At 48.9% G+C, this 70,876-nt stretch overlaps 1 protein-coding gene across 2 annotated transcripts; it reads left to right on the top strand.

Annotated features, from left to right (window-relative positions):
- Positions 1-25,402: 25,402 nt before the first annotated feature.
- On the top strand, positions 25,403-49,093 carry LHX2 (LIM homeobox 2). Of its 2 annotated transcripts, XM_049895847.1 has the most exons (6): positions 25,616-25,648; positions 26,311-26,458; positions 27,163-27,365; positions 28,264-28,667; positions 34,683-34,888; positions 48,446-49,093. In XM_049895847.1, exons 3-6 carry the CDS (start codon positions 27,166-27,168, stop codon positions 48,731-48,733), a joined length of 1,098 nt encoding a protein of 365 aa, XP_049751804.1. In that variant the 5' UTR covers positions 25,616-25,648; positions 26,311-26,458; positions 27,163-27,165; the 3' UTR covers positions 48,734-49,093. The 2 variants fall into 2 exon arrangements, with proteins under 2 accessions (XP_049751803.1, XP_049751804.1); XM_049895846.1 differs by lacking the exon at positions 26,311-26,458 and having other exon boundaries at positions 25,403-25,648.
- The last annotated feature ends 21,783 nt before the right edge of the window (positions 49,094-70,876 follow it).

Raw genomic sequence — 70,876 nt, forward strand, 5'->3', positions numbered from 1 at the left:
GCTGAGGGGGTATGCTCTGAATGCCTACTAAGGAGTCTCTTTTTTGCCAGTCTAAGCCTTGTTCATACTCTCTTTCTGGAGAGTAAATCTGATGATGTCACCCTCCAATCCTCACCTTCAATTTGTCTGAAGCCTTGCCATGGCTCCCTTTGGCCTATAGGACAAAACTTCCTTGGGATGACAGCTTCCTGTGCTCTTTACTGGTATCTCTACCCTCTCCAGCTCTCTCCAGCTTTCTCTAGCCCCTACCAGGCACCTGGGCTTTGGTCCTTCTGATCCAGTCACTGCTCTCCAGGCTTTGCCCATGCAGTCTTCTCTCCCTACAGGACTCTCCGCTTCTTAATTCTTAGCCTGGGAAGCTCCTGCCTTTCCCTCCTGGCCTAGTTCAAGCATCCCCTCCGCTGGGATGCCATCCATGGGGCTTCACCCAGAACTCCTTCTGCCACAGCAGCCTCAGCCACCTCTGTCACTGCCTATTTGGGGCTTACTCCGCCATTGGACTATAAAGTCCTCAGCGGCCAGGGTACTTGTATGTCTCAAACTTGTAGTTCAGGAGACTCAGATTTCTTAAGCAGATACTAACTTCTGCACTTATTGCCATTCTCCTCAATGTGGGAAACCTGGGGGGCACGGTGAAGGCACGGTCTTCCAGGAGTTAGTTTCTTTTTAACATTACTAATTCCCTGCCACGGTCCAGGTGCTGTGCATGGAATCCCTCACTGACTCCTCATACCTTGTGCAGAAGGTTCTGTCATCAGACTTATTTTACCCATGAGGAAACTAAGTCCCGGAGAGATTAAGTATCTTGCCTAAGGTCCTCCCAGCTGCTTAATGGTAAGTCCCAGACGATTAACTGAACCGAAATCTATTCCTTTCATGTGTTCATGCAATCAACTCAAATTCACAGAGAGTTTGCTCTGTGCCAGGAGCTGTTTTAGGTACTGGGGACACAACCATGAACACTAGATAATGTCTGTGTGAGCACATGTGTATAAGTGTGTATGTACGAATGTGTTTATGAGTGTGTATGTGCATGTGCGTGTGACTGAGGAATGAGTGTGTATGACTGTGTGTGAGTGTGTGGTATAGGTGGTAAGCCAGGTAAGAATCAAGACAGCTTCCCAGAAGAAGTGACATTTAAGCTGGGACCTGAGGGATGAGTAGTGGAGAGGTTAATGAAGCGGGGGGCAGTGTGAGCCTCAGGAAGGGGAGCAGCAGAGGCAGAAGCCTGGAGTAAAAAGGGCAAAGTGTTGGGGTACTGGAGGGCAGAGGATGCTGAGAGATGAAGCTGCAGAAGGAGGCAGGATCAGATGACGGAGAGCCTTCCCAAGAAGTCACCTGAAGAGATTTTTAATGACTCAGTGATTCAGTGCCCTTTGAGGTGGGGAAGAGAACTTCTGCTGACTCAGAGCCTCAGAGATGTCATGGACCCACAGCCCTCCTAGGTGTTCCTCTGTTAGAAGACCTGAGAACGGGGACCCAGAGGCTGGGAGGGAGTCAGCACCAGCTCTTGGAAAGCTCCAGAATGGAGAGTAGTATCTCCTGGGTCCTGGGCCCAAAGCTGGGCACTCTGAGTTTAGACAATGGGGGCTGATTTGCTGTGCGCCCCTGGGCAAGTCAGTTTGCGTCTCTGAGCTGGAGCTTCTGTGTGAAATGAAGAAACAAATCTCTCTGGCCTGGCATATAGTAAATGCCCTAGAAATGCTTGCCTCCTTATTTTTCTCCTGGAGAAAGAAGTTTACTTTGCCCAAGTGGGCCAGCTCAGGGTAGAATAAAACATCTGTTGGGCATGCTTGGATTCTTTGCAATTCCCAGCAGGCAGTAAAAAGCAGGGAGGAGAAGCTGTCCCAGGGGCTTTCAAAGATGAAACAGTGCCTTCCATAAGAACTGATTCCCCACTGGTCTCTTACAGACCCTCTCTGCCAGCCTCCAGGCTGCCACTCCCTTCTGCCCGTCTCACTTCCAGGGGTCAAATACACCAAGGGCTCCAGGTTTCCCCCACTATTTCACTCTGCCTCCACACCAGAAACAGTCAAAATGGTGCTGCCACTTTCCGCCTGTGGCCCTGGGCAAGTTGCTTATGCTGTCTGAGCACAGAGGTTAAGGCCACGGGTTCATGTCCTAACTCTGCCACTTCCCAGGCTTTAACCTCTGTGGGTTTTCCATCTGGATAACAGGGAAATAATTATCACTGTGGTTCTTGCAAAGGACTAGTAGATGAGCACGCGATACAGTGCGTTTTAAAGCCTCTACTTCTTCAGCTTAAAAGGGAGCACCGTGGGCAAATATGAGCTTCTCCTCCACACCTCCTCCCTTGCCCAGCACAATCTCTGGGCTACTCTGGCCTCCCCTGTGAAGGACACAATTGGTGTGTTCCTGGCCTTCCACTGAGACACAGCATTCGGCCATGCCTGGTGCGGTGGTTCCCGACTCTGGCTCCTACTTCAAAGAGGAATTGTGGGGTCACCTCCTGTTTCATGGACTCCAGATGAAGCTGAAGCACTGTCTTCTGGGAGCACTGCCACTTACAGCATCACCATCTAGGAGGGCCGCCTCTGCCTGCTGCTAGTCCAGGGGCCCCAGTCCCAGGGCGCCATTTTCTTCCCAGACCATTCATCCACCAGAGTCTACATCAGACAGGTTGGGGTCATCGTTACAAGCTCAACCTTTGGAATCATACAGATCCAGCCCTGAGTCCTGGCTGTGGCAATTGCTGGCTGTGTGACTTTAGGAAACTCACATTTCTCTTCTGAGCCTCAGTTTCCTCATATGTAAAAGGATAGTTGATAATAATAGACTCTACTAACAGGGAAACTGAGCTAATGCATGGTAAGCCCTGAGCCCTCTGCCTGGCACTGAGTAAGTGATCAGTAAACAGAGCTGTCACGACCTTGGTCATCACCCGGTCAGGCAAGGGAGTGCAGGAGGCAGAGTTCCCAGAGCTGAGGGTAGAGGGGAGTCAGGGTGATAAAGCAATTCCCAGCAGGGTCCTCAGGGTCGCAGCTAAGGACAATTGGGAGGGGATTCCAGGTTGGCCAAGGCAAACTCCTCGCTTTCCTATGGCCTATCTTTATATAAATTCCCTTTCTTTGCTATGAGCCGAAGGTGGGGAAGGGAGCAGGCATTTATGGAATACCATTAGTGTGTCTTATTATGTCTCATGAGAAGTGTTGATCCTTAAAATTTAGTTTATCCTTCTTTAATGTTCATGAGAAAATTGGTCCTGTTTTTCATGACCAAAATGTTACTAAAGGGGCACGCTTAGGAAGCAGCAATATGGAGGTTGCTTCCTCATCTCTCATTAAGTCCCTGTATTTGAACAGGGCTTTAGGGTTCACACAATTCTTTCACATGGTGTGTTGATCATCCTGACCCACTTTACAGATAGAGAAGCTGAGGCTCTGAGAAGTGAAAAGGGTGTCAGAGAGAAGTGGAAATGGAAATAGCCTTCTGTTTTAGGTAGTCCTCACCCAGTACCCATTGTGTGCCAGGCACTGAGCCAGGCACCGAGTCTGGGAGATGGTGATGATGTAGGTACCACCCTCCTCTTGCCTCCCATGTTAGCAGGATTTCTCCTTCCCTTGGTCTGGGACTAGCCAAATTAGACAAAGAGCATCTTAGTCTCTCTGACCCTTCTTGACCCCACCATACTGCTCTGGAGTGGCTCCTGGCCTGGGGCTCCGAAGTCAGTCAGCTGCATCCTGGCCTGGGGTAGGTTGAGGGGCTACTATACTGCCTCACTCAAAGTCATCCTTACTCCAGTCCTCAAGGGGCTTTTCAGTTCCTGCCATGATAAATGAATAAGATGATTTCAAAACTATTTCTACTCTTGCCCCAATTTTGCCTAGAGCCTTCACCCCCCACCCCCACACAACTCCAAACCCTCTCCTTTGCTAAGCTTATGTAAGCTAAAAGGCTACATGTCAGGTCTCCAATCATGGCAGGGCCATATGCCCCCCTCCCACACCACTGCCCTCTCCACTTCACTCCAACTGCTGCTGATCCAGCTCTCCCTTCTCCTGAGCTGCTACTACTGATTTTTTTGGACCAGGACAGGAGCTTATCATTTTCCCTGCCTCCTCCCATTTTATAAACCTCATCTTGTTGATATCATTTGGAGTACTTATCGCACTGAATTGTAAGTGCTTGCTTGATTCCCACACAGAACAGCACGCTCTGTGAGGGCAGATACCCCGTCTATCTCTCTGTCTTATTCTCCATTGTTCTGCCAGAGCGTAGCTAACACCAAAACACACACATGAAAGAGTTCTATTATCCAATAGAGTCTCTGATTCTTTCACTCTCAAACCATCTTCCAATTGGACAAGTGGGCTTTCCCAATGTTTAGCATCATCACATGTAACTTGAGCAGCAAGATGGGATCTAGGTTACTCCTAAATAGGTAAAGAGAATCTAGGGTGCCCCACTAGAGGACTTTTTCCAGGGAACAGGGATCAGTCAATACCTTTTCATTATGGGTAGTCAACTCCCTACTCAGTTTTGAATCCATCCTACATTTTTCTCTGTCCTATTTACAAGAAAACCACAAGGCATCTTTTAAAAGGCCCACACGAAAGTTTGGGCTCACTCTATCCATTATGCCTTCCCTGACCTACTCATCTGGTAACCCTGGAAAAGAAAGAGCTGAGGCTGATCTGGCATGACTTGTCCTTAGGGAATCAGTGTGGGCCCTGGAAATCACTGCTTTCCCTCCTAGGTACTCTCACAAGCCCCGAGGTATCTGGAATCTTCCTCAGATGGGCACTGAGCTCCCTATTCCATGCATTTGCAGAATCTCTCACCTTCCAGGTTTTGAAAATGCAAAGTACTGTTTTCCTTCCATTCCTTAGGCTCCTGGCTCTTCTCTGGGTCTCCTGGATTCCCTAGTGTGATGGTTAAGATTGTGTGTCAGCTTGGCAGGGCCATGATTCTCAGTGTTTATATGTGATCACTCACATGATTGAATCTGCTCTGAGTAGCCAATCAGTTGAAAAAGAGTTTCCTTGAAGGTGTGGCCTGCATCCAAATATAAGCAGACATTCTGGCTTTTTTGCTCATTCTGGATCCTGTGGCTGCCTGCTGTTTGTTTGACCTCCAGCTCTTAGGACTTGAGCTACCAGGTTATCTAAAGACCTCGGGGTTCATAGATCTTCACAGCCTGAGAGAGGGAGCCCCGCTCTCCAACCTGCCAATCTTGGGTTCACCAGCCCCTGCAGCTATGTAAATCAAGAGAAGCCTCTGTCTTGATCCACAGACTTAGAAAGTTCCAGCCTCTACAGTTGCATGAGCCGTTTTCTTGATATAAATATTTGTATACATATTTATACTCTCTACTGGTTTGGTTTCTCTAGAGAGCCCACCCTAAGACATCTAGGGAACCAGGACAGTGGCTCGGAAATCCTGCATGCAAGTTCTCTTGGTGCACTGGAATGGAATTCCTCCCAGCCAAGAGGCCTAAATTTCTGCACTCCCTAGTACTCTCTCACCACTGCTGCACCTCCCATGCCTCCGATTCCCATTCAACGATATTTATTCTGATCTTTTTGAACTGGTGATCATTTTCCCTGCTGGTTTTAGTGGATTGAATGGTGGCCAAAAATGTATGTCCACATCCCAGAACCTGTGAACGTGAACTTATTTGGCAAAAGCATCTTCGCAGATATATTCAAGTTGGGGTTCTTGAGGTGAGATTATCTCCTGGATTACCCAGGTGGGTCCTAAATCTAATAAGTGTAATTTTAAGACAAAGAAGAGGAGAGGTCATGGCCACAGAGGAGAAGATGGTGTGAAGATAGAGACAGAGATTAGAGTCATGCAGCCACAGTCACCAGAAGCTGGAAGAGGCCCTGCTGACGTCTTGATTTCACACTTCTGACCTCCAGAACAGCCCCTAGTTCTGCCTGCTCTGCCTCATAAGATCTCTTTGGGATGACCATGCCAGCCTCCCTGTTGGTCTCCCTGCCTGCAAGCTCATTCCCTACAGTCCCGTTGCCACACTGTGACTACCAGATTGATGTTATTAAAACACACGACTGTGTGGTATTCCTGTTTGAAGCCTGTATCAGGACTCTTTCTGTTCCAACTTCCTAGTGACAGGAAACCCAACCCAAACTGGCTTAAGCAAAAAGAAATTTATTGGCTCATGAAACCAAAAAGGCCAGGGGCTAGAGCTGGCTTTATCTCAGCTGATTTTGGGGCTCAAAAATGTCACTGGAACACATTTTGCTCCATCATGCTGCCTTCTGCTGTGCTGGCTTTGGTTTCAGAGTCTACATGGTAGTGAGAGGGTGGCAGCAGCCCAGCCCTTACATCTCATTAGATTAGAGACCAGCAGAAAGGATCAAAGACCTCTCCCAGGTCCTCTAGACGAAGCTCTGGATTGGCCCCTATGGACCTGACTCCCATTGGACCTATTCCTCAACCAATCACTGTGGCCACAGGAATGAACTGCACCAATTGGCTTAGGTCTGTGTCACATGTTCCTTCTCCTGGCATTATGGTGGAGTTGGCTCTACCAGAAGTACTCTGGGTGGCACAAACGATTTGCTCTCGGTTACTAACCAAAAGATTGGTGCTGTGGAAGAGAGACCTAGAAATCTGCTTATGTAAAAATTACAGGCACGAAAACCCTGTGAAACACGATTCTACTCTGTAGCACGTGGGGTTGCCATGAATAGACTTGACCACAATGGGTTTTTTTGTTTGCTTGGCGTGGACCAGAAAGGGGAATGGAGAAAGGGGAGGAGAACATAATCCCAAAAGAAAAGCCCCACTCCAAATACAGTGAATGCATGCTGAACAGCAAAAACAAACAACACCCAGTAAGTGTCCACCCAGATGCTCTTCGGTGGTTCCTTCTGATACACATCAAGACCTGGGTCCCTGGTTTCTAGCATCATCTTGATTCTGATCCCTGCTTCTTCACACTCTCCTTGACATCCCCAAGATATATCCTGCTGTGTCTTGCCTACCTGCCTTTGCTCTTGTGGCCCCCTCTGCCTAGAAAACCCTTTCTTCCTTCTCCTCTCCCTCCATTTGGCTAATTATTATTCCTATTTCAAGACTTTGCTCAGATGGAAGTTCTCTCTTCACTCTGGGCTCCCAAAGCATCTTGAAGCATTTATTTTGGCCCTCATCCCAATGGACTGAACTTAACTGCTAATGAGTCTCTCCTCTACTAGATCTTGCACTCCATGAGGGCAGGAATTAATTTTATTTAACAAACATATAAAGCCCTTACCAAAATCCAACCACTGTTCTAAGTTCTTTGTAAATATTAACTCATTTAATCTTCATAATAAACCTATGAAGTAGGTTCTGTTATTAATTAATCCTACTTTAAAGAGGGAAATTGAGTCACAGAGAAGTCATATCTGTTTTGTTTCCTGGGCCCAGCCCAGATCTAGGAACACGGTAAGTATTCAGAAAATACAGGTGTCTTTCAGGCTGTTCTCTCCTGGTCTCTGTTCCCGATCTTGCCAAGATGGCATGATTTTCTCATTTCCCAGGGTTGCCCAAATTCTGAGTCTTCCCAGCCTGGAAAGGGGGTGCTGCTGAGGCAGCCACACCCAGAGAAGCCCAGGCTGATCTCTCTCTGGCTCTGTGTCTTATGTCCAGGCCAGCACCACAAGGGCTGGCACAGAGGCCTGAGACATGGGGATAGGACCCCAATCTGGACCCTTCTGGCCTGTGAAATCTCTGTGATTAGAGGACAAGCCCAGGAGTTGCTCAGGTAGCCCTCTGCTTCCCTCTACCTCAGCTGTCCCTTTCCAGTCCAGGGATCACCATCTGGTATTCATTTACCTGAACAGACTCCTGAGGACCACTTTGTCCTCAGAGTCCTAACCTGAAATCTGAGCTTTCACTGGCTCAAAATTAAAATCTGCTTGTCTTGTCCTCACAGAAGAGATTACTTAATTAAGACTGACCAGCCTCCACCTTGTGGGTCTGCCTGGTTCTCTCTCTCCTGCCTCCCTCTTCCCACTAGGCTTTTCCATCCCTACTCCATCACTTTGTCAGAGCTACCTCACTTTCTGTTCCTCAGAGCTTCTTCACTCTCTTTCTCCTTGTCCGTCCATCCATCTCTGGCCTTGTTCTACCTCTTTGTCCTTATTTCTCTTCCTGGTCTCTTTCTCTCTGCTTGTCTCTCTTTCTCTTTGACTCTTCTCTACTGGGGTGTGTCTGTTTGTTTGTGTCCACTGAAGGCCTGTCTGTCTGTGTTTCTCTCCCAGCCTCTCTTCCCCTACCCTTAGTTACCTGAGTGTTCAGAAATGAGCCTGGAACCTCTCACTTTCTCAGGACCCCTACCCATGACTCTCTCCCAGTCTATGAGCCTCTTTTTCCCTGCTCCCCTTGCTCCTCAGGGCCCCTCTGCCCAGCCCAGGGGACAGGAACCTTCAGGGCCACATGAGCAGGGTGGCCATCTCCTGCCCTGAGGACCCAGGCCGTAGCGGCTTCCCTTAAAGAGTGCTTCTTCAGTGACACATTCATTATTCCTGTTCAGTCGCTTCGAGTCAAAGCTGATTAGTTATACTTAACCGCTGCAAAGATGTAATGATTTTATTGTTTATCTTCAATTTATTTTGATTAACATCTCCGTTCTTTTCATTGCAAGTGCAATTAGGTGCAATCTAACAGTGACTACTTTAATTTTGTTGAAATTAAGATGAATAAGTGATGGCTTATGGTGCTTTGTTTAACAAATAAATCATAGTTAAGAGGAGCATATTATTAATAAATGAAAAAAGACAGCTTAATTAAAATGCATGGAGCCAGCCTCTTGGTGTACATCCAAAATCCAAATCTGAATTCCAAAAATTAGAGAGAGTTGAGGGTTGGGGAGATCCTCATCCACCTCTCAAAATGGTCATCAGAGGATGATAGTTGCGAGACTGCTGTGCTGAAAAGAGCGAGGAGCACATGTGACATTGGTGAGATGCTCTCGCCTTGTCGGCAAGTGCTACCCAGAAGCCAGGTAGAAAACAGACTCAGGGAGGCACAAGAAGAGAGGCCCAGGAGAGACCGGATGCCAAGCCTATACCCTGAATTCTCCTCAGGAACCCAGATGAGGGTAGGGGGCAGGCTGCCCCCCAGGCATCTAGGGACAAGCTGGCTGCCCTGGGATGTGCCACACCTGGAACCTCAGGGCAAGCTGGCTAGGTGAGCTCTCCACCCTACTGAGCTGAGAGGGACTTCCCCATCTCTTGATTTGGAAACAAAGTGCAAAAAGTCAGCCCTGGAAAGTTTCCCGAGCTAAGTTTAAAAGCGCCTGTGCTGAACAGGCCAGCTTTGAAGCAGCTTGCTGGGGCCCCTCAGCAGGCTCCTGCGAGTCAGAGGGCCAGCCTTGCCTCAGATCTGCCGCAGCTCCCTCCTCAGGGCTGGGAAATGGGAATTGTTTTCAAGCTGAAAAAATGATTCATTGAGCTCACTCCTTTGCCACCGCTCTTCTTTTGTTCTTAGTCCTCTCCTTCCTCTGCCTTTTCCTCCTCCTTTGCTTCCTCATTTTAGTGAAGAGGAGCAGACAGATCTGGGCTCAAATCCCGGCACAGCTTCTTAGTAACTGTGTGACCTCAGGCCAGTGACTTAACCCTCCTGGACCCTGGGGCTTTATCAGAAAAGGGAGGGCAGAGGTGCCCATGAGGCAAGGGTGCTGTGAGGGCTGGCCAAGGTAACTGCACAAAAGTGCCCAGCCTGGCCCAGAAGAGGAGCTCAATAAGCATTGGCTTCCTCCCTCTCTTCAGATCCCCTCTCCCCCATCTCCTCCCATCTGCATGTTGCCACTCCTAGATCTTGCCAGGTGAGTCTCCTTGCCCTTCCTTCACTCTTATCCTTCACTCTTTCAGTTAAACTTCGTTTTTCTTTTTCATCCTCTCACCACACATTACTGAGTACCTCCCTTGTGCCAATTGCTCTGCCACCCCCTGAGGACTAGAGCAGGTGAGAAAACCCAGGATGGGCCTGCCCTCAAAGCACTTCCAGGCCCACATGCAAGTCCCCTAACAGGCTCCTTCATAGTGGTCATCAAGGTCCAGTCTGTTCAAAGGCTGTCTTCCCACAGAGCGAATGCTTTGGGCAGGCAGGGCATGCCCAGCACAGGGTGAGACACAGTGGACACCAGCAAATAGCAGCTGAGAACACCTGCTGTGAGCCTGACTCTCAGGGCACAGAGATGGGTGCATGCTCTCAGGGAGGCCACACTCTGCTGGAGGTGTAGATGCCAAAGCAGGCACAGATACCAAGAGTGCAAATACTGTGGGGTGGGCAGCGCTGGGGCAGAACAGGGGAGGGGACAAGAGATGACAACCCTGAAGAAGGATCAAAGGCAAAATGTGTCTGGGAGCTGGTCCTGGCTTCCTCCTTCCAGTTCAGAAAAGAGGAAATCAGGACTCACATGGTTGAGGGGTATAAGAGCAGTTTCCAATGCACTGGCCCAGACTCCTTCTCTCCAGTCTTATCTCCCTCCTTCCCTCTGGTCCAGCCACACTGTCTTTCCTACTGGTCATGCTCCCTCCTGCCTCAGGTCCCTAGTACATACTGGTCCCTCTGCCAGGAACATTCCTCTCCCCAACACCCTCTTCAGTAGTCCTTTCCACCTCCTGCCAACTTTGACCCTGGCCCCATGCTTGGCTTTAAGTCTCAGTTTTGACATCACCACCTTGAGCAAACCTTTCCTGAGCCCCCAGCCTAGGTCAGTTTCTCATCACACTCTCCATAGCACTTGCACAACTGTCATGAAACAATGAATGATACAATTGCTGTTCACTGTCTGTCTCCCCAGGTAGACACTAAAGTTGCATGAAGGCAAAGACCATGCCTGCCTTGTGCATTGCCGTATCCTTGGTGCCAAGCAAAAAGCCTATGATAATAAAAGTAAACAGAATGAAAAACCTTCCCTGGACTCTAGCCGTTTGTGCCATACCCTAGATGATCCTAACCACAATCTCACAAATCAAAACCAAACCAAACCTGTTGCTGTGGAGTCGATTCTGGCTCATAGCCATCCTATAGGACAGAGTAGAACTGCCCCGCAGGGTTTCCAAGGCTTCAGATCTTTATGCAAGCAGACTGCCACATCTATCTCCCGTGGAGACACTGGTGAGTTCGAACTGCTGACTGTTTAGGTGGGTTTGAACTGTGGAACTTTTGGTTAGCAGATCAGCGCTCTGGCCACAGCTCCATCAAAGCTCCTTCAACCACGATTTTATAAAAACCAAAACCTGTTGCTGTCGAGTCAATTCTGACTCAAGGTTACCCTACCCTACAGGACAGAGTAGAACTGCCCCATAGGGTTTCCAAGAGTGGCTGGTGGATTTGAACTGCTGACCTTTTGTTTAGCAGCCAAACTCTTAACCACTGTGCCACCAGGGCTCTACAATCTCATCAGGGAAGTGGTTATTGTTCCCATTTCACAGATAAGGAAGTGGAAGCTCAGAATCACGTGACTTGCCCAAGACCTACACGAAGTAAGCATTCTTGAACCTACCTCTGTCTGACTCTGAACTCATATTTTATCAGGAAGCATCTTTGAATCTTGAAAGCCAAACACGGTGTGTGTGGCGGGGAGGGGAGTTGCAAAGTAAGATTCTTCCTGCTTGGGTGAAAGGACAGGAGAAAGTATTGCCCCTCTGATCTGTGTTATCAAGGGAAGAGGAGCCAGCAGGTGACTGGGCCTGAGACGAGACGGCAGAACTAGCCCTCGGTATGATCATCAGAAACGGGAGAGGGGGCGGCGGTGGAGATGGGGAGCCAGACACAGCCGGTTCTCTGAAGGAGCCTTAGGGACCCCAGAGGAAACCACCCGTGATATTCCGTGCTGAACTTGCCTTCTGGTACCTGTCCTGGTCCTCCCAGCTGGATACGAGGATTTTGTGGGGCACACGTGGGACCCAGTGAGCCCTGGTCGCCACGCAGCTGCCACAGTGGTTGCTGCACTTGAGTAGGCGAGGGGAGATGAGGAGTTATTGGGTATCTCCCGCGTGCCCCCCCAGTGCTCCTCTCAACCACTCCACAAAAGGCGGTTCATTAGCTCGTTCGGATAAGGAAACTGCAACCAAGAGGGAGAAAGTGACTTGTCCGAGGTCTCAGAGTAGGGAAATGGCTTAGGCTAGGTTCTGCAACCGCTGTTCCAAGGAGGGACGGAGGGAGGGAGAGCTAGCCCACCAGAACGAAGAGAGAAAGGGGTGGAGTGTGAGGGGAGGTAGGAAGAAATAAGAGCGGGAGGGAGAAAATGGGGAGAGCGACCGAGTATAGAAAGGGTAAGAGAGTCCGCAGCACGGACCCACAGAGAGAAAAAGATGCAGTAAGCAAGAGAACACGGGACGCAAGGAGAGACCGAGAGAGGAGAGGAGACAGAGAAATGTGACAGAGATAAGGAGATGGAGAGAGACAGAAGGAGACGAACAGAGACGGACAGAGAGAAAAACGAGAGCTAGTGACAGTGACAGAGCGCGGCGGGGCGGGGTGGAGGTGGGAGGCGAGGAGCGCGCGGAGAGGACTCGGGACGGCGGCGGGAGGGGGAGGGAGGCCGAGCGCTGCTGAGCTGCACGGCCGCCTCCCCGGCTCCGCCGCCGCCCCCGCCCGCGCCTCCGCCCCCGGCCGCACGCGCCCACAGCCTAATGACCGCAGCCCAACCTGCGACGCGCGGCCCGCCAGGACTCGAGGCCGCGGTCAGCTGGCAGCGCCGGGCAAGCTGAGGAGCCGCGAGCGCCGCAGCCAGGGTGGCAGCTCCCCCGGCTCGGCCAGCCCTGATTGATTTGTCAGCGGAGCCGAGGAAACAGCCCCTCTAATCCGTGCGCCCAGTCCTCGGCTCCCCGGTGCCCGCCGAGGCTCCCTCGCGCGCGCCTCGCCCGGCTCCCCGGCGGGCCCTGCAGGCTGGAGCGCCCCGCCGGCCCGAGGAAACCCACCGCCCCCCGGCCCGGGGTCCTGCGCCCGGCCCCGGCCCCCCACATCTCGCAGCTCCTCCGGGTCGGCCGGGCCCGCCCGCAGGCCCTGGGGCTGCCAACTGCCCCCTCGCCCCCCCTTGGCACCGTGCCAGCCCCCCCAGCCCTCACCCTGCCGCTCCCCCCCAGCCCAGCACCCCCGCCCCCAGCCCCTCGGCCCTGGCCCGGGGCTGCCCGCAGAACCGGCCACACCCGCTGCGGAGGACTCGGAAAGGTAAGCGGGCGCCTTACGCGCCCCGAAGGGCCGGGCGGGCTGCGTTGGGGCGCGGGTAGGGGCTCGGCGGGCACCGGGCCGCCCGCCTGGCGGCGCAGCCAGCTGTGCCTTCCGGTTCTCACCAATCCCGACCCGCCCGGGAAATGCCGCGGCCACTCGGCCAGGAACAGAGGCGAGGGCCCGGCTGGGGCAGCGGCGAAGGGCTCGGGGCGAGTTGGAATTTGTAGAGGAAGACCTGGTGGGAATTGGGTGAGGTAGTTATCCTCCTTCCTGTCCTGAGAGTAGAGGAGCCTCACTCTCGCGTACAGAGACCTTCTGCCCGTATCTTTTCTCTTTTAAGGAATTCCTTTTCTCTCTGGATCTCTAAAAATTGATAGGCATCATTTTTCTATGTCTCTTTTGAGGAATCACCACTCTCCCTCTCTTTCTTAGGCAGAAGGAGTCTCCCCCAATTAAACATATTCTCTCTCTCCCAATTTAGTTTTTTTTCTCTTTCTCATGCTCCAATTTAGAAGAAAATTCTCTCTCCCCGCAATTTACAACCATCTCCTTCAATCTCATCCCCCCATTTTGAAGGCTAGACCCCCTTCTCTATCACCGTTTTACTTCACTTAATCCTGGGTGTGCAGACTCAATTTGGACCTTCGAGTGGGAGGTGGACCTCGTGTTTTTCTGGGGCAAGGCCAGCTATGGGGACCCCTCATAAAGCAGGGTGTGAGTCATCCATGTCAGTCTCCAGGCACAGGCGGCTGCACAGCCTCAGCTTAGGTGGACCATGGACAGGCATTTGTTTCCAAGAGGCAAGGAGGGAAGACTACCCTGAAACAAAGAATTAAGAATTGAGTCCGCCTTTTCGAAGGCTGAAGAATCCCAGCTTCTGGGCTGAGGGGCCACATCTAGTCCCCTTCCCCCACCCCTTTAACTTTAAAATAGTTTAATGAACAGGGAAAGAGAAATCATTTTTTTTTTTTCTGCGTGGTGAGCAGTCTACAAAGAGAAAGGGGGAAAGGAGGGAGAGAGCTTTAACTCTGATCCCTGCAATTAGTTCCCTGGGATGGGGGGGCGGGCAACCCGGGAGCCTCAGTTCTTCAGATACAAAAGCATTTAGATCGCTTTAGACCGGTTAATCCTGAGTCTGGCTCGGGTCTCTTTTGTTTCCCAACTCCATTGTGGGTTTTGTGCAGTTTCTCTCTGTTCGCGTGATTGACTAGCCAATGGATGGTAATTATCCAAATGTCCCCTCTGTCCTTTGACTGACTTCTCCGTATTATGGGCAACTGTCATGCATTCTGTCATTCCATATCATATTACACGTATTATCATATGAAGTCTTCCCCCCCACACACACACAATATAAAGGAGGGCGCCTCAGCCCAGATGCTGCTGCTTTTAGAAGGAAGGGCCCCGAGTAATTTGTGCTGGGCACGGTGAATACAGAGCAGGGGACTCCCAAGATGGGAGGTTCTGCAGGTAATTTGTTTTGCTGGTTGGGAGTGGGACTGTCTCTGGGGTTGCGGTTAAAAGGACAGTGCTGGGGACTTGGAGTGGACCTGCCAGCTTATATTCTTCTGGCCAGACACTTGGAATAATTAAGATATATCTGGGATACCTAATAAAGAAACTTAGAATCAGCCTTTTGACTAGAGGGTATCAGAAAAGTCTGAAGGACTGGGTCCTTTTTGGGGTACTGGACCTTAGTGGCAGGTGCACAGGACACCAGCCCATGGGATCCCAAAATACACCTCTTCTACCCATGGCCCTTCGGAGGACAAGTCCCTGGACTTTTGTCCCCATTTGCTGCCAAGCAGACTGGGGACGGGTAGCCGACTGCATCTATTTCAATGCCCCACAAGCTGATGCTGAAGCTCTGAGAAGGGACAAGCTCCTCGAATGATGCTTTTGCACAGATAAACTTAGTGCCCCTTGGTGCAATTGTACATGCCATCACTTAAGAGGGAGGCAGAATTTATAACAAGGAGGCTTTGCAAACGGAGACTCTGGGGTCCTCTGAATCTGTGGGCAGGACAAGCCTTTCTTCTGCTAAAATGCAAAAAAAGTGTTTTATTATTGCAATGGATATGAAGTGCCTCCCAGATGTACAGCCTCGCAGTTAATTACCTTGTTCTTCATCAAATATATGAGCAATAAATTCTCCAAGAAGGTGTGGAGGTGGTGTGTGTGTGTGTGTGTGTCTGTGTGTACATAGATAGATGGATGGATGGCCAGGGAAGAAAAACTCACTCTTTTTAAAACCACAGGAAGAGAGACTGTTTTATGGGAAGCTTGATACACTGCCACAAGATGCTTTGATATTTTCAATGATCAAATATACATGATCAAGCTGTGCATGTTAGGGTGCGAGGTGTGCTGACGGTCAATGGCTATTGATCAGGCTGTTAAGTATTTCTGCTCAGTTTTATAAATATAGATAAATCCCAGATGATTTAAAGAATTAGATAGTTAAGAAACTAGCATCCTACGTTTCTTTGGGGAAGGGGAAATGGCTGGTCAGTTGCAAAAAACAAATCATTGTTTACTCCATACTCCTTCCCCCGCCAAGAAAATATCTTGGAAAAGGTGAACTTTATTTGCACAAGGGTTCTAGAGTGAAAATCTTTCAAAAGTTTGAGATCTGCCCAGAAGTCACTTTACCTGAGCCTAGCCTTGTACACAGGCTGGGAGTCTCTCTCTGTCTCTCAGACAGACAGACAGACAGACACACACACACACACATGAGGCAGCTATAATTTTGACCCAGACTGACATGCTGCTGAGGAGATGGGGAGGGTGTCATTTCTGGGAGGTGGCGTCTAAGGTCCTGGAAACCCTTCTGGTTAGGAATAGGGTGAACTGGCCACATTGCCTTTCCCAATTAACTAATTTCTCGCTAATCTAAAGATCTATTTAGAAAGGTGTGGAGGGAGTAGGGGATGGAGATTTAAAGATAACCTCTAATTGGTATGGAAAAATTTAGTTGAGGACACCTAGAAAACCTCTTTCTCTTTCATAGGCATATTCTCTCTCTTCCTCTCCTACTCCCTTTCCTGTCTCTCTCATTTTGCCTTCTAAAAGCCTTTCCTGAAATTAAAAGTGAACTTTGACAGGAAAGGGCAATAAGAAACAGTTGAGAGCACAGAGAAGAGAAAACGAACTTTTAATGTTTTTTATTGTATTGCAGGGCAATCTTATTCGATAATTTGTAGAAGGATTATATGCAAAAATATCAAACGTCACCCAGATTGATGAAACTTAAGCATATGTGTGATTTGCAGTTATATTTTGCTTTCACATCTTAAAAAGACGGAGTGTAGGTTTTAGATTTTTCTGTTGACACAAAAATCTTTTCCAGCTAAATGCCCCTCACTGAGGGAGTTCAGGCATCCCTCCTAATGAACCCCCCCAGAAATGGAACTAAAATTAGCATCTCTCAAAAAAGTTGATCCACCTAGGAATGGATGAATCAGTCCTGATTGGGAGGACATGCCCTTTCACCTCATTGTGTCTGACCTATCACTTAATTAATCTCTCCCAGATGCAGAGCTGTTGACAATGCCAAAGATAAGCGGTATTTTCAACAAAGCAGGAAGCTTTTAAAAGAACAAGCCACAGTGAGGTTTGAGGCTCTTAAAAGTGTATGTAAATCATCCGCATTTGATGTAGTTTGTTATAACATAGCTCGAGCTCAGAGATGCTCCCATCTTTGGTAGAAACTTTCTGTGCCTCTCAGAGCCACTGATAACATTCGTTTTCTGCCTCTTCCCTGTCTGTCTCTTGTTCTCTTTCTTCTGCCTCTCTCTCTTCGGATTTAGACTAGTTTCCTGAAAATTGTCCTCTGTTTTCCAGCCTCGTTTCTGACTCTTCTGTTCCTTTTTATAGCATTAGGGCTATCGAGGTGGTCAGCTGCAAAGGCTTTGGGTGACAAAATATTGACTGCATTTGCTCGTACCTTATGAAGGAGGACATTTGTGCTGGAGGCACCTTGGTGACATGCAGGGAATAGTTCATTAATTAAAAGACTTGCTAATTGCTGCTTGAATTACTGTGCACAGAGAATGAAATGAGTTCGTAAAAGATGACTATTTTGGAATAAATGTTTTCTGCTTGAAACATTTTTAGAAACAGGTCCTACAAAATGTATTGCTTTTACTCATGCCTCTTATCATCAACTCTTCAATTGAGCTTCAATTAATGATAATATATGGTCCGGGATCCTTAGCTGGGCCCGACTGATGGGAGAGCTTTGTTGAATTTGGTGCAGGTGGCACTGTTTAATAAGCACAGGAAAGAGTGAATAATGTAGTGCTTGCAAAGAGAAGTAAATGCAAAATAGATTGCTCTAATTATGGCAGCCCCCAGAAATGGAGATGCAAGCTGAAATGGCCAACTAGCTAGGAAATTTCAAATAGGGCTGATGGCCCCTTGCCTTTTTTACTTGCGAGGGCTGACATGCATAGCTTAGAAGTCAATTTGGGTGAGCTCATCTGACTCAACACAAGCACACATTCAAAATCCGAGTCTGATGACCTCTGAGTCTTTGCCTTTACTGTCTAGAATCCTTTACCAGATAGTAAAATTCAGCTCTAAAATGGGGCCATCTGAGCATTTCTTCCTGCAAGAGATTGGCACGAGCTCGTTATGACTAGTCTTCGTATTTTATTGCAAATTGTCAGGAGATCGCGATTTTGTTTTTGTTTCGTTATGCTTGAATTTCTAAGAAAATGAGCCTATAGGAAATCAGAGTGTGTATATTAAAGCAAACAGAATTTCCCATATACCTGCAAAGGTCCACAATGATTTTCATTCATGCAAAGATAACCGATGGGACATTAGTCTGTTTTAATTAATGGAAGAATAAAAATATTGAGGGGGGGCGCAAAGGAGGCTGGCTTCAGGTGAAGTGTATGTAGGAAGAAACTTGTTCATCACCTAAAGAGACAATGCCAGCTTCCCAACTAGCAGCAGAGATTTGTTAATCGGGCCAGTGGAAAGTTGGATGGGGATAGGGGAAGTGCTGAAAGTGCAGGGTGAAAGACGATGGCCGCACTGGGCATTTTCCCTCCCCTACAACCTCACTAGTCCCCTTAGAAATGGACCATGTCTAATATCACCTCATAAGAGAGGAACCTTCTTATTTCCAAGGATGAAGAAAATTGTGCTAGGAGCCTAGTACTCTTTGTGATGGTAAAATACTGCCAGCGGCAGAGAAGCCAAAATCAACATTCTTTAGCCTGGATTAAGGAAAGGCTGGAGCTGAGTCTGTGTGGGCTTCGTGGACTGGGCTGAGAGACACACCGAGTATGCTAGATATGGGGCAGTCTGTGTGGTAACGGCTCCAGCGAGTAGGTAGAGACTCTCGTCCTGTGATAGGGGACCAAAGGAGGAGCCAAGTCCAGCATCTTTAGCCAAAAACTCCTCTTTTTATTCTGTGAAAATGTTTACCAAACCCACCTCCAGTCCAGTCAGCGCTGGCTGGGCAGCAGCGTTGATTAGTGTATGCGAAGCTCATAAAAGGTTTATGAGGAACCCGTTGCTTAGAAATGGAGTTGAGGGGTGTCCTGCTGTCAGAAAGGGATGGTAGAGATGCCTTTGAAAGGAGAACGGCTGTGGTAGAAAAAATTTGCAGTCTCAAATGCATGTGAATATAAGAATTGTCAGCTAGTGAAGAGTTCAGCGGCTTCCTCCCCCTCTACCCCTGCTTTTTTCCATACAAAATCTTCTCGATTCCCCTTTAAACAAAATGTAGTTCCCAGTGTGAGGAAATGTATTGCTGTTACTTGTGTTTCAACCCAAAAGGTTTACAGAATAGTCAGGTTAGGAAAACAGCCCTTCAAATACCCATAGTACTCTAGGCTAGATTAAAAAGAAATTACTGTCAAGGAATGGCTGTAGTTCTACCAACGGGAAAAAAAAATTCGACATCTTGTCGACATATATATACACACACATAAAAAAATATATATATATATGAATGTATATGCATGTATTTGCCCTGGGGCAATTTATATCTTTGCATGGAAATTTACTGGTGTATGGGGGGGGGTGCAATTAGCTATTGTGTGTTTTGTTAAATTGTTCTTTAAGAACATGTAATCTGACCTGACAGATTTACATTGTTGACAATGTGATTTAAGCAGGGCCCAGATACAAACTTTCTCCACCCCAATCAATAATTGTAAATCCCTTTGCTGAAGTGAGCAATCTCTGACCTAGTATTCATATTACTTTTACCAATCCACTGCGATAAAATTGAACATTTTGTCACCACTTTGAGAAACACAGCCAAACACCTTAAAACACATGTCACACGCCAGCAGCCCCTCATTTCCCTCCTCTGGGAGTTTCTACATCTGGAATCATAATCACAGATTAAAAACCTTGACAAAATTGCATCTGAGCACATTCCTCTCCATAGCCGGTACTCTTTCATAACATTTAATACAATATTAATACTTGCTACCGAAAGGCAGGAGGGAGGAAAAGGGCTGCCAACCTCCACGTTTCCACATGCATCATGTTCAAACCTGAAATTCACACTTCATGTTTCATTTTAAGTTCAGTGCATTTAACAGGGCCCTAGAGAGAGGGCCCTGGTTAGTTCCCCAACCTGCTCAGCTGACGCCCGCGGAGGCAGTTTCGGAATTGTTCAGATAGCTGCAAGAAGAGGAGGAGGAGGTATTGGGCTCCGCTCTACCTGAGATGGCCCAAGCCAGTTATCTATCCTAGTGCCAGACATGGTGTTCCTCTTCGAAACAACTAAGGCCCCACTAGTATGTTTTGTCGACAGTGGTAATCAGCAGGTTTTCTGCACGGTGTGACCGAGGCAATGAGCTGATTTCATAAAGACAGCCATGCCTAAGCTGATTTGCTGCTGACTGATAGCCTTGCACATCAGTATAAAACACCCTCCTTTGCTGAGCGAGGCGCACAAGCATACGCTGGGAAAGAGGGGGTCCTCAGTGAAGATGCTGGGCTTTTCTGCCATGCCTATGATTCACCCTCACCCCACCTTTGCTTGGAGATGCTCACAAACACACATGCCTGTGCAGTAGCAAGGAATCACCATTCCTCTCCTCTACAAACAGGAAACAGAGGTTAGAGAGGACAGGAAAGGACAGGCAGTAGACCCCACTGGGGACTCCTGGGGCACATGTGATACCTGGAAGTGGACTTTCAGGTGTTGGTGGCTTTCTTCAGTCCCTGCCATTCTCTAACCAGAATTAGAGTCAAGACAGAGTTTAGTAATCCCAGGGAGCCCAACCAGGGGTGCCCCCTGCTTTTAAAATTTAAACCTTCAGGTTTCTGGAATGAGTAACTAGCACCTCTAGCAGCAGCCTCACTACAGAGGAGGAAACACACACACACTTCCCTGAGCAAGATCCACTTTGGTGAGTAAGGACTATAATTTGCTGAATGGTGCAAGCAAGTCCTAAAGACAGGACACGTTATACTTCAGGGAATGGAGGCGGGCAGCTGGCCCTGTGACTGCAGCAGTTTTAAGAACACAGCCCTTTCTGCTTCAAGGCAAGGAAGAAACGTTTTTTGCCTCCTTCTTCTTTACAGTTATTATTCAAGAGCCTCCCTCCCCCAATCCCTAGCACCATACTCAGAGTTTCAGGCCATCCATTGCCGTGCCCAAAGGGGGGCCCCACGCAGACCCGGCTGGGGCCAAGGAGGCCGGCTACCCTGTGCGGAATCCTTCCCTGGTGGCTCCCAAATCCGGCATTTTCTTTGCCTGTCTTTCCCTCGGGGGAGACTCGGAGAGGCTGCAAAAATCTGGGCGCCCGCTCGCTTGTCAAGAAGCAAACTGTCTCCACAGTCTCCAAGAGCAACATCCCTGCCTTTGCCTGGGAAGAGGAAGGAAGAGGCAAAATAAATAAAACCAGTTAATGTTGTAGTTAACTTGCAAATCAAGTAAATCTGTTGGTGCCGTATTTGAGAAATAAACCATCAGAGCGTCACAGCAAACACACACTTCTGAACGTCTTCATTTTGATTTAATGGTATATCAGCGTCAACTATCGCTTCCTCTGCTGGTACACACGGCCTGATGCCGCGGGAGGAGGGTGCCCATGTTTATCACCGAGTGAGATGACTAATTACACCTTGTCAATCACTGGCTATGAAGACATAAAACCAGCGCGCACAATGAAGTAGTTGCCTGCAGCGTCAATTAGTTGGCGATTCGGAGGTTATTGCGTGGCCCTGCTTTGGCCGCCTCTAATAACGGGACAGAGCGCGGGGAACAGCGCACTGATCAATCACCCTCCTTCCGTGGCTCCCCCTCTCCCTCCCTCTCTTCCCCCGCCCGGATCGGCCTCACTTTCTCCGGGCGTCAGGCGCTTCCTCCCTCCGCGGCCCCGGCTCTGTGGCGCCGGCTGCCCCGGGAGCCCCGGGAAGTTTGCGCGCGGCAGCTCCGCAGCCGGCAGCCGGGAGCCCCGCAGCCTTAGGGGAGCGCCGGGGCTGGTGGCCCCTTTGTTGGAGAAGGCGTGGAGGGAGCGCTTTTGTTCTGAGTTAGTCACGGTGGCCGGCTGGAGGCTGCTACCTCATTATGCGCCCGATCTGCTTGTCTGCGAGGAAGCAGATGGTGGGGAGGTAGGCAGCCGCGAGTGTCCAGACCTGAATTCCGTTCACCTGTCACCTTCCACAAAAGGCAGGTTCAAGGGACTTAGGGGTTCGTTTCCCTTATTAGGGGGAGAGAGCCGAGGGGCTGCAGTTTCCGGAGCCCCCCCGCCAAGGTCCATTTACCTGTAGGGGCTTGCCTTCCCCGCTCCCCCCCACCCCCCGCTTTCCCCTCGGCTGCGGCTTCTCACATCGTGTAAATGTCACTCACTTGTCAGGATGTGTGTTTACAGCCAGTTCCTCTCCTTGTTTCGTGTCCGCGGACAGGACTTAGCGACTGCGCGACGTCCCCCAGCCAATGGGGGAAGATTAGCAGAGTTACAGGCATCTGAACCCCGGGCCGAAGCGCCCTGATCGTGCACCGCGGCGGGAGATGTATTTGAGCCTCTTGCAGACCCGAGAGCGTCCTAGCCTGGCGCAGAGGGGTAAACAGACGGGTGTACTCGAGTGGGAATCCTGACTGCCTGGGAATTTGAGGTCCGTCCAGGGATAGGTGTGGGCTCCTGGTCAGAGACGTGGCGTAGGAATCATGGTGCATATATGTATGGGGGAGTGAAGAGCCCTAGAATGCGTTTTCACATTTCTTGAGAAGCCTGCAGCAAGAGTTACTGAGCTACCCATTTCCCACTCAACTCCGCTCCTCCCCATACACGTCCACAGCTTTCACAGCAGCCCCTCGAGCTCTCGAAAACTTACTGTATCCATCCAGCCCGAGCGCGAGCTCCATCAAGGACCAACACTCCAGCTTTGTTGCAAATTATTTTTTTCTACCTCTTAGGCGACCTCCAGATGAACTCTAGTGACTCTCAGATTAGATTTTCATTCCCTACTTTCTTAAACAAAGTGTCCCAGATGCATCAGTAAAACACGCCTGCGTATACGTGTAGGCGTCCCAGTGCCTGGGCGCGGGCCGTGTGCAGGCGTCGAAGCACACACGTCTTTCTGAACATAAGCGTATGCGCGTCTTTGGGTTGATGGTCCTTCCTTGCGTTGGGCATCTGTGCACTGCAACGTGTACAAACACACTTTTAACTTGGAGAGTTTCTACCTACACGCAAAACACTGCCTCAGAGAAAGCACGCGCACGGATTTCGGTAGAGTTGCTGTAACACCCAAGTCTGCATAGGTATACGTGCATTACTGCTCTACAGTTGCCTCTTCCTGCGCCTCACTGGACACATACCTGATAAGCACGTGTAGACTGTGGTTCTCCATTCGTGCTGGCCGTGTTTTTTGCCAACGGAGATGAACATATGCATTTGCACACACGTACAGGAGTGCTCCTGCTTGGGCCTTCCATGCACAGTTATATGTGTGTTTAAAAGCTATGTGCACATGTGGAAAGTATGATTTTTGCCGCCTCAACTTTGTGTCCTCCAATATAAACTTCAGAGATCCTGTTTATCCCCTTACCCTGTTCTGGCAAGCAGGCCATCTCAGGCTGGTGCCCCCATCCACAAAATGAACCAAGCCAGCCTCCAAAGTAGCCTCACACCCAAGATATGGGGACCCAGTAACTGACTATGTAGTTTTTCGCCGCCATCACTATTTCTGAAATCCCCCATCACTACACACCTAGGAATGGCCTTCGACCACCCAAGAAACTCTAGGTTCAGCCTGAGGCCTGGGGGATGAGGTGGCAGCCAGGATTTTCCTGAAGGCTGGGTTGTTGTTTCTTCCAGGAGTGGTGCAGCCAGGAGGCAGGGGTCGACTCTATGTCAGTGGGTCTGTGTGCATGGTGAGCCCAGGGGAGCAGAGAACCGGCCTGTGGGCTTTGGGGTTTAGGCACCCTGTGGATGCCCAGTGTATCTTGGGAGAGGGAAAGTTTTTAATAGGAGGAGGGGGTGATGAGAGAAATGAGGGATCGATGAGTTTGCTGAGCGCCTATTACTTTTATATTGCAGGCGTTTTACATCCATGATCTGTTGTTCTTCACCACATCCCTGTGGAGAGGCTGTTTGTCCCCCGTGAAAAGATCAGAAACAGGCTGAGAGGTTAACATAGGCTAAGAGAGATTAAGTTACTTGCCTAAGGTTACCTTGCATATAAACAGCAGAGCTAGGATTCGAACTCATGACTATCCAAATTCCTAAAGACATGCTTGCCCCATTCTTTCAGGCCGGAGAGAGACTGGAAAGGGTGAGAAGTTGCTACTCCCTGGGCCATATTATACCGGATTACCCAATAAGCAAACTAGCACGGGCTTCTGTTTACTTACTAATGTGTAGTGCACAATTTCATCTTCATGTGGTGAAACCCATATGAAGTTGTGCATTACAGATTAGTAAATAAATACAATTAAGCCCGTGCGTACCTTGCTTACTGGTTAAACCGCCCCTGTGCCATACGTAGACCGAGCCCTGGCTCGTTTGGTGCCATGAGATGCCGGCTGTCCACCTTCACCCCCCACCCCCGGGAGTCACGACTCTCCCGCTGGCTCTCGCCTCTCTGGCCCTGCCGGGTCCCCAGGAGGCCTGCGCGGCCGCCCTCAACCCAGGGCGCGGAGCCTGGCCCGAAGGCCGAGTTTGGCGGGAAGCGGCCAAAGGCTTCCGAAGCTCTCTGTCCCAGGCCTGCTTTCCCCCAGCCTTCCCAGCTCCTGCTGGAGGAAGCCGCGGCTCCGGAGCCTGCACCTCGGCTGGACAGCCCGGAGTGAGATCTCGAGCAACCTCTGGCTGCGCCTTCTTGGCAGAGAGACTACAGGGAAAGAGGGTTTAATTTTCCTTCCTGAAGAAATCTCAGGCAACTGTTTTCGTAGCTTTGAAACTCCGAACCCTGAGCTCTCCCTCCTCCCTCCCTTCCGCCGCCTCCTTCCAACCTCGCCCACCAGCTCCCACCATCTCGTCTCTTCTCCTGACTCTCCCCTCCCTCTCGAGTCTCCCGCCTTCCGAGAGCACGCGCTGCCCGGGCCCGGGGCTCCGGGCGGCCAATGGCGTGGCGGCAGGACGTGATGTCAGGCGTGGCTGTAGAAAAGGCGCGGAGGCTTGCGCTGGCGCGGACTGCAGAGCCGGGGCTGGGCTCGGCGCGCGCTTGGAGAGCGTTGCGCGCGGCTGGGCTGGCGGCCGGCGGCTCCTCCTCCCACTCTGCTCCTCCTCCTTTTTCTCCTCCTCCACCTCCTCCTCCTTTCCCTCCTCCTCCTCCTCCTCCTCCTCTTCTTCCTCCTCTTCAATTCTCCCGGTGGCTCGACTCGGCTCGCTGGCTTCGGAGAAACCCCTACTCCAGTAGCCAACTCAGCGCCCAAACGGGTCGCCCTGGGCTGGGGGCGCACCCCGGGGAGGGGAGGGGTCCAGGCAGCTGGGCCGCCGTGGGCACCTAGCCGCTCCGGGGTGAGCCCAGACCCAGCCGTCCCTGCTTCGGGCAGAGTTTGCGCCCCTGCTTTGCGCCCCGGGCGCCGAAACCGGGTGGACGATGCCCGCGGCGTGAAAGCACCCGCAGCGGGCGCCGACCCCTGCCCTTGTCTCCCACCACCCCACCCCACCCCACCCCCGCCTACCGCCCGGTGCCCTTGTGACTCCGGCTTTGGCGCCGCCGCCCAGGCGCCCCGCGATGTAGCTACCGCTGCGTCTTGGCGGGAGTCGTCCTGGCCCACTGGCGCCCGGGGCCCGGAGCCCGGCCTGGGGGCGCAGCCGAGCTCGGGCGGGGCCGGGGCCGCGGTGGCGATGCACCGGGCCCGTTAGCGCTGGGAGCGCCAGGCAGCTGAGGCCGGGGGCAAGCCCTCCCGCGGAGGAGCCGCGCCCCCGGCCCCGCCGGTGCCGCCGTGATGCTGTTCCACAGTCTGTCAGGCCCCGAGGTGCACGGGGTCATCGACGAGATGGACCGAAGGGCCAAGAGCGAGGCCCCGGCTATCAGCTCCGCCATCGACCGCGGCGACACAGAGACGGTAGGCGGTCGGCTGAGGGGTCGGGACTGAGAGCTGGGCCGGGCCGATCTGCGTCTCGGCTTCTCGAAGTTTAGGGGCACTTTGGGGAGCGAGAGTCTTTCGTGCCGCACGGGACAGGGCGCTGAGAATCCACGGGCAGGATGCAGGGCCCAGAGCTCCTGGCCTGGGGAAAACTCGGCTGCTGGGACGAAGGAGGGAAACACGGTTGAAACCGAAATGTCTGACCGGGAGGGTGGAGGAGACCATTTCTCCCGAAGTGGGAGCGAAGTCTGACTCACGGCGCAGGCGGCTCTCACCTCACCTCTGGCCGCCGGACCCGCGCCCCGCTCTCTTCGGCTCGGGTGCTGGCGGTGCCGCCTGCGGCGCCGGGGAAGAGCAACCAACTGGGAATCTTGGGGCTTCAGCCGGCTTGGGCCGCTCCCCACCTCCCCGCAGACCGGGCTCCCTCCGTAGCTGGTTTCTGAGGCCGGAGTCTTCGCGGCCAGTGCTTTTCGTTGATCCCCGGTCTTCTGGCCTCCTTGCCCACCGGACTTGGCCAAGCCAGGAGCTCAGAGTTCAGGCTCTGGCCTGGCTCTTGCGGAAGGAGAGTCCATTAGGATCTTCACGACTGGCTCCGCCGGCCCAGCCCCAAATAGCCAGTTCCTCGCCTCAAATCTCCCCAGAGACTGCACGAGCAGACGCTGCCCAAGCCGAACCCAGAGATGACCTTTAGAAACCGAGGAGGCGGGGACATGGGCGAAGCTTCTTTGCTCCAAGAGCAAGAGCGGCAGCTCCAGTCGCCTCTTGCTTAGGAGCCCGCAGAGTGCTCAGGTTAGCGACGAATTTGAGTAGGGCCTGTCCGGCACTCGGACACTTCGAGGGTGCCCCTGCGCCCCATTAACCATCTCTTAGCCCTTTGACCTGCATTGAGGATTCAAGAGAGCCCCAGCCGGTGTGGTAGAGGTGGCAGAAGAGCAGGAGTCGGTGGGACCTGCCCTGGCCTAAACCTTTGGCTTAAGGATCCAGAGATCTCTAGGCTGGAGGTCAGGGACTCAGTGCGGGTCTCAGGAGGGGAGCCTGTGTGTGTGGAGGGTGACTTCCAATGGTCACTCTGCCACTTTTTGGGGCTTCAGCCAAGTGGCTCCTTTAAGAAACAATTTTGGGAAGCTGTTGGAGAGCTTGACTGGAGTAGCCACCGCTGCTGCAGTCCCCAAACACAGCCTGAGTCTTTCTGGGGAATGGGCAGGGAGAAGAGGAGGGGAGATAAGTAAGGCAGGAGAGCCATCTAGGCCAGGAGCCCGGCCTGGGCCTGTGGCCGGCTTGGGCTGTGAAGGCGGGCCTGGGATCCGAGCTGCCCGGATACCGGCCTTTTGGGGTAGGGGTAGAGTGTTGTGCCTTTCTGCAGGCAGCCCCCTCCACGTTTAGGGCCAGCTGGGGCCACGAAGGGAGCTGCGGGTGCCCCTTTCGCAGCGGCGGCGGCGGCTGGCCGCAGCCTGATGCAGGCGCTGCGGTCTCTCGCCTCCCTCCCTCCGCAGACCATGCCGTCCATCAGCAGTGACCGCGCCGCGCTTTGCGCCGGCTGCGGGGGCAAGATCTCGGACCGCTATTACCTGCTGGCGGTGGACAAGCAGTGGCATATGCGCTGCCTCAAGTGCTGCGAGTGCAAGCTCAATCTGGAATCGGAGCTCACCTGTTTCAGCAAGGACGGCAGCATCTACTGCAAGGAAGACTACTACAGGTAGCCCCCTACCCCAGGACCCCCTGCCACTCAGGACCCCCACCTCAGGACCAATACTGTTCTTCTCTTTTACCTCCAGTCCTGGGGGAGGGCTCCCTACTCAGGAACCCCCTACTTCAAGGAAATGCTAAATGGGTGACAGCCCTTTTCAGAGACAAATTGGGAGCTCTTGGAAAGGGTAGTGACTCAGAGAAAACAGGAAGCTGCTCTCTAGTCTCAGCTTAGCCCATAAGCGAGCTTGGGCTGGGGTTCTCGCACCCTTCACCCTTCGAAGTTTCTTGGGTGTATCAGAGGAGACAGAAACAGGTACCACCAAACCCAGGCACCCTTGGCTGGTGTGCAGCAAAGTTGGAGGGAGAACTGGGGGAGTGGGTGCATTGAGGAGTCTTTGGGCAAGATGGGAGTGAAAGCTGGCCAGGATCAAAGGACTGGAATCACCACTAACAGACCCCAAGCTCCCTGTTTCTCCTTCTTTTAGGATATAGGGTTAAGGTCTGTTTCTCTCTCTCTGTCTGTCTTTTTCCCAAGTTACAAAGGTTTTCCAGGTGCTGGTGTGGAGGGTAGAAGTAAAGGGTGGAAAAGGGGCAAGTGGGGAAGCCCTCCTTCCCTCCCAAGCAAAGGCTGTCCTAGGACTTGCTCACTCTCTGAGTCAAGTAGAAGCCTTTGGAGGCATGAAAATGTTTAAGGGGAGCTTTTTTTTTTTTTTTCAGGGCAGAACCAGCCTCAGGCCTGGGTAAACATTTAGTCCCCTCTTGCCCCATACTCCAAGTAAAGGCTAGGTTGTCCATCTTGAGGAGGGATTGACCCCAGCAACAGCAGTGGCACCTGAAGGCGGGATGTGGGAGAGGGGTTATACGACCATGTGTCCCCACAGCCCCTCCCTCGATGGTCCCTACAGGCGGTTCTCTGTGCAGCGCTGCGCCCGCTGCCACCTGGGCATCTCGGCCTCGGAGATGGTGATGCGCGCCCGGGACTTGGTTTATCACCTCAACTGCTTCACTTGCACCACGTGTAACAAGATGCTGACTACGGGCGACCACTTCGGCATGAAGGACAGCCTAGTCTACTGCCGCTTGCACTTCGAGGCTTTGCTGCAGGGCGAGTACCCTACGCACTTCAACCACGCCGATGTAGCAGCGGCGGCTGCGGCGGCAGCTGCGGCCAAGAGTGCGGGGCTGGGCGCAGCGGGGGCCAACCCGCTGGGTCTTCCCTACTACAATGGCGTGGGCACGGTGCAGAAGGGGCGGCCCAGAAAGCGCAAGAGCCCCGGCCCCGGGGCGGATCTAGCGGCCTACAACGCTGGTGAGTGTGAGGCGCGCCGAGCGCCCCCATCGGGTTGGGAGGTAGTGTGCGGCGTGCAGAGTGAATCTCAGTGTGGTGGGCATATGGGGAGGGGGTACTTTAGTCCTCAGCTTCCCTGCGCCTTAAGCCTTGGACAGCCCCGGGAGGAGGAACATTAGCCTTCCAAGCATCAGCCCACGTGCCTATGGCTGCAGCAGGAAGAAAAACAATAAAGGGCGCATTAATCCCTGGCTGCGCTGCCCCTGGTGCAAAGGCTTGTCGCTGAGAGATGGGTTTTTGGGGGCGGCTATTTGATTTGGGCCTTTCCTCCGCTTTGCTGGGCTCAAAGTGCAGGAGTAGGAAAGCAAGGCGGCGCCAAACACTAAAGAGGCTCTGAGTTGGCGCGGCTGAAGACAGGGAGCTGGGGAGCTGAGGAGAGAGGCAGGGTGGCAAGGGTCCCAAGAGAAAGAGCTGGCAGTGGCCGGGGGCACCGAGCTTGCCCTGGCATGCAGCCCGGTTGGATAAAATGCCCCGAGGGCAGCAGGCTAGGGGGACTGGAGCCCCTGGAGCCTTTTCTGAGGAAGAGTTGCGGGTCATTGTGCCCAGCTCGATTCTCCTGCTCGGCCAGGTCTCGCTTTTCCCGGGCTCTTTCCCCCAAGTTCCCGGGGCCTGGGGGTACTAGGGTGAGGGCCGCGACCCTTGGAACCCGGCGCTGGGGGTTGAGACTGGAGGAGGCCGGGCCTCGCGCAGAGCGGGGGGGAGGAGGTGGCGGGAGGGAAGAGGGGGCTCGTTTCACATTTCCGGCGTCTTTGAACCCCCCCCCCTCGCCCGGCAGTTTTCCGCGAGGCTCTACCCCTCCCGCGCCCCTCCCTGCTTAGGACAGCTGCTGGGGTTCTGAGGCCCAGCAAATTGAACCGGCAACATCTGCCTGAAGTCTGGACGGCCTGGAAAGGTTTATGACGTCCCGGGCTTCCGAACTAGATAGAATTTATTTGCAAGTATTTTCTTTCTTTGGTTTGTGAGAGACTCGGATTGGGGAGGTTTTGTTTTCTTCCTCCTTTTCCCCTCAGTCAAATGCACAACTTGGGGGGGAAAAAACCAAAAACAAAAGCAAACCCAACTCTATGAACTATGGGGAGGAGACGGCGGTGGAGAAGAAGTCAGAGAAATCAGAGTTATTTTAATCTTAAAAAGTGTGACCTGGCTGGGGAGGGAAATCGGATGTGATGCGGGTGGGGCTCCTGTTCGCTCCACCGAAGTTGCTTGTTGGAGGATCCTGGCAGAAGCGTAGCGAGGAGGGATTAGAGGGGGCATTTGCCCCCGGGCGCAAGTCCAAGGGGGCACCCGACGAGGCAGGCCGGCGAATCACAACTCCCCCCCCCCCCCCCCCCGCCACAACTACCAGCCATCGTCGACCGGGTGGGAGGGGGCACAAACTGAGAGATGGCTCCTGGGCGCTTGTTAACCTCGCTATACTTCTGGATCGTGGATTGTGTATGTGGCTGTGCGGAGCTGGGAGGAAAATGCAGCCCCCAGTTTAGCAAATGGTGAGGTGGTCGCAAGCGGGTCCACCGGAACCGCGGCAGAGGAGGATTTAGGATTTGTTGATGGGTGTACCAAAGATGCCGCTTTCCTGAAGTTTCCTCCCTCATCTCCCACCGCCCGGAAAATAAAGACTAAACTGAGTCTAGGCCAACCCCCCCCCCAACAAAGCCGCATCTGTTTACTAAGTGGGGTCTGCTTCTGATAGGAATCAGCCGGCTCTCTGCGGCCCCAAGGCGCACGGTGGGTAGGGAGCGGGATTGTTTTCCCGGGACGCACATTAGGAGCCTGGTTTAGAACTGACCGGTAGAAGGTGCAGAGATTTATTTCTGGTTTTTGCTACTCCTAGGCCTCCGTACCCCCACCCCCATCCTACCCGCGAGAGGCCTCTCTGCCCTGAGCGGGGAGATGTGACTGAAGACTGAGTTTGAGGATATCTGGCACCTCCACAGAACGCCGCCACTCACTGTCTTCTTAGGTGCTCTTTGGCCCGTCCTTTTTTTCTTTTCTGCCTTCTCTCAGTCCCCCTTTCTCTTCGTCTCTCTTATTCTTGTCTCTGGATCTCTGTTTGCGTGTCTATTTCTCTGTCCCGGTGCACGGGTCTCAGGCCTTGGCCCAGGCTCTCCGGACTCGCTGAAACAGCGCAGAGCGCGCCGCTGGTGGCTCTGCGGCTTGCTTATTCCGGGCTAGGTTGGGAAAAGGGGGCACCGGGCTCATCCAGGCTTGTCAGTTCTGGCTTTTGCCCCACCCTTCAGGGCACCGGCGGCAGGGAAATGGCGGTAGTGTGGGCTTTGGGGAGACCACAACCCCAGGCTTTGGGGAGACAGGGACTGAAAATAGAGAACCGACCAGGGTCTGACTTAGGGCTGTGTGCGTTGTGTGTGTGTGTGTTCGTGTGTGTGCGCGCGCTTGCACTCATGTTTCCTACTATAAGGACGTGAGCTTGTTTGTGTAAGTGTCCCACACCTAAGGGCCCAGCAACATGGATCCCTTGAAAAGCCCTCAGTCTAGGGGACAGTCCAGCCGAGGAGCCGCGGCACGTTATTAAAGGGTGGTGAGCTCCGGCCAGAGTGGGGAGGAGGCGCGGTCGGTGCGTGGGGCCCTTGGTTTAGGGGAGGACAGCCTGGGCCGCAGGGCCGCAGGGTCGGAAAGTCCTTCCGGGGCGGGGGGCCGCTGTGCCCCTCCTCCTGCTGCCCCGCGGGTCCGAGCGCGCTGCACAGCACTGGAGGTGGAACTGAACTGCTCCCCTCCAAACGCACACCCCAGCGGGACTGCCTGCGGGGCCAGGGGTGCGGGAAGGACGGCCAGAGCCGGCGCGGGGCCCAGGCCACGAACTTTGCGCCGGGTTTGCGCGCCACGGCCGCAGGAGTCCCGCGCGGACCGGCTGGACGCCAGGGCCTCCCCCAGTCCCAGCTTTCTGTGTGTGTGTGCCTAGCGGCGTAATTACTGATTTGATTCCAATCCATTATTTAGACAATTGAACCTACAATCTCGTCTTTAGTAAAATGAGGCGAAGTCAGATTTGATTACAGGTTCAGTTCCAGCGACAAGAGCTCGAAACCCGATGGGTTAATAACAGATCACGAGTAAATTATTCATGATTTTACGAGCTCTTTAGCTCCATTGAATCGGCCTAATTGAGAGGAAAAGAAAAGAAAAAAAAAAGAGAGAGAGAGAGAGAGAAAGGCCGGGTCCTCCTCTTCCCCTTGGCCTCTCACCCCTCCCCGGATCCGATCCTGGGGAATCTGGGCCCCACCCTAGGATTGAGGGTGTCTGGGGTACGGGCCAGACCTGGGCCCAAGGGGCCACCTATTCCCACCGTCTTCTCTCCCTTCCCACAGCACAGCCCCCTGCCCTGGTCACTGGCCCGCCCTCGGCCTCGCTCCATCCGGCAGGCTCCCTAGCTCCCCTCGCCTCCTCTTCCCACCTTTCCACTCCCCCGCCTGTAACGGCTTCCGAAAAGGCCTTCCGTGCAGGGACCGGTCTCCGTGAGACCTAGGATTCGGTACGGTACTCTCACCCGAACCCTCCGCCACACATTCCCTTTACTTCCGGCCTCGCTTTCTTCTCAGGCTCTTTGATTTATTTCTCAGTCTTTGTAGCTGTCTCTCTGCAGTTCTTTACCATCTCTATTGCTTTTTTTTTTTTTTCCTCCTGTCTCTTTTTTCCTGGCTCTGTCCATTTTCCCTCCCTACCCCCTCTCCTTTTTTTCTCTCTCCATTCTCTGGCTTTCTATTCCTGCCTCGTTTTTCTCCTATCTCTGCTCTTTCTGTCTCCCTCCCCCGCGCTACCTCCCCCCACCTAGGCCGCAGTCAGGGCGCGCCCCGTGAGCCCAAGGGACGTGCACAGGGCGCCGGGGTCCCCATGGAGCTCATTAACAGCAGTGAGGCCCCTGCAGAGGCTGGGCTGACGGATGGGCCCAGAGATCCCCTTGGGGAGGCTTGCCCCACCCGGGTGGAGCTTGGGCCTAGGGCAAGAAGAGGGTCGCTCCCCACTGTGTGGCGGGGGCGGGGCAGTTTCTGCGGAGCGGGTTGGGAGTCATCCATACTCTAAAAAAATACTCTGATCCCCTTAAATTTATGGACCTCCTATTGCCCACCCTGGGTGCTCTCAGTGGGAGCACAACAGGGGTGGAGGACCTGGATACGTGTGGGTAGGGGCCCTTAAGAGGAGTAGCCCTTTGCTGTCAGCTCCAAGGGCGGGGCAAGACCTGTATCTTGCAAATTCTCTCAGTAGGGACTACTTCCCACCTGGGCAGGGGGAGGGATAGGTCATCCAGAGAGCAGTACTTGGGGGTAGGGTTGTCAAATAAAATGCAGGACGTCCTGTTATACTGCAATTTCAGATAAACAAATAAAGTTTTACTATAGTATTCCTGTGAATTATTTGGGACGTCTTTTACTAAAACTAGAGCCCTGGTGGCTCAGTGGTTAAGACCTCGGCTGCTACCTAAAAGTTCAGCAGTTCGGATCCACCAGCCGGTCCTTGGAAACCCTATGAGGCAGTTCTACTCTATCCTATAGGGTCACCATGAGTCGTTATCGGCTTGATGGTAATGTCTTTTTACTAAAAAATTATTTGTTCTTTATGTGAAATTCAAATTGAGCAGGAAGTCCTACATTTTTTTGCACAAAATATGGCCACTCTTTTATAGGGGTATAATGGGTATTAGACATCTTTCCAGGTCCCCACTTTATAGGGGCTGAATTTGAACCTCCTGGGAGGCTTGCCTCAAGGCAAGACATTGTGTATGGATTGCCTCAGGATGTGATGAGGGGCCTGCGACTTGGAGTCTTGCCCTGTCCCTATCAATGCCAAGCTGGGGAGTAACTTCTTGAGGTTTTCACCCCTGCGGCATCCCCCCCCATCTCTTCCAAGCATTGGCAGCCAGGCCCCAGTTGGACCCTTTCTGGATGGAGTCAGGCTCCTCAAAGAGTCATCTCCCCTCCCCTTTGTGATGTGGTGGAAGGAAACAGATGAGGACTCCAGTGTTGAATGTAGGCTCAGCCATTATCAATGGTGTGGCCATGTGCAAGTGGCTTCATTTCCCTGAGCTTCCTCATCTCTAAAATGGGGTGAACAGTAGTAGCCACCTCTCAGAACTGTTGTGAATGAAGGTCCAATGATGTATGAAAAGGCAGAGGCATACGGAAGTGTCTAATACATGTTCCTTTTTTCTTCCAACTTCCTTCTCTTTTCCAGTTCCAACTCTGCCACTCTCTGAGAGTTTGAGGCAGAGCACTTAACATCCCTGAGCCTCATTTACCCCATTTGCTAAACTGGGAAACTGCCTCACAGCGCACAGTGAGGATTAAACTACAAAATGCAGTGCCCGTCCAGTGCCCTGGCCCAGGGGCATTCAGTACTTTTGGTTGTGGGAACTGATGAGGGCAAAATAAAAACGAATATCTCTTTCAGTCAGCGCCTTCCAGATGCCTATCCTAGACACCACGGGGAGAGCCGAGCCATAACCACTTCTCCTTAGGGAGTGTAGTGGGAAATGGGAAGAGTGTGGGCCGGAGTCCCTGCGTTACAGTGTCTCAGTCAAGTAACTTGTGTCTCTGAGTCTCAGTGTCAACATGTGTAAAAAGGGGAAAAATAATGCCTGGCTCCATAGGTTTGTTTTGAGGATTCAGTGAGAATGTGCTTGTAAAGTTCCTTAGCACACCAACTGGAGTGAAGTAAAGCAATCGACAAGTTGCGGTTGTTATTATCATAATCATTGTTACTATAAGATGATGGCTCAGAATGGTTTTTGGATTCTCAAAGAGCTAGGTTTGAATCTCGAATCCTGCATTTGCTAGCTCTCTGACCCTGGGCAGGTTGCTTTCTCTCTCTCAGCCTCAGTTTCCCCATCTATAAATGGGGGTAATAACCCTCATCCCACCTTGGTCCCAAGGATGGACACATTTGGTGGTGGGTGGCGTTGGTGTGGACCTGGCGGCCGGGGCTGAATCAGAAGGTTCACCTGCCTACTCTGCATCCCTTCCCTAGCGCTGAGCTGCAACGAGAATGATGCGGAGCACCTGGACCGCGACCAGCCTTACCCCAGCAGCCAGAAGACGAAGCGCATGCGCACCTCCTTCAAGCACCACCAGCTTCGCACCATGAAGTCTTACTTTGCCATTAACCACAACCCCGATGCCAAGGACTTGAAGCAGCTGGCGCAGAAGACGGGCCTTACCAAGCGAGTTCTCCAGGTCAGCCAGGGCCAGGGCAAGGAATGGGGGCAACTGCCAGGGCCTGGGACAGTACCCCACACCAGCCACGGACCGTGGAAGGACTTTTGGCCCCTGTATCTGCATTTATCTTTCTTGTTTTCCACTTCCGTCTACTCGGTCTGTTTCTTTATCTGTCTTTTAATCTTTTCTTCTAACTTTACATCTTCTTTCTCTTTTTCAGCTTTTCTCAGTTTTTTCTCTTTGTCCTTCTCTGTCCTCTTTGTCTACACAAGTCTCTTTCCTTTCTTGCAAATAATTCTTAGTTACTATTTATTACTCATGTGACACTCAAATATGTTCACACTGTAAAAGGTCCAAGCATTTCAGGTACATCCAGAGTCCCCCTTCAATCCCTCATCCCAGGTTGTTCCTCATAGGAGGCAGCTGTTAGCTGCTTGCCTTTCTCCTCGCTTCTCACTCACTTTCCCAAGTTTGTCTCTCTTTTTTTTTTTTTGTCTCTGTCTCTCTCCCCCTCTCTTTTATTTGTACTGGCATCTCTCTATATTATTCTTCTGTCTCTTTTTGCTGTCTTCCAAACTCCCCTGGAAGCAAGGTTTGGAAGGGTTGCAGGCAGGTCCTATGGGGTGGGCAAGAGAGGCTTTCACAGGTCTGCCCAAAGGGCAGTGGGGGAAGCAGGTGGGGGAAGAGGTGATTGCCTCTGAAACTGAGCAGAATTGTACTTGTATATGAAAGTGTTTTCTTGATAGGGAGGGGATACAGAGCTCTTATCAGATTCCAGAGGGTCTGTCCATGATGACAAAGGTATTAAGAACCCCATTCTGGGGGTTTCAGGACCCTGGGTGGCTCAAACTCACAAGCCTTGGGCCGCCACTTCTGAATCTTTAGCTTCTACTACTCTTACTTGATTCATGGTCCTGGGCAAGTCACTTAACTCCTCTGAGCCTGTTTCCTCATCTGTAAAATGGGCACAAGAAACTATACCACAGGGTTATTGGAGGAGCCACTGAAATGATGTAAAGTGTTCATCACAGTGCCTGACACTTAACTGCTCAGTGGGTGGTAAAACCAGTTGTCATCAAGTTGATTCTGACTCACAGAGATCCCATCTGTGTCAGAGTAGTAGTCCATAGGGTTTTCAAGGGCTGGTTTTGGGGAAATAGATCACCAGGCCTTTTTTCCCAGGTGGCGCCCTGATGGCACACTGGTTAAGAGTTCAGCTGCTAACCAAAAGATCGGCAATTTGAATCCACCAGGCACTCCTTGGAAACCCTATAGGACAGTTCCACTCTGTCCTATGGAGTCGCTATGTGTTGGAATCCACTTGAGGGCAATGAGTTTTTTTTGTTGTTGTTGTTTTTTTAATTAATTACCTAGAATGAACAATTGGAAACCCTGGTGGCATAGTGGTTAAGTGCTGTGGCTGCTAACCAATAGGTCGGCAGTTTGAATGGACCAGGCACTCCTTGGAAACTCTATGGGGCAGTTCTACTTTGTCCTATAGGGTTGCTTTGAGTTGGAATCAGCTCGAAGGCAACGGGTTTTAATGGGATCAACAATTATTCTGGTTGCTGAACCTCAGTTTTCCCATCCATACAATGACAAGGCAGGAAAGTTCCTCCCCTTTATTCTTCAGAACGTGTGATTATAGAAATATTTTTAGGTAAGAAAACAGATGAAGTGACATGACCAGGGTTTCGCAACAGGAGGGGAGGTGCTGGGATACAAGTCTAGGGCAGCCTGACCCACGCTCCAGCCCCCGGGTGGGGGTTGAGGTCTGCGAGGCGACATCGAAGGGATGAGGGTAACAGTGACAGACACGGACGGGTACGCAGCCATCCTAGAAAAGTTTCACAGCGAGCCTGTCAGAAAAAAAGAAAAAGCGTGTTGTGACCGCGGTGAAGGGAGGGGCCTGTGACTAAGGCGCGGGTCCTGGAACCTACCGGGGGAGTAGAGAGTCTGCATCTCCAGGCGGGCTTGGCCTCTGCACTACTGGGGCAGCTCAGCGGCAGCTCAGGGGCAGCTCCGGCTCCTGCGGGCTCCGTGACGCAGCCGAGGGAGGTAGGAGCCAGCCAATGGGGCGCTAGTGCGCCTCTCTGGATCCGCCCCCTGGGCCTGGAGCTTCCCGCGTTGGCCCAGCCCCTCCTCCTCGAGTCCGTCTTGCCCACGGCCTAGGTCCGGCTGGTCTGGGCGCGTGGGTGGGAGCGATAGTGCTACGCCTTCCTGGCCCCCTGGTCCGCTTTCCTCAGACTTTAGCTTTTTGGGTTATGTCGGGGGAACCTCCTCGCCTCCCCATCCCTTCCTCAGCTCTGAACTGGCTCTGAAACTGGGACTTGATGCTTCCTTGAGGACTCTGGCCTGGGGACCTTGGTGTCATCGGCCTTTTTTCTAGTTAGTAGGAGGTTTCGTCCCTCCCACTAACCATAGTCCTTTATTTTGGGGAGGGGGGAGGGGGCAGGGGTGGTAAAGCGGACAGGAGTATGAACAGGGACTTGAAGTCAGGTAGAGCTGGATTCAGGAAGACCTGGGTTCCTTAGGTACCCTGCTCAGTGGCTCGGTGTCTTTGTCAACTTACTTTTTCCAAGTCATAGTTTTCCCATCTGTAAAATGGGCGCCATAAGAGCATATGTCTTTCCTAGTTACCCAGATTAAATGAAATGAAGTTCCTTACTAGTTGAGTCTCAATCTGGAGTGAGGACCCAGTCTCTGCTGGCCTTGGTAAGGCCCAAAATTTAGTTGCCTGATTTAGGGGCAAATAAGATTTCCAGCAGAGTCACCTTTCATTTTTTCATCTGACCAGGTATCTGTTAAGCACCTATTGGCACCAGGCCTTGCGGTGGAGGAAGCTGGAGACACAGAGGTGAATGAACCATAAGCCTGGCCATGAAAGAAATCATCTATTAGGTGTATATCCAGATCACAGATAACCAATTTCCCCATAGTGTAATCCATCAGCAGGGGGTTATTGTGGGAGCCCAGAAGAGGTACCAACCACTCTATGTGTGAGAAAAGGTTCCTCTGAGAGGCCTGAGTGAATGATTGCCCTGTACCCTCCTCCCTCAGAACCCTGAGCCAGAACTGCTCACAGTTACCCACTCTCTCCACCATGGGGTCTCAGAAAAACTAAGGGTACGGCCCATTTGAGGAGAAAAGCACTGCTGGTTATGGTGTGTCTACTGGTCAACAAATGTTTGCATGCCTACTGTGTATCAGGAGTCCCCAGGTGGCACAAATATGTAATGTGCTCGCTGCTAACCAATAGGTGGGTAGTTCAAGTCTACCCAATGGCTCCTTGGAGGAAAGCCTTGGCAATCTATTTCCCAAAGATCACAGCCATTGAAAACCCTATGGAGTAATTGTACTCTGACACACATAGGGTTGTCATGAGTTGGAATTGACAGCAACTGGTCTGGAGGTCCCTAGGTGGCACAAATGGTTTGTGCTTGACTACGAACCTCAAGGTTGGAGGTTTGAACCCACCCAGATACGCTGAGGAAAAAAGGCCTGGCAATCTTCCGTAAAGATTACAGCCAAGAAAATGCCATGGAGAGCTCTATGCTGTAACACATGGGGTTACCATGAGTCAGAATTGACTCGATGGCAATGGGTTTATTATATATCAGGCAGATACTTGGCTCAGCCTGTGAAATACATTTGCTCATTGAGCTCTCACTGTCAGACATCACCATCCCCTCTCCTTACTGTGTAGATGAGGACCAAAAAGAAACCAAACCTGTTGCCGTCCGGTTGATTCTTACTCATAGCGACCCTATAGGACAGAGTAGAACTGCACCATAGGGTTTCCAGGGAGTGGCTGGTGGATTTGAACTGCCGACCTTTTAGTTAGGAGTTGAATGCTTAAATGCTGAACCACTAAGGCTCCATAGATGAGAACATTGAGGTGCAAATAATTCCCACTTGCCCAAAGTCACCCTTTGCTAGTAAATAGCACAGCTGATCGAAATCCAGGTCTGTCTGATCAAAGGACATTGCTCTTTCTCCTCTAAGCCAACCCAGCACTGTCTTTGAGTGTGAGTATCACTTACAGCCTGTAGATAAGGAGCCCTGGTGGCACAAAAAGTTAAGTGCTTGGCTGTTAACCCAAAGATTGCTGATTCAAACCCATCTACCTAGCGGCTCAGGAGAAAGTCCCAGCAATCTGCTTCCATAAAGATTACAGCCGAGAAAATCCTATGGAGCAGTTCTACTCAGTCACATGGGGTCACCTAGGTTTGCTCTGACTCTACAGCACCTAACAACAATTTTGAGGTGGAGGGCACACTCTTAAGGCATTCCAGACCACTGTTTTTCCTTCTTCCCAGACCTCCAAATCTCCTGCCCAAATCCTTAGTATCCACTAACAACACAACTGCTTATGACTGTGCAGCAGTTTGCAAAGCGTTGTCTTTTCCACCACTCATCTAACTTACCTTAATATTTTCATGTCCATTTTACAGATGAGACACTCCAGTCCTAGTGAGATAAAGTGATTTGCAATAGGTTACAGGAGCCAGGAACTGGCAGGGTGGGGTTTGCTCCCAGGTGTCCTGACTACTGATGGGTCAGTTGGGGGAGATGAGGTGGGAGCAGTTTTCGGGGAGGCAGCTGGTGGTGTGGCTTTGGAAAGTGTAAAGACTGGTTTAGATCCTCTCTGATTTACTAGCTGTGTGATTTGGGCACGTTAACTTCTTTGCTCTGAGCTTGACTCCTTAACTCTGAATTGGGAAGAATAATAGTTCCTACCTTGAGGATACCTAAGGATTGGTACAGTGAATGGGAAGGTTCCAGCATGATGCCTGCTGGTACACAGTGAATGCCCATTTAATAGTTCCTCATCACTTTTTTTTTTTTTTTCCATCACTGGGTCTATGCTGGCTTAATGGTACTAGGCCTTGGGCGCCCCCTGCAGGTCCTCACCCCCAAACTTGTGGCACAACTGAAACCCTTCTGAAAGAGCCTCCAGGGCATGGGGCAGGGCTTGAGGTTGAGGCTGTGTTCCCAGAGGGAGGTGGTGCAGCGTGCCTGTGCGAGTGTGCGTACGCATGTGTGCATGTACGTGCACATGTATGTGCATGCACGCACGTGTGTGTATGTGTGTGTGTGTGTTTGTGTCTGGGGGTTTCTAGGGTGTTATTGAATCTTGTCGGCAATGCGTGAACATCATGGCAGGCCTGGGATGACCACCCCTGTGGGGATTTGGAGGTCCAGACTCAGCTTTCCCACTTACTAAGTGACCCTGGACAAGTGACTTAACCTCTCTGACCCTCAGTGGCTTCCGCTAACAAATGGGAATAATAGTAATACCTACCTCTTTGGGTAGTTGTGAGGAATAAATGAGATGGTATACAGTATAATTTATAAAGTGTATATTAGGGACTTTATACATGTTTCTGTCATATACACGCACACACACATACATACACAGTTGTGTTCAGCGTTCAGTGTAATAAGCTCTTCTGGACACATTTAAAAAATGTAATTATCTCCAGTTTGCAGATGAGGAGACTGAAGTTCAGAGACTGAAGGCTAGGATCCTAGCCCTGAGTCTCACAGCTGGTAAGTGGTGGAGCCAGGAGTCAAGCCCAGATGGCTCTGATTCCAAAGCTCTTTCCAGCATAGCACAGTGTAGGGATTGTGATCTTTTTTCCCCTTTGATCTATCTGCAGAATGCAGCAGTGAAAATAGAGAAAAGAGAAGGAGTGGGTCATAGATGCCATGTCTTGGTAGGAAAGCAGGAACCCTGTTGTAAAGAACTTGGTGAATAAAAAGTGCTCAAATTTGTCAGCAGCAGCAGCATGACAGCTACAATACTGACTTTTCATCAGTGGCCAACATGGCTAGGAGACAGAATGGCTCCTTGAACAGAGGTCCATTAAGACGTGAAGCCTTGCAAATGCATGGAGACCATTCCTTAGCCCATAGATGCTTCTCTCCCTTCCTGGGGAAGGGCCAGGAAGGCAGAATATTAAGATGCTCTGGGCTTAGTGGCACAGGGGGTGGGAAAGGTGAGCTGATTTATTTGGAAGGTGAAGTTCTCCTTAGGGGTTTGTGGTGTGATGCATTTTAACCACCAGCAATTTAAAAACATTCTTAGGATGACCAGTTAGTCATCACTGGCCTGTGAGAGGACTCAGGAGCAGAGAACTGTAGCTGTTCTCTGTTTTCTGACCTGTTTAACAGGTATACTGACCTCCTGCCCTGTGCTGAGTGGGGCATGAGACACTGAGTAGTCACTGGTGAGCAGGACAGGGAACAGGACCCCTCTGGAGCATACAATTTAGGGGGAGACAGTTGTGCAACAAAGTGATGTATAAATAATTAAAATAAGGGTAAGATTGCTGTCTTTATTTTTCTGTATATTTGAATATCTCATAACAAAAGTATTTGTAAAATGATTCTGAGACCAAATAAGTTTGGGCAAAAGAAGATTTGCTAATGTCTTTGTCTTGGAGATCAGAGCGTGCTAGCATTAATATAGGCATTGAGAAATCTTGAAGAGACTCAACTTTTTCTAGTCTAACATTTCCCAAATTTATTTGACTAGAGAAACCTTATTTCCATGTAACCCTTGAAAAAAAATAAAATTGAAGAAGTGCTAAGCCAAAACGAAACCTGTTGCCGTTGAGTTGATTCTGACTCATAGCAACCCTATAGGACAGAGTAGAACTGCCCCATAGAGTTTCCAAGGCTGTAATCTTTTTTTTTTTCTTTTGGTAGCAACTTTTTATTTTTTTTAATTATGAAGCAAACACGTGCACTTCGTAAAGAAATTAAAACCATATACAAAGATATAAAAATCAAGATTTCTCACCCGTTCCCCAAGCCCTGGTCCTATACTCCAGAGGTAATATGGTTTCTTATACATCCTTCAAGAAGTTTTTATGAATCCATAAGCAAACACACACACACGTACATGTACGTATGTGTATATATACACACACACACAAACGTGTATAAGTATAAATATGTTCACATACTGCCTGACTGTTCTACACTTTGTTTTTTCCACTTAATGTGTCTCGAAGGTCTTTTTGTATCAGTCCATGTAGGTCTCCTTATTTCTTTCTAATGGTTGAATGGTAGTTCATTTTATAGGTTTGTCATTGTGACCGGCTTCCTCATGACAAATCTTTAACTTGTTTCCAGTGCTTAAACAATTCTGCAGTGAATATTTTAGTACACATATTTGAGCTTTGTGGTCAGATCTTTAAGGGCAAAGACATATGCATTTAAAATTTTGGTAGAAATTTTAAACTATCCTTTAAATATATTGCAGCAGTTTCCACTTTCATCAGCCATATATGCAAGTGCCTGTTTTGCCATATCCTTGCCAGCACTGGATTTTATCAGACTTTAATTTTTGCCAGCCTGATCATTTGCAAATTTAATTCTATTGTTGCTTTGCATTGATTATGAGAGATTGAGCATATTTTCATATGTTTATTGGCCTTTTGTATTTGTTTCTGTAAACTATTCACATCCTCTACCCATTTTTTTCAGTTGTTTATTTTTTTTGGTGGGGGCTTTAGGTGAAGGCTTACAGAGCATGTTAGTTTCTCTTTCAATAGTTTATACACAAATTGTTTTGTAGCATTGGTTGCAATCCTGCAATGTGTCAGCACTCTCCCTGTTGCCACCCTGAATTCCCCATTTCTATTTGTCTGGTTTTCCTGCCCCTTCCTTCCTTCTCATCTTTGCTTTTAGGCTGATGTTGCCCTTTTGGTCTCATATAAGATGACTGTTCTAAGAAGCACTTTCCTCATGGGTATTATTGTTTATTTTATAGGCCCATCTACTATTTGGCTGAAAAGTGTTCTCTGGGAGTGGTTTCAGTTCCAAGTTAGAAGAGTATGTAAGGGCCATAGTCTCGGGGGCTCCTCCAATCTCTCTCAGACCAGTAAATCTAGTGTTTTTTATGAATTTTAATTTTGTTCTATTTTTTCCCCACTCTAACCAGGACCTTCTATTGTGATTCTGGTCAGAGTGGTTGATGGTGGTAGCCAGGCACCATCTAGTTCTTCTGGTCTTAGGCTACTGGAGGCTGTGGTTCCTGCGCTCCATTAGTCCTTTGGATTGATTGTTTCCTTGAGTCTTTGGTTTTCTTCACTTCCCTTTGCTTCAGATGGAAAGAGACGAATAGTTGTATCTTAGATGGCCACTCGTGAGCTTTGAGGACCCCAGATGCTACTCACCAAAGTAGGATGTAGAACATTGTCTTTATGAACTGTTATACCAGTTGAACTAGATGTCCCCCAAGTCTATGATCCTTGCCTTCAAGCCCAATAACTCAGCCTTGCGAGGTGATTGGCTATGTCTAGGATGTTTCCATGACTGTGCCCCTGTGTGCTCTATTATATATATGAATGTACATACAGCACATACAAATTTGTGTGTAGAAATATCCATAGCCAAACCTAGATATGCACATGAGTATATGCCCATGGAAACCCTGGTGGTATAGTGGTTAAGAACTATGTCTACTAACCAAAAGGGCAGCAGTTCGAATCCATCAGATGTTCCTTGAAAACTATGGGGCAGTTCCACTCTGTCCTATACAGTTGCTGTGAGTTGGAATCGACTCTTCGGCAATGGGTTTATATTCCCGTACGCCCTGTCATATCCATTCAGCATATCTGTCTACCTATATAAAAAAAAAAAAAAAAAAAAACCTGTATATCCACTCATAATTTCTTGTTTGTATCACTGTTGTTGCAGGATTGCATCTGCTATAGTGTTTAATGTCATTGCCTTTTATTCTTGTGTACCTCTCTCAGTGTCTTCTCTTGCCTTGGTCATGTTGTGTTGATTTCCCCCATATTGTGTACTGCAAGACCGTAATCTTAACAGAAGCAGACTGTCACATCTTTCTTCTGCAGACCAACTAGTGGGTTCAAACCAGCAACCTTTCAGTTAGCAGCTGACCACTTAACCACTGTGCCATCAGGGGTCCTTTGAAGAAGTGCTAGGAAGGAAAAATACAGGGGTGCAGTGAGAGCATGTAACGTAGGAACTTACCTGGTGAAGGGGGTGGTCAGGGCTGGGTATTTCATTTGAGCCTCAGTTGCCCTAGCTATAAAACAAGGAAAGTGAGCATGACCCTGCCTGTCATTTGCACAGAGCCGTGGTGGGTTTCCAATCCAGTCATGGGCGGCCTAAACTGGATGGAGTTTTATAGATGGTTTGGCCTGAATCTCTCATTTTAGACAAGAAACCAAGGTTCAGAGAGATGGAGTGACTTGCCTAAGATCCCACGGCAAAGTAGTTGTAGTCCTGGGGCTAGAACCAAGGATTCCTGATTTCCAGTCCAGTGCTTATTATTTTTGCTTCTTTAAAGAAAAGTTATTTAAAAAGTTTACAAATAGTAGAACATTGTATACCCATATATGACCATCAAAACAAACCGAAACTGTTGCCATTGAGTTGATTCAGACTCATAGCGACCCTATAGGACAGAGTAGATCTGCCCCACAGGGTTTCCAAGGAGCAGCTGGTGGATTCGAACTGCCGACCTTTGATTAGCAGCCTGAGCTCTTAATCACTGTGCCACCAGGGCCCTGGGAACCCAGTAATCCAGTCATGTAGTTCAGAGGTTAATAAATGGTTAAAGGCATGGACCCAGCCTGCTGGAGTTCACATCTCAGTTCCACCTCTTACGGTACCTTCTTTTGTATGCTTGTTGGACAGGTAGGGAAACTGAGGCAGGCCTTAGTGTCCTCACTTGTAAACTGACAGTAATAATAGTACCTACCTTGTAGTGTTATTATGAAGACTAAATGACTTAATATGTGTAAAATGCCTAGAACTTTTGCTTAGACAATGCCTGGAACTTAGTGAGTGAATAATATTTTCTTTATGAAATTGCAATACCAGAGGATATACATTTTTATCCTCTTTTATCATATGACATTCATCACTTTTCCTTTGTGGCTGTGTGAAGTGGCTGTGTCATGACCTCCAGTTTGCTCCGTCTGGTTGGACATTTTGCATGCAGCCATTGGTTTGATGTTATTTAAAAAAATACCATGATGGACATCTTTGGGCATGAAGCTTTTGTCTTTTGGGTGGCTTCCTTAGAGTCCTAGGAGGGGACTTGCTAAGGCCAAATGGGTTTTCTTGATGAAAAAGATTCTGGGGAAGAGTGTTTATGAGAAAAAACACAGCTTGCAGGGCCAGTTGGTGCAGGAAGAAGGGGCAAATAGCAGTGTGGACTTGTGCTTCCTTATCCACCCAGGACTTTTCTGGTACCCACTATGCATCAGGCTGGGGCACCTGGCCTGGTGTTGTGTCCTGGTGATTCCATACCTGAGCTGGGTCTCATTGTCCCAAGGACAGATCTCTGACAACTACAGAGCTATTATGGGTAAGAGCAAGGATTGAAGGGAGACAGAGAGGGCTTCCAATTTAAGAAGGTGGGTAGAGTAGATCACCTCCTTCCACCTTGCATCTGCTGTAGAATCCCAGCCTGTTAGAACCCCAAGAGGCCACAGAGATCATGTTCAGTTCCCTGGTTGTACAGGTGGGGAAACTGAAGCAAGCCCAGAGGAAAGGGACTAGCCCATGGTCACTTCTTGACTGGTCAGTAGCAGAACCAGAACTGAAAGCTACGTCCAGTGCTCTTTCCACTGCACCACAGTTGCTTACCTGCTTACTCACCTGTTTGTTCATTTATTCATTCACTGGCTGACTTATCAGAATAATGTGGTAGGTGAGAGGATGGATTCTGTATGGCAGGCAGTCCTGGATTCCACTCTCGGCTTGGCCTCTAGATGACCTTGGCCAAGTGACTTCAACACTCTGAGCCTGTTTTTTAATTCTACAAAAATGGGGATAATGATAGTTCCTGCCTACTTGGCTTATCATGAGGATAACCCGTGATGGTACATTTAGAGGTTCCTGGCACATAGTAAGAGGTCCATAAATATTAGCTGCTATAAACTCAACATAGATTACTGATCTTTTTTCTTTGCCAGTCCTGGTACCAGGCTCTGGGGACACAGAGATGACTTCGATTAGGGTCTCTGCCCTCAGTTACCTCTTGGAAAGGGACTTGCTAAGATACCTGGGAGAGAACCCTGGTGAAACCCTACTTACGGTGAAAAACAAACCCTAACACAAAGCCCCAGAGCAGCCTGACTCTTAGCTGAGTTGTTGAATTTTCATCCAGGAGATTCCCAGCTCCTCAGATCCAGTAAAGCAGACAAGGCAGTTGTGGAAGATGTGGTCGTTGTTTCCAAACCTACTGTTAGGGAAAATGCCTGGAGAGTAGCAAACAGCCAGCAGCTGACCACTCCCAGCCCTTCCTAAGGTCTTAGAACCCCAGATCAATGAGCAATGCCCCCCCACCCCAGGGGCTCCCCACTTCAGCTACCACAGTTGCATAGGTGCACTCACTGGCTTGCATGCGCACAGGTCAGGACAGTAGCAAGGGAGTGGCACCAAGGCTCCAGCCTTCCTCATCCTGCTGTGTGTTCTTGGACAAGTCAATTCCTCTCTCTGAGCACCTCAGGGGGCTTTCTTCATCAGTCATTCTAAGGACCAAAGACAGTCTCACCAGTACAGATTTCTGTAGGCCAGACAGGGAAGGACCACCCCTCACTCTACTCCCCCAGCCAGGAGAGCATGCTGGGGGTGGTCTTGGAAGCGCTCTACTTATTTGCAAGCACCCAGAAGAGGTGATAGGCTTCCTTTGGGCAGAAGGCCAGGGAAAATGTGCTTTCTTCTTCTGGGGAGAGAGCTTTGTTCCCTGACTTCACAGGGCTGTTTCTCCCTCCTTACTCCAAGATTCTCGCCGCAGCTGTGCTTTTAATTGAGCCCAAATTGTGTCAGGCCACCAAAATGACTGGTTTGAGGCTGCAGGGGCCTGTGGCGGGGTAGTTCCCAGGGAAGGGTTGGGCCAGGAGCTGGCCCTACCCACCCTTGCCTGAGACACTAGGAAGACAGGCAGATGCAAACACATCTGGAAATGCACAAATGGACATCCCAGAATCCCTAGAATTCCCCAGGCCGTTTGTTTTATGGGGAGGCTTATGGAGGGTGTTTTCCTCATCCAAAGGGAAGTGAAGGGGCCCTCCATTGTGGGCTTTTTTTCTTGGGGAGGTACAAACCCCCACAGTAGCCTGATTTCCTAGACTTCTCCCCAAAGTACTTCACAGACCTCTGGGTACAGCTGAGTCTGTCTGTGCAGTTAGATGGGTGGATGTTCATGTGTGTGGGGCTGTGTAAGTCAGTTTCTTCGTATGTACAAGTGTGAACAGGCATGTGTGCATAGGTATGTGCATGGATGTGTGCATGTATCTGTGCCCAAGGAAAAATGAAAGTAAACACATATTTTCTTTCCTTGGCGTTATTTGAGCACCAAGCTCAGTTCTAATTCTGTCCCCGCCCCACCTCACTCATAAATGGATATTTGGATGTGGCAGGTTGGGAGAACGAATCTGTGCAAGGGGAAGCCAGGCCCACGCTATAACCTCCTAGGCCTTGATTTAATAGGGCAGCTGTTCCCACTCTGCCCACCTCCGCCCTGACACCTGAAATCCAGTGGCCCAGAATACACAGTGGCTTCTCCAACTGTTGGTGGCAGGCATGAGGATCGGTGTTTGTTTGTTTTTAGATAACTATTTATTGACTGATACCTATGTGTTCTTTACATCATTCTCGTATTTCCCAGACTTACTGACCTCAAAACACATTAAAAATTATACCAACAAGAACTCGTGGAATCTATCTTTAATGGGTACTTAAAGGTGACCGCCAAAAAAAAAAAAAAAAGGTTTCTCAAACAATCACTGTGAAAAACGGTGAAGATTTGGTTCTGGAACTGTGCTGGCCAGTAGAAATATGTAAGCCACATATTTAATTAAAAATTTTCTAGTTGTTCTGTGTCATCTTGTTGATCCAACTGACAGCGACTCTTTAGGACAGAGTAGAACTGCCCCATAGGGTTTCCTAGGCTGTAATCTTCATGGGAGCAGATCGTCAGGTCTTTCAAGTCTTTTCTCCTGGAGAGCTGCTGGTGGGTTCAAACTTCAGATCTTTCAGTTAGCAGTGAAGCACTTAACCGTTGTTTTACCAAGGCTTCTTAAATTTTCTTGTAGCCACATTCGAAAAGTAAAAAGAAACCATTACATTTAATAGTATATTTTATTTAATTTAATATACCTAGAATATTATCTTTTCAACATGTATTCAATATAAAAATAATTCTTGAGATTATTCTACGTTCTTTTTTTCATACTAAGCCTTCACATGTGGTATGTATTTTCACCCATAAACTAGTCACATTTCAGATGTGACTAGTGGCTACGGTCCACACGGGAGAATGCAGCTCAGTTCTCAAAACAAAAGAGAAATTTGGTAACAGCCAATTAGAGAAAGTGAAATTTTTATTTTATTTTATTAAGAACAAAATATTGCCAATCTCCCCCCTAACCTTCCACAAAACACTGATTATTATCTCACAGAAACAACGGAGCTCTGAGTTAAACAGTCTGGGGAATGCTCTGCTATCGCCATCCTTCCTTCACCCTCCACCCTCTGTCTGCCTTCCCCTAACCAGCCCTTCCCTCCGCCCCGCTGCAGGTCTGGTTTCAGAACGCCCGGGCCAAGTTCAGGCGCAACCTCTTACGGCAGGAAAATACGGGCGTGGACAAGTCGACGGATGCGGCGCTGCAGACTGGGACACCGTCGGGCCCTGCCTCGGAGCTCTCCAACGCCTCGCTCAGCCCCTCGAGCACGCCCACCACCCTCACAGACTTGACTAGCCCTACCCTGCCAACTGTGACGTCCGTCTTAACTTCTGTGCCTGGCAACCTGGAGGGCCACGAGCCTCACAGCCCCTCACAAACGACTCTTACCAACCTTTTCTAATGACTCGCGCCCCTTCCCCCGCCCCACAATTTCTTTAAAAAAGAAATTATCTTTAGTTGAATTCCAAGTGTATTTTAAAATAGAGGCTTTGAGCAACTAACTAACCACATTTTAGGATCTCGCCTGGGGACAGAGGAAAAAAATAATTGCGTCTTCGGCTAACGCAGCGGTGTGGACTGAGGAATTACTTGGAAGATCTATCTGCAACACAACATTTGTGTCACTGTACAGTTTTGTGGACTGAGCGAGGAAAAACAACAAATAATTTAAGTTGGCTAGAGCTTCTGTATTTTCAAAGACTGCCACGTGCCTTAGGAATACTGTTTTATCTCCATACTTTGGATGACTTGTTCATTTTTCTCTCCCTCTTTTTCTCTGTATATTTATGACCAGAGCAAAAATGTTAAAAAAAAAAAAAAAAGTTTGTTACTTTGAATAGTCCTAAAAAGAAAAAAAAAAAAAAAAGTAAAATCAAACCCCCTTCAACGGTCGCTTTGTTGTTTTAGAATTTTAAGGTGGAAGTCTGTTCGAATATCAGAATTTGTAAAATCTAACCAGTAATAAAACCACTTATCGAAACTACTTGGCGCCACTGCTGTTGGGTGTGAAATTCACAGGACTTAAGGGTCTTATTGAAACCCAGAGATAAATCCTTAGGCCTCCACTTATTAATCAAATGTTTTAGGGGCTCCTCTCCTGTGCCAGGTTTTGGGCTGGTGATCAGGATTACTGTCCTCAAGGAATTCAGAGTTTAGAGGCAGACACAGGCAAGAAACAATCCTAACTGTGTGATACAGGCTCAAGTGGAGGATATGTAAACTTCCATTAATTCATTCATTGGTTCTTTCAAATATTTTATAAACACAACCTGATGGATATTTGGGATACAGAGGCCAAAGGTCCTTATACCTGCCTTTTCTGCTTGTGTCTGGAAGATAATAGCCAGTTAGAGAACATAAAAATTTTAATTTTATATTCAATAAATGAGGGAAGCCTTCTGAAAAACATGCAGGTTTTCCATATAAGAAATGAATTCTTTCACCACAGGGCAGCTTAAGCTCTGGTTTTCATAATGACACAAAATTTTAAAATCTTCCAAGGGGGCTGAAATGAACTTGGTTCCTTTGCTAAAGCTTCAGGTAATCTCAGACTATACTAGAGAAAAGACACATGCAGAGAAGGTGAAAGTTCAGAGCAGGCAGAGGTTGGAATTACTACTACTGAGCAGCGTGACCTGAGGCAAGTCATTTCACCTCTTTGCGTCTCAGTTTCCTCAGCTCTAAGCTGAAGATGGAAACCCTGGTGGAGTAGTGGTTAAGAGTTATGGCTGCTAACTAAAAGGTAGCAGTTCGAATTCACCAGGTACTCCTTGGAAACCCTATGGGGCAGTTCTACCCTGTCCTACAGGGTCACTATGAGTTAGAATCAACTCAGTGGCAATGGGTTTGGTTTTTTAAGATGAAGACAATGACCCTTACATGGTAAGACTGTGGTGAGGGTGAACTAAGATATGTTAAAGGGGCTTGGGATATAGTAGGGGCTCAATGCATTTTGTTGAATGACAAGCAAGTGACCCTTGAGGACTTTGCAGGGGGAGAGCAGGAATGTGTGTATCCAGGCATTGCCTGTCATTGTTGAATGCACCAAATAGATGTGCCTGTCCACTGGGCATTTGCACCCCTGGTTTCTCCCCTTGAGCCCCACTGCAGAGTGCTTTGTTACCAGCTTCCCTGAATGCAGCAGTTACTCACCAAAGTAATCCCCAGTGCCCAGCAATTTGAAAGCCCAGAGGGAAAAATCATGGCTGCCTTGAGGAGAAAACAGCCAGGCAAGATTGGGCAGGGAATCAGCCCAGCCTAGGACCAGAGTCTCCCTTCCTCTTCTGCCCTCAAGGTTGAGACAGAGTGGAGGCAGGGAGTGAGGCAAGAATGATCTGAGAATGCTTAAAGCCCAACAGACTGAAATGTTAAACACACACAAGCACATACACACAAGTACACTACTGTGTTATTTCTTTTTAATGCCTGGCAAATAGTAGGAGAGCAATAATTTTTTGTAAACATTTATATTGACATATAACTTACATAAAGTGCATACATCGGAAATGAACAGCTTGATTAATTTTTTCCAAATGAACACACCCATGTAACCACCACCAAATCAAGATATAGGACATTTTCAGCACTAGAAAGCTCCCTTGGGGCCCCTCCCTATTAGTCCTTCCCAAGGCAGCTACTCTTCTGACTTGTAGCACCATAGATCTGTTTTTGATCAATAACATTTTTGCTGAATGAATTCAGGAGACTCAGCAAGATTAGCCAACTTGCATGGGGTCATGTAGCTTGTCAGTGGAGAAGCCAGGATTTGAACACAGATCTGTCTGCCTCTAGACCCCAAGTTCTCAACCTTAAGCAGACACAAATGTTCAGTCACCCACTGCAGTATGGGGGTTAAGAGCCTCAACTTTTTCACCTGTCAAATGGGTAATCTACTCTGTCCATCTTTGATGCCTACATGAGAGAATGCAAGCAGAGGGCCTGGCACGTGGACAGCCACAGGTACACCGCACCTGCAGGTACCCCCAGGGACTCATACACGCACCCACAGACCTGCACACATGAACACTCTGGAGACACTCATAGAAGGATAGACCCACAGGCTCAGGTGCTCACACCAGACAGCACCACACAAAGGCACACATACACAGATGCTCGCAGACAGACATAAACAGGCACAGACCCTCCCAAATACACTAGACCAGACACCCAGACCACCCCACACAGGGAGCCCTGCACACAAACCCAGACGTGCACACATGCAGACGTTTACAGGCACCCAGACGCCCCCACATAGCCCGGCCGTGCCCCTTGCTCAGGCCCGGACAGAGCAGAGTCTGATCCCTATCTTGTCTGTCAGCACTGCCAACCAGATGGAGCCGGCCCTGGAATGGTGCCCGGGGGTCCCCCCACCCCTACACAGGAGCTAGTTTAGAAGCAAGGCCTGCTATTGGGCCAGGGATGGGGGCACTGAGGAGGAGGTACTTCACTCCCCAGATTCAGAGGCTTAGAGAGACACACACAGTGTGTAGTGAGAAACTCAGAAAGAGAGAGAAGACAGAGTCGGAGAGAGGGAGAAAGAGAAAATGAGTCTGGGAGACAGAAAAAGAGATACAGAGTGGAGCACAGAGACAGGAAGGGGAAGAGACAGAGAAAGTCAGAGACCTGGAGAGACAGCAATAGTGACAAAGCACAGAAGCAGAGAGACAGAGATAGATGGGTAACAGGGAGAGAGATGGAAAGAGAGGGAGAGGAACAGAGACAGAAAGAGCTGAGTGGAAGAGACAAAGAAACTGAGAGATAAAGTCACAGATTAAGGGAGTGTCAAAGACAGGGAGAGAGATGATGAGATAGAGAGACACAGAGAGACAAAGACAGAGTGAGAAGGGAAGACTCAGAGATAAAAGGAGACCCTGGGACAGATTCAGAGACTGAGACTAAGACTGAAAGACAGAGATGGTCCTTCTGAAGCTGGGAAAGAGAAGGGCAAGGTAAAACCGAGAGCCAAAGAGATGGAAATAAGAGGATCAGATTGAGTAAGAGACAGGAAAGGAAGGCAGGTGCTTGATGGGGAAGGAGCTGAGGCTGGCTGAGGCTGGCCAGCCAGCTCTGCCTGCTAGTGATGAGAGGGAGAAGGTGTTAACACTACCGTCACCTGCAGCCTTGGGGCACTGTATGCACCTCTCAACACACTGGCCACAGAGGGGACTGAGCTCCATCTCTGAGACCCTTTTGGGCTTCAACTTGCTGTGATTAAGGGAAGCTCCCTGGTTCTTAGGACCCACATCTAGGGCTGGCATGGGGCAGTTTTCAGGGTCTTCGGTCTCTGCCATGGCTATCACCTGTCCTGCCTGACCCTGCCATGTCTTGTTTTCCCCACAGGTAGTTGGGGAACTCTGGGGCAGATAGACCAGAACTTCTATGGGTTTCTTTGCCCTGAAAAAGCTTAAGCAAGGTACTTAGCCTCTTTGAATCTCAGTTTCCCAATCTGTAAAAGGGGGCCTTTGCAAGGATACTATTAGGATTCAATAAGAGAACATGTACATATTTTATTTGTGGTTTGACTAAATACTAGGGGAGCCACAGAGGAGGTGTAAGGAATTGTCTTGAGAAGTTGAGAGGTGATATTTGAGATCTTGAATGAACAAACCACAGATGATGGCTGGGTGGAGAAGGGGAGGAAATGTGGGTATTCCCTGCAGAGGGAATAGCCAGGATAAAAGCAAGAGGGAACATAGCATGGTCAGGAGTAAAGAGTAGTTTAATGGCTGGGGATGTCCTGGAGAGGTGGTTGAGGTTCAGCTCATGGAGGCCTTGACTGACAACTTGAACTTTTTCCTAGGGACTATGGAGAGCTTCCTTGGACCGTTAGGGTTGTGGTCAGGGAGAGTGACACGGAGAAACTAGGGCAGTCAGCCAGGGGAAGTGAGATGAGGCCAGGGGTACACATGGTCCAGCATGACTCTACTGCTCTTTCCTGGGCTACAGGCCCAGTATATTGCAGAGTAGCGCCCCCCCTCCACCCCGCCACTTTTCCTGGAGTGGGACTATCTGTTGCAGGCCCTTCACACCTTCCCTTCCTCCTCTTCCCTCCTCATCCCTCCCTCTTTCTCTTTCTGGCCCAGTGCCCCTTTATCCAGCTTCAGGGCTCTCTGGGAGACAGATGTATCAACAGCCAGCCACTGACTACTGAAGAAATCCTGGCGGGTTACAGAAGCCTCAAGGAGAAAGAGTCTGGCTCTGCATGAAGTAGAAGTCCTATACAACACTCTGCAACTTGCAATGCCTTTTCACATTCGTTATCTCATTGGATCCTTCCCATCACTCTATGAGGCAGGGATTACATCCCATTTCACAGAGAAGGAAGCCAAGAAGTTACTTAGACAGGGTCACACAGCTTGGAAGCCATGAAGATATTCTCATTGCAATTCAATTCAATTCAGCTGTACACAGACCAAGAGGCAGTTGTTCTAACAGAGCAAGGAATAATGCATGGTGTAAAGTAAGAAAAAGTGTACGTCAGGGTTGTATCTTTTTACCATATTTATTTAATCTGTATACTGAGCAAATAATCCGAGAAGCTAGACTATATGAGGAAGAACGGGGCATCAGGATTGGAGGAAGACTCATTAACAACCTGAGATATGCAGATAACACAACCTTGCTTGCTGAAAGTAAAGAGGACTTGAAGCACTTACTGATCAGAATCAAAGACTACAACCTTCAGTGTGAATTACACCTCAACATAAAGAAAACAAAAATCCTCACAACTGGACCAATGAGCAACATCATGATAAATGGAGAAAAGACTGAAGTTGTTAAGGATTTCATTTTACTTGGATCCACAATCAGTGCCCAGGGAAGCAGCAGTCAATAAACCCAAAGATGTATTGCACTGGGCAACTCTGCTGCAAAAGACCTCTTTAAAGTATTAAAAAAGCAAAGATGTCATTTTGAGGACTAAGGTGTACCTGACCCAAGTCATGGTATTTTCAATCTCATATGCATGTGAACGAAACCCTGGTGGTGTAGTGGTTAAGTGCTATGGCTGTGAACCAAAGGGTTGGCAGTTTGAATCTGCCAGGTGCTCCTTGGAAACTCTATGGGGCAGTTCTATTCTGTCCTATAGGGTCACTATGAATTGGAATCAACTCGATGGCACTGGGTTTGGGTTTTTTTTTTTTTTATGCATGTGAAAACTGGACAGTGAATAAGGAAGACTGAAGAAGAATTGACACCTTTGAATTATGGTGTTGGCTAAGAATATTGAATATACCATGGACTTCTAGAAGAACAAACAGATCTGTCTTGGAATAAGTACAGCCAGGATGCTCCTTAGAAGCAAGGATGGCTAGACTTGATCTGACACACTTTGTACATGTTATCAGGAGGGACCAGTCCCTGGAGAAGGACATCATGCTTGTTAAAGCAAAAAAGAGCAACACCCTCAATGAGATGAATTGACACAGTGGCTGCAACAATGGGTTCAAATACAACAGCAATTGTGAATGGCACAGGACTGGGCGGTGTTTCATTTCTGTTGTACGTAGGGGTTACTATGAATTGAAACTGACTCAGTGGCACCTAACAACAACAACCATTTATCAATCCCTTCCTCCATTCTAGGCACTGTGGCTGGAGCACCTAGGTGATGCAGGTCCATGACCGGGTCTTGAGGAAGCTGACCCAGCAACAGACCAGGTGTGAGTGCAGCTGGGACTAGGGGCTCGAGAGGCCAGGGAGCCCAGAAAAGGCAGCTAAAAGGGATTTGTGTTTCAGGGGACTTTATGAGTTAGAAGATCAGGCAACGACCTAGAAGTGTTTGAGGCAGCAGGGGATTAAAAATAGGTCAGAGAGTATGCTCAGGTTGTGGTGTTTTTCAGCAATGAACAGCAGTCCCATGGCCACTGCTGATTCTTTGGAGCTGGCAATAGCCTTGGACAGCGTCTAGCCGGGAGCTGCACATCAGGACCATGCCAGCAGGTTTTCCCTCACAGGCTCCCCACTTCCTAGGTCCAGATTCTGTGAGACTGGGGAGGGGCCTACATTGTTTCATTTTTTAACTTTTTATTAAGGGAAATTTCAGACATATGCAAAGTAAACAAAAGAATACAGGGAACCCCATGCACCCATAGCCCAGCTTCCATAGTTACCAATATGCATTCACTCTTGTAACATCTATACGTCCATCCATTCCCTGCCCCCAACTCAATAATGATGATGATGACAATGACCTGTACATTTAAAAAAAAAGTCCCTCGGGGGTTCTGATAGGCAGCCTGAGTTGGGAACTACCCATCTGGCCCTCCATTTTAGGGATGAGCAGTGTGAGCTCAGAAAGGGGAAGAAATTCACGCAAGGGCACCCAGCCAGGAGGCGGTTGAGCTGGGTTCATCTAGCCAAAGGACATTTACCGAGTGCTAGGTCCTGTGCTGGGCACTGGGGATACCAGTGACTAAGACAGTCGCTGTTCTCATAGAGCTCAGAGTCTAGTGGGGGAGACAAATGTTAAATAGCCTCAAAAGTAACTACTTAATGATGTCTGTGATGAAATCTATGAGGGACCATGAGAGCATATACACAGAGGAGGGAAAGGATTGCTTCCTGGAGAAAAGTATCATTGATGAACGAATGGGAGTTAACTCAGTAAAAGGAAGGGAAGATGGCAGAAAATAAATAGCATGTACAAGGTCCAGCAGGTCCAAGGCACTACAAGGTGACTAGTGTAGCCGGACCTTTGAGAGAGAGGGCCAGGGTGATGGGAGGTGGGGCTGGAGAAGTGGCCAGGTGTTTTCCAGCTTTATTCCAAGAGCACCAGGAAGCAGGGAGTGATGAGTCAATTAGGTTCCTGTCTTCAGATCTCTCTGGTTGCCAGATGGAGGGGGCAGGAAGGGACAGGGTAGGTGTGAGGAGGCTCTGGAAGTCACCCAGATGATGGAGCATCTGACTAGGTGAAGGTAGAGGAAATTAACTGGCTGTAGGGGGAGGGGGAAGAAGGAGGGAGAAGGACCACAATTGGGTAGATGGTAGACCCTTCACTGTGATGGGAAAAGTCATCAGGAGGAGGATAAGGGAAGATGATCAGGATTTTGGGGCTTGGACTTGTTGAGATTTTGATGCCTTTAGAACATCAAAATGCTGGTCTAGTCCTTGCCCTCAAAGGGATCTAGTCAGAATGGGGAGGCATTAAAAGAACCTGGGGCATTTGCCCATTGCTTTTCTTTCTTGAGTTTCCCAGCCCTCCAGAGCAAGTTGATCCTTAAGATGGCATTTGAGGCTTGGTCACAAGTTGGTCCCTGTACATCCCTCTGGTGCATGACTTGGGACCTGCTCATTTCTGGGCCTAAAGCCAGCCAGGTGCACCAAGCTTATCGTATGGTCCAGGCCCTCTACCTGGAGGTCCTGCCTCTCTTCTTCTCAAAACCTCCTGCTCAAATGCGCCTTTCTCTGTGGAGCCTTTCCTGCTTAGCCCTTTCCCCTCCTGGCCCTGCTGGGCTGTAATTATCTGTCTGTCCATGCCCTCCCTACCCTCAACCCTGGGCTGGCCTGTGCCTTTTTGGTTCAGCACAGTGCTGGGCACGGGGTCCCTGGTGAGCAAATTAGTAATGAATCTGTAGGTGCGTGCTTGGCGACTATTTTATTCCTTCTTTTTCTTGGTGCTGTAAGCCCTGTGACTCAGTCTCTGTCTCCACCTTCATATCATGCCCAGTGCAGTGTCTGGCAAATATTTCTTAAATCCCAGAGGGAATAAATGTTAGCATGTGCTTTACTAAGGTTAAGTTCTTAGAGCTTTGGTGCTAGACCCTGTCCTGCCACTTACTGCTGTGGGATCCTGGGAAAATTACTTCTCTGAGCTTCCATTTTTATTATCTATAAAATGGGGTGGCGATAACCCCTATTTCAAAGATCTTCGTGGACATTGAATGACATAACTCATGCAGCAACAGCGTTTAGCAGAGTGCCTGGCACACAGGAGTACTTTGTAACCCAGAGCTGCTGTTATTTATTCCATTCAGTGTTGCTATTCAGATACCTTCTTGAGTCTTTGCTCCTTAAGAGAGGAGGGAGGAGACCCCTACTCTAAGGTGGCCTCAGTTGTTCTCAGAGCCAATGGCTGAAACCTAGGATGGGGCGGGCTATGGGACTGTTTCAGGCAAAGGGGGTGGCTAAGGGGCCCTGTAGCTGTTGGAGGAGGCCCCTGGGGACCGGGGAGGGGGCGGAAGCCGGAGCTGAGGCCGGATCCGGTGGGGTGGGGAGCCGAGACATCCTGCGGGGGCGCCTGCCTAGTCCTAGGGGAGGTCCCGGGGGAGACGGCCAGGACATCAGGAGGGTTGGAGAAGGAATGCCGGGTCTAGGGCTGCATCGCCCCCGTTGGGGCCTGGCAGAGGGCGCCCCCTGGCGGTGTACCACCAGGCAAGGAACTCCCTCACCTCTTCCTTCTTACCAGTTCCGGGTTGGCATTGATGAAATTCCCGGAGGGAGGTCAGAGAGAGGATCGACTCTGACTCTGGGCGCTTTCTTTTTCCTTTTTATTGTGCTTTAAGTGAAAGTTTAAAAATCAAATCAGTCTCTCATACAAAAGTTTATATACACCTTGCTATGTACTCCTGGAAACCCTGGTGGTGTAGTGGTTAAGTGCTACAGCTGCTAACCCAAGGGTTGGCAGTTCAAATCCGCCAGGCGCTCCTTGGAAACTCTATGGGGCAGTTCTACTCTGTCCTATAGGGTCGCTATGAGTTGGAATCGACTCGACGGCACTGGGTTTGGTTTTGGTTTTTTTATGTACTCCTAGTTGCTCTCCCGCTAATGAGACAGCACACTCCTTCCCTCCATTCTGTCTCCCCGTGCCCATTCAGCTCGCTTCTGTCCCCCTCTGCCTTCTCACCTCCCCTCCAGACAGGGGCTGTCTGGGCGCTTTCTTCAACTGGAAAGTGGAGTGATCATTTTGAGTAACTAAATGTGCTCCAGGTACTGCGTTAGGGAGGGCTGAGCGGCTGTGACGGCGGAAGTGTACAGCACAGGGATTGGCACACAGTAGGTATTCCCCAGATGCCCTCCTTTCCTTTAGGCTCATTCCTAGCGCCTCTGGGAGATGTGGAGCCGAAGCCTGAGGGACTCCCTGAGTATGGAAAGAGATAGGGGGCGTGCAGCTCCAGGCACCCATCTTGGGCTCCCTTAGGGGCTCACACTGCCCCCTAGTGGCCTGCATGAGGATTGGAGCCTGTCTGTGTGGTGGGTGATGGGGGGGTGGGGTGCGTCGAGGTGTGCAGTGGGCCGTTCAGTGGGTATGCTCTGGTGTCACTGTATCTGTGTATCTGGCCATATTGGCGTGGGTGTTAGTGTGGGGGTGTTGGTTGAGGTGTGTGTGTTTGTGATCAGGCATGTGTATCCACGTGTGTCTGTGTTCAGAATGTAAGTTTGTGTTCACAAGGCACAGGTGTTCATTGTGCCATGTTGTGTCTGTGAGTGTCAGGTTCTCGGTGCTGGAAGTTTGGTTCAAGCCTGTGTGTCCGTGTGTGTCTATGATCAGGTGTGTGTGTCTGTTTTCAGAGGTTTGTGTAAATCTGTGTGTTCACACAAAGGCAAGTGTTCTGGTGTGCATGGGCGTTCAAGATGGTGTCTGCTCGTAGAGGCAGGTTGGTGTGTGTGTGTGTTGGGGACTGAGGGGTGATCTGGGCCCGTGCAAGAAAGGATGAATAACCCTAATTGAGTTTCAACCCAATGGGGGGTGGCAGGGCCCCTGTGCCATTCTCTACCTTTAGCCCTTCAGGACCAGCTTTTTCCTTTCCTCTTCCTTCCCCAGCCCCTGCCTGTACCTAAGTCTAGCTCTCCATTGCTCATTTTAGAGATGAGGAAACTGAGGTATAAAGCCGGGAAGGACTGGCCCAAGGACACTTGGCCAATAAGCAGTGTGTTGGCCAGTCTCCCAGCTCCAACCTGAGAATTCTTTCTCTGGCACTATGCACCCTTCATCCAGCTTGGGGCGGGGGTGGGGACAGGTTTCTGGGCTGGGCTGCATGAGAGCAGGACACAAAAGGCTCAGTGTCTGCCCCTGCCTCCCCCTCCTGGCCCTGCCCTGCTCCAGGAGCCAGGTGGGTGTCCAGTGACAGGCTGGACAAAGAGGATGACCTGTGACATGTATTCTCACTTGGGCCCAGCTCCAGCAGTGGACCAACCAGCCCCCAACTCCCATAAACTGACTCTTGTTGGGTGTGACCAGGAAACAAAGCCCCACCCGCATTTTGGGCTCCTGGTGCCAGCTCTCAGCTGGCAGTCATCCAGGCCCAAAGAACTTCAGCTTGTCCTGCTCTGAGAAGGGAGTGATGAGTAATTAAGATCATGATGATACCAAAACAATATATTAATAGAATCATAATAAATGGCTACTGTTTGCTGAGGCCTGACTATGTGCCAATGTGAAGCTCTTTACACAGGCTCTGGGGAGGCAGTGATGAAGGGTGGTTAGGACCTTGGGCTCCAGTGCCAGCCATACTGCTAGGATTATTTCAGCAAAACTTTCTAGCTGTGTGACCTTAGGTAAATTGCTTAATCTCTCTATACCCCAATTTTCCCAGCTGTAAAATAATAGTAGATGAGTTCATACATATAAATCACTTAGAAACAATGTCCAGCACTGAATAAGTGAGCAACAAGTATTAACTCTTACTATTGTGATCTCCTTGGCTCCTCATGGGTAATCTAGGAGGCAGGTACTGTTATCCCCACTTTACAGATGAGGTAATTGAGGCTGAGCCATTGGCCTTAGGTCACAAAACAAGGAAGTATCCAGGCTGGGTCCTGACTCTAGACCGATACCAAAGCCTGTGTCCCAGACTATATACCCCCAACTGGCATTGGTGGGATAGCTTGTAGCTGATAGGATTAGCCCTCTGATAGTCCACAAAATGCCTCCACATGCACTAACTTATTTGAATCTCACCAACGATGTTAGTATTTAATATTTGTATTTTCTTTGGGTCAGTGGGGAAATTGAGGCCCACAGAGAGTCAGTGTCTAGCCCAAGATTACCCAGCAAGTAAGTGGCGGAGCCAGCATTTGAATTCAGATCTTTCCACCAACAGATAGTATTTTATGTAATTATGATTTTGGAGTATAGCTATTGTGCATCATGGTAGCACTGTGCCTGCATGATCCTTTGTATTCCTTATAACACTGGATTCCCAATTCCACTGGGTTCCTTCAGGTGGGAAAAATGGAAATAATATATTTACATCTATAGTGACATTTTCATGTGTGATGTTTTGTGCCAGTCATTATGGTAGGCATGATTTAAAGGTTTTATATTTGTTATCTCATTTAATCCCCAAAATGTCTCAATTCTCAGAACTTAAGGTTGGTACAATTATTATCCCCATTTTACAGCTAAAGAGACTTGAGCATAAGGCAATGAGGTCAAAAAGGGAGTGAGTGGCAGAGTGAGGATTTGAACCCTCATCATCTGCCTCTCTCTAGGCAAAGACAGATATGGGGGCGGGGGGCAGTAGTAAGAATCACCCTCAGTTGTATCATTTCATTCTTCCAACAGTTCTGTGGAGGTCAGCCTTAGCCCTCCTTCAGCTGGAAAATCAGGAGAGGAGGCTCCATGTAGAGAGATTTCCCTCTAATTTCCTCCTAGCACATGCCCAGTCCCAGTGGTTCTTTCCTGGTTCCCATACCTCCATCACCCTCGCTGCCCCTGAGCAGGGCCGGGCATGCAGCAGGGACTCAATGGAGTGGTGCTGATGGATGCCTGGATGGGCCTCTCCTGGGCTCTGGGCCCAGGGCAAGGGCGGGACAAGAGCTAGGTCCAGGGAGGCCCGGGCTGGTGCTCAGGCTGGTGCTGGTGCTGGGGCGGGGGGCGGGGGGTGGGGGGGGAAGGACAAGACAGAGGTTAAGAACAAGCGTAAACTAAATGCTGAGGCCACGTGCAGGGTGGCCTGGGCTTAGAGGGAGGGAGGGCTCTGGGTGGCCCCCTGAGATCCCGTCTTCCAGCGCGTGGGACCCCCAGAGTCTAGCCCGAGCCCCCCTGGGGAGCTGTCAGTACTGGGCCTCTCTGGGGTGAGCCAGCGTCTGGGGCCCCGCGGCTCCGAGCAGGCCAGGAAACGCCTGCTAGTGCATTTGTTTTTCCATCAACAACAGGCTTACGTAAACTCCTCGCCGGCTCCGAGGGCTGCCAGCACTGGGGAGGCGGCCTTATCTGATGGGGACTCAGCCAGGGCCGTGGTTCCCTGCGTGTTCCGGCACAGGCCCCGCGGAGAGAGCCCTAGCAGTGGATGGGGGGCGGGGTTTGGCACCCCTGGGTTGGGGGGCTCAGCTGCTCTCCCTACTGCCTAATGCCGGAGAGGGAAAGAGCAGGCTCTTCTCTTCTGAGACGTAAGGAGGAGAAGATCTCCGCTTCCTTGACCCGCAGGCATCCGGGAATCTCATCTTTACCTGAGCCCCAGGGAGGTAGGGAGGGACGGGGACTGCAGTGAGGAGTTGGGTGGCCCAGTCACCAGGGTCACCTGGCTCCCAACCCCTGCTTTGTGCTAGTCCAGTGGTGCTCAGAGTACAGCGTGCTTGGAGAAAAGGTTGATTCACAAACCTTAGCTGTTCTGATTTAATAGGTCTGGGGTGGGACCAGGAATCCACAATTTCATTTTGAAAAAATTTCAAAATTACACAACAGATGCAATAGTGTAATCAACTTCCATATACCCTTCCTAGATTCACCAACTGTTAACATTTCGCCACATTTGCTTTCTCTCTCTCTATGCATATACCGGCACACATATTTATACATACATATTGTTTACGAGTAAGTTGCCGACATCATGATCTTTTCCTTCTGAACACATTGTGTGCTAGGAACAAGGACATACTCTTATGTAACCACAGTACAATTATCAGCTTCAGAACTACTAACCAAAATGTTGTGGTGCCACAGAAGAAAGGCCTGCCTATCTACTTCCATCAGATTGTTGTTTGTTGCTGTGGAGTCATTGCGAGTAGAGCAGCTCCATAGGGTTCTCAAGCTGTGACCTTTTGGAAGAAGATCACCAGGCCTGTCTTCTGCGGTGCCTCTGGGTGGGCTAGAACCATCAACCTTTCTGTTAGTAGTCAAGGGGTTAAACATTTGTTACAACCCCAGAGACTCCTTTTCATAAGATTACAGCCATTGAAAACCCTATGCGCAGTTCTACTCTAAAACCCATTGGGGTCACCATGAATCAGAATGGACTCAATGGCAACGGATTTTTGTTTTAATATGTGATATACGACTCACAGTCAAATTTTGCGAGTGTCCCAATAAAGTCCTTTATATCATTTCTCCCTCCCCCAGCCCAATCCAAGGTCCAATTCCAGGTCATTCATTGCATTTAGTTGCCCTGGGGCCAGCATCTGAAACACATCCCCAGGTAACTCCCCTAAGTGGTCTTGAGACCCCTCTGAGAGGCTCTCCATGGAACCTACCCTACACATCGCCCTGACAGGGATCTTTCTAAATGTAGCACTGTGACCCTTGATTTTCAGGGTCCAGTTCAAGCCTCTTAGCCTGTCTTTAAGAGCCCTTCATTACAAGAAGCCATTATTAATGATGATGAGGAAGATGATGATGGCCGACAGGCATTATTGCATTTAATACACACAGCTCTGTGAGGTGGGTAATACAACTCCCATTTAGAGATGGGGAAATCAAGGTTTAGAGAGCTAAAATAACTTGCCCAAGAAAAAGGGGAGGGGGGGAGACTGACATTTAATCTCAGATAAGTCTGTCTTGAAAACTTTTGCTTTTTTTGCTCTTTGTGATTTTAGTTGCTGTTGTTAAATATATTTATCTTTTTATGAATAGTTAACACCTGCACATAGTATATGCAGTTATTAAGTATGCAGTGTCCCTACTTTTTCTTTTCCCTAGCATCCTAGTTCCTTACTCAGAGGCCATCCCAGTTACCTATTGTATATCTTTCCAGAGACATGCTATGCCTATGAAAGCATGTCCACAAATATATTTTTTGCATAAATGGTATTGTATGGGATACCTTGTTCTGCTCATTGCTTCCCCACTTAACTATATATTATGGAGATTTTTTTTCATGTTAGAAATCTAAATCTGCTCCATTCTTTTAAACCAGTGCATAGTGTTACACTGAATGGAGGTTCCATAATTTATTTCACCAGTCACCTATTGATGGGAAATTAGATTGTTCCCTATTGTTCTTATAAGCAAAGCTGCCATAAACATACACATGTGCAAATATATTTGCGTGATAAATTCCTAGAAATGGAATTGCCCGTTTAAAGGGTATGTGGATTTTTAATTCACTTAGATATTGCCAAACTGCTCTTCAGGGAGGTTGTACCAATTTGCCGTCCCACTTGCAGGGAATGAGCGTGCCTGTTTCCCACATCCTTGCCAACACAGCATGTTATCAAACTTTTTGATCTTTGTCAATCTGTTAGAGACAAAATGATATCTCAGAGCTGTAATTTCATTTCTCCTACTACAAGGGAGGTTGACCATGTTTTCATAAGACTAAGAATCATTTGCATTTCCTTTGCTGGGAACTGTTTATTTATATCCTTTGCCTATCTTTTAATTAAGTTGTTGGGTTTTTTACTTCCTGATATGTAGAAGCTCTTAAAATAGCAAGCTGTCGATAATATATGTGCCTTTTCACTTTGTTTGTATTATTTTTTCATGAAGAATTAAAAATAATTTTATGTGGCCAAATTTAATCAATCTTTTCATTTATGGGTTCTTCTTTTTTTTTAATTCACACTTTAAAAGACTTCTTTTAAAAGAGAAGAAAAAAAAAAGTGTCCCTTACTCTAGAATATTTTTTAACATACCCCCAGGTTTTCTTCATTTAAGAATTTGTTTTGGTGTAAGGTATGAGATAGGCATTCAGCTTTCTTTCTTTCTGAATGCTATCTAGTTTTTCCAACACTGTTTATTTAATAATCTATCTTTTTGCTATTGATTAGAAAGGCCTCTCTTGTCATATACTCAATTCCTAAAGACACTTGGGTATACTTTCCAAATTTTCTATTCTGTACTAATGAACCATCTGTCTAAAATGCACCAGTTATCACATTGTTTAAATTATTGTAGCTTTATACTATGTTCTAATATCTGTCAGGAGTTCCTGGATGGTACAAACGGTTAAGTGCTCAGCTATAAACTGAAAGGTTGGTGGTTTGAATCCACCTAGAAGTGTACTGGAAGAAAGGCCTGGCGATCTATTTCCAAAAGATTAGCTTAAAACTCTACGGAGTGCAGCTCTACTCTACACCTGGTGTCTCCGTGAATTGGAATTGACTAGATGAAAACTGGTTGTTTTCTTTTTCTTTTTAAATATGTGTTAAGTCTAGTCCCCACTCATTACTTTTTTTTTCAGAATTTCCTTGCTTGTATTGCCATATAGAATTTGGAATCAGCTTACTTACTTTTAAAAATCCTATTGATTTTTTTTATCAGATTATATTAACAAGGAAATTAACTAGATTAATTAATTGGTAAACCAGGAGGGAATTGGCATATTTATAATGTTGAGTTATCTTATCCAAAACCATTCTAACATTCTATATGTTCACATCTTCTTTTGTGCCCCTCAGCAATTTATTAAGTTCACTTCCAATAAATCCTGTACATTATTTTTGTTAAATATATTAATAAATATTTTATCTTTTCTTGCTGCTATTGTAAGCAGGGACCTCTCTTTCATTATCTCTTCTAACTGGTTGTTTGTATTTATGAAGGCTATTAATATCAGTATATTTCTTTTGCACCCAGTCAGCCTACTAAGTCCTCTCATTATTTCTAATGGTTTTTCAGTTAATTCTATAAATAACTAACACTTTCCTTCTCCTTTCTGATATTTATACTTATTTCTTTTTCTTGTCTAATTGTGTGGGCTGGTACTTCCAGAACAGTGTTAAATAATTGTGCTGAAACCAGACACACTTCTCTCATTCTTCATCATAACGGGAATGTCTTTAGTGTTTCCCCGTTAAGCAAGATGCTAGCTTTTGGGCTGAAATAAATATATTTTCTTGTGTTTAATCATTTTTTATTTTATTAAGAAAAAAAAAGTTCTTTCTAAATTGGCTACATCTCTGGCCTCCTCCACGTACAGCCCAGACTCTGCAGGACTGAATTACTTGTTACTCCCTGAACAGGTTCTGCTGCTTCATGCTTCCTAGTCTATGTTAGTTCTTCTTTATGGACTACCCTTCCCCCTGGCTTCTCCCAGGCAAAGCCCAAAACAATGTCACCTTCCCTGAAAACCTTCCCAGGCTGAGTTAGTCCCTCCCTTTTATTCTCTAATGGCCCTTTTCATGCTGGACTACAAGTGCTTCCACCCCGCTTTGCTTCCCATCTAGCCTGTGAGCATCTTGGTGTGTATGTGCGTGTGTGTGGCATGTCTATGTTATTTCTGTGTCCTCAGTGCCTAGACTAGAGCCCAAACAAAATAAATGCATGATAAATGATTTTTGGATGAGTAAATAATAGAGTAACAGCTAACATTCACCAAGTAATTCACTAGGTGCCAGGCCCTGTACTAAGCACTTTATATTCATTATCTCACTTAATACTTACAATAGCCCTGTGTGGTAGATGCTTATTGTCTCTACTATGAGATGAGCAAATGGAAGCTCAGAGAGGTTAAGTAACATGTGTGAAGTCACACAGCCAGGATGTGAACCCAGGTTTGTCTGGCTCCAGGTTGCCGTCTTTTAGCCTCTAGGCCATTCTGAAAGGCTGTAAATAAGTGTATGAATGAACAAATGCTACTTGAGTAGGCCTGGGGTGGGGACTGGGCTCAAATATGGTGCCTCTGGGTGACAGGTGAGGATGGGCACATAGGGATAAAGGGAGAAAAGTGGCTGGTTTAGGACCCTTTCACTTCTTGATTCTTTACAGTGAGTATACATTTTTCTTTTTGACTCCTACGTACTTCTAAAATTTTTGTTTTTGAGTGTGGCATAACATACATGTGGTAAAGTATATGCATAAGTGGATAGCTTAATGAACTTATATATGTATACCCATGCCCTGGTAGGTTCCTTTTGCCCCTTCCCAGTCTATATCTACCCTCAGAGGTACCACTATCCTGTCTTTTTTAGTCTTTTTTAAAAAAATAATTTTTACTGTGCTTTCAGTGAAAGTTTACAAATCAAGTCAGTCTCTCACACAACAACCCATATACACCTTGCTACACACTCCCAATTACTCTCCCCCTAATGAGACACCCTGCTCTCTCCCTCCACTCTCTTTTTTCATGTCGTTTTCACCAGCTTCTAACCCCCTCCACCCTCTCATCTCCCCTCCAGGCAGGAGATGCCAACATAGTCTCAAGTGTCCACTTGATCTTTTATAGTCTTGAATAGATTCGTCTGTTCTTGAACTTTATATACATGGAATAAAGCAGTAAGTCCTCATTTGTGTTTGGCTTCTTTCACTCAACGCAATAATGATCTGATTGATCCTGTTGTTGCACAAGCCAGGAGTTCATTCCTTTTTTTACTGCTGGGTAGTATTCCATCGTAGAAATGTGCCGTCATTTTTCTACCCATTCTCTTGTGGATGGTCGTTTGAGTTCCTTCCAGTCTGGGGCTATTATGAGCAAGGCTGCTATATGCACACGTGTGCCAGGTTTTTTGGTGATCATATGCACTCATGGCTCTTGGGTATATAGCCAGGAGTGGAATTGCTGGGTCATAGGGAGGCTGAATGTTTAGCAAAGCATGTACTAAAGGAAATTTGGAAAAACTGGCAAGTGATTTATTACAACTTTAAGAAAAGTACATAAAGAGAGTCATGTGGGAAGTGAACCTGCAGCTTTCTGGGGCCCCAGTTCCAGCTTCTAGGGTGTGTGGCTTAGACTCCAGAGGGGAAAATGAAATACAGGTGTTGGGTGAGGGAGGAAAGGATGTAGGCTCCACCTGGGCCCTCTGTCCCCCTCCCAGAGGAGGAAAGATAAGGTTTGCCAAGGTAAGTATCCAGATCCAGTGGGTATTTCTGTAACGAGTTTGATTTGAGGCCTCACTTCCTCCCTCTGTGCATTGGGCTGGGCAGCGGCGGACTCCATAGCCTCTGAGCCTCTGGAGTCTTTGGCGTCTGTCTGGGAGCATCCTTTTACAGGCCTTCTCCTGACCCTACAGATTGTTATCTGTAGCAGTACTGGCTCTAGCAGGTTTTGGGGCGGGGAAGGTTTATGACCCCCAAAGCTTCTGCTAGTGTGAACTCTGAGAATGGGGCCCTAAAGGCCTTCTCCTATCCCTATCCCCATCTCTAGCCCAGCCGTGACTCAGGTTCTCTGGGAACTGGGGGGAGAAACGGTGGGGTGAGCCAGCCCTGGCTACTTCCATGAAGTCATAACAGCTGCTGCCTGCAGTTTGGGAAGCTGTTGTTCTGCCAGGGGGGCACCCCAAGGGAAATGCCAGAGCCAGGGCCAGGACGCCAGGGTTCTGGCCACAGATAAGCCAACAAATCACCCTGCAGATGAGCTCAGAAGCTTGTTCCCATACCCAGAAGGTGAGCAGAAGTACTCACTAGCAGTTCAAACCTACCAGTCACTCCTTGGAAGAAAGATGTGACGCTCTGCTCCTGTAAAAATTGTTGTCGTTGTTAGGTGCCATCGAGTTGGTTCCAACTTATAGCGACCCTACGTACAACAGAATGGAACACTGCCTGGTCCTGTGCCATCCGCACAATCCTTATGCTTAAGCTCATTGTTGCAGCCACTGTGTACATCCATCTTGTTGAGGGTCTTCCTCTTTTACTCTGACCCTCTACCAAGTATGATGTCCTTCTCCGGGGAATAGTCCCTCTTGACAATACGTCCAAAGTACATGAGACGAAGTCTCACCATCCTCCCTTCCAAGGAACATTCCAGGTGTACTTCTTCCAAGACAGATTTGTTAGTTCTCTTTGGGGTTTTTGGCAGTCCATGGTATATTCAATATTCTTTGTCAACGCTGTAATTCAAAGGAGTCCATTTTTCTTTGGTCTTCCTTACTCACTGTCCAGTTTTCACATGCATATGAGGTGATTGAAAATACAATGGCTTGAGTCAGGTGCAACTTAGTCCTCAAAGTGACATCTTTGCTTTTTAATGCTTTAAAGAGGCCTTTTGCAGCAAATTTGCCCAATACAATATGTCTTTGGATTTCTTGACTGCTGCTTCCATGGGCATTGATTGTGGACCCAAGTGAAATGAAACCCTTGACTGCTTCAATCTTTTCTCTGTTTATCATGTTTCTTGGTCCAATTGTGAGGATTTTTGTTTTCTTTATGTTGAGGTGTAATCCATACTGAAGGCTGTGGTCTTTGATATTCATCAGCAAGTGATTCAAGTTCTCTTCACTTTCAGGAAGCAAGATTGTTTAGGAGTCTTCCTCCAATCCTGATTACAATCTGTGAATATTACAGCCTCAGGAACCCTATGAAGCAGTTTTACTCTGTTCTTTAGGGTCGCTAAGAGCTGGAATCTACTTGATGACAGCAGGCTATAGGGTCACTGTGAGTCAAAATTGACTCAACAGCAACGGATTTGGTTTTTTGGGTTTACTGTATGATCAGAAGACATTACCAGTCTGGTGGGGGGAAAGATGGACCATTCAAAAATGGACTCTATGCAAGTAACTTTCCATATGGAAAAAATAAAATTAGACCCTATCTTATACCATACATGAAAATAAACTTCAGATGAATTAATGAAATTAATTAAGAAATAAATTAATGGATTAATGTGAAAAACCATCTTAAAAGCTTAAAAGAATAAAGAGAATTCCTTTATGGATTGTGATGGAGGAGTTCTTAAACAAATAAAACAAGCTAAAAATCATAATGGAGAATATTGTTAAGTTTAAGCTCAACCAAATCAAATACCCTGTACAATAAAAGACACCATTTACAAAGTTAAAGTTCAAGCAAGATTCTGTGGAGAGACATCTTCTGCGTTCATAACAGACATGGGATTAATGCCCAAAATATATAAAGAAGATTTCTGCAAACCAATACGAAAAAGACAAATAACCCAAGAGAAAAACGAACAGAGGATATGAACAATTCACAGAAAACTAAACAGGAATGGTGAATGTGATTGTTAAGGTTGTGTGTCAACTTGGCTGGGCCGTGATAGGATGATGCATTCTATGGAAACCAGTCATCTTCTTTCTCCAGCCACTCCCATCATTGCTCAATGGGTCCATGAATGAAGTGGCCACTGTAGCAGGGATGGAGGTTATGCATGGGTTCAGCAACATGGATTTCCACTAACCAAATCTGACTTGGCTACAGCCACTGCTGACTGCCCATCTGCCAGCAGCAGAGACCAACACTGAGTCCCTGATATGGCACCATTCCTCAAGGTGATTCAGCCAACCACCTGGTGGCTAGATGTCTACATTGGATTGCTTCCATCATGGAAAGGGCAGCTCTTTGTTCACACTGGAGTAGACCCTTACTCTGAATACAAATTTCCCTTCCCTGCATACAATGCTTCTGCCAGAACTACCATTCATGGACTTACAGAATGCCTTACCCACCATCATGGTATCCCACATGGCATTGCCTCGGATCAAGGGACTGACTTCACAGCAAATGAAGTGTTGCAATGGGCCCATTCTCATGGAATTCACTGGTCTTACCATGTCGTCCATCATCCTGGCTTGATGGAACAATGGAATGGCCTTCTAAAGACACAATTACAACACCAGCTAGGTGGCAGTACCTTGCTAGGTTGGGGCAATTGTTCTCCAGGAGGCTGTATATATTCTAAACCAGTGTCCAATATAAAACTAAACTAAACCAAACCAAACCAAACCCAGTGCCGTCGAGTCGATTCTGACTCATAGCAACCCTATAGGACAGAGTAGAACTGCCCCATAGAGCTTCCAAGGAGCACCTGGCGGATTCAAACTGCCAACCCTTTGGTTAGCAGCTGTAGTACTTAATCACCATGCCACCAGGGTTTCGGTGTCCAATATATGGTGCTGTTTTTCCTGGAGCCAGGATTCATTGGTCCAGGAATCAAGGGGTGGAAATGGGAGTGGCCCCACTCATTATTACCACTAGTGACCCACTCAGAAAGTTTTTGCTTCCTGTCCTTGCAATGCTATGCTCTATGGGTCTAGAGGTTTTAGTTCCAAAGAGAGGAATGCTCCCACCTGGAGAGCCATCACTGATCTAATGAACTGGAAGCTAAGAAAGTCACCCAGCCACTTTGGGCTCCTTATGCCTCTGGATCAACAGGCAAAGAAGGGAGTTACCATAATGGCTGGTGTGAATGATCCTGACTACCAAGAGGAAGTCAGATTGATATTACATAATGGAGGTAAAGAAGAGTATGTCTGGAATGCAGGAGATCCCTTAGGGCATCTCTTAGTACTACCATGCCCTGTGACTAAAGTCAATGGAAAACTATAGCAACACAATCCAGACATGACTACTAATGGCCCAGACCCTTCAGGAATGAAGATTTGGGCCACCCCACCAGGCAAAGAACCACAACCAGCCAAGGTGCTTACCGGGGGCAAAAGGAATATGCAAGGGGTGATGGAAGAAGGTAGTTCTAAATACCAGTTATGACCATGTGAC

Source organism: Elephas maximus, chromosome 9, assembly GCF_024166365.1.
Source record: "Elephas maximus indicus isolate mEleMax1 chromosome 9, mEleMax1 primary haplotype, whole genome shotgun sequence".
Classification (NCBI taxonomy): Eukaryota; Metazoa; Chordata; class Mammalia; order Proboscidea; family Elephantidae; genus Elephas; species Elephas maximus.

Excerpts from the sequence above, each read along its gene's own strand:
- LHX2 (XM_049895846.1), top strand. The coding sequence starts at position 25,529 with ATGCTGTTCCACAGTCTGTCAGGCCCCGAGGTGCACGGGGTCATCGAC. Across the intron at positions 25,649-27,162 it reads ACCGCGGCGACACAGAGACG|ACCATGCCGTCCATCAGCAG; the intron begins GTAGGCGGTCGG and ends CTCCCTCCGCAG. Across the intron at positions 27,366-28,263 it reads TGCAAGGAAGACTACTACAG|GCGGTTCTCTGTGCAGCGCT; the intron begins GTAGCCCCCTAC and ends TGGTCCCTACAG.